General features: G+C 36.7%; 3 annotated features.

Moving 5' to 3' along the window:
* Positions 6,040-7,239: an enhancer, noted in NCBI's record as "BRD4-independent group 4 enhancer chr7:145115119-145116318 (GRCh37/hg19 assembly coordinates)". NCBI's record gives its function as "activates an origin of replication core promoter dependent on BRD2, P300/CBP, MED14 and CDK7 cofactors, and independent of BRD4, by STARR-seq in HCT116 cells {active_cell/tissue: HCT116}" and the evidence as "EXISTENCE:reporter gene assay evidence [ECO:0000049][PMID:35650434]".
* Positions 31,377-31,577: a silencer, noted in NCBI's record as "peak6815 fragment used in MPRA reporter construct". NCBI's record gives its function as "represses an SCP1 promoter by STARR-seq MPRAs in K562 erythroleukemia cells {active_cell/tissue: K562}" and the evidence as "EXISTENCE:reporter gene assay evidence [ECO:0000049][PMID:32103011]".
* Positions 59,316-59,516: a silencer, noted in NCBI's record as "peak6816 fragment used in MPRA reporter construct". NCBI's record gives its function as "represses an SCP1 promoter by STARR-seq MPRAs in K562 erythroleukemia cells {active_cell/tissue: K562}" and the evidence as "EXISTENCE:reporter gene assay evidence [ECO:0000049][PMID:32103011]".

Consider the following 72,089-nt stretch of genomic DNA (forward strand, 5'->3'; position numbering starts at 1 on the left):
ACCATCATGATTCAATTCCTTCCCACCAGGCCCCTCCCATGACCCGTGGGGATTATTACAATTCAAGGTAAGATTTGGGTGGGGACACAGAGCCAAACTATATCATATATTTATGGGAAACATGAGATATTTTGATACAGACATATAGTATCTAATAATTACATCAGAGTAAATGAGGTATCCATCACCTTAAGCATAAGTCATTTCTTTGTGTTATAAACATTCAGATTGTACTCCCTCTGTTATTCTAAAATGTACAACAAATTATTGCTGACTGTAGTCACCTTGTTTTGCTATTAAATGCTAGACCTTGTTCATTCTATGTAACTATATTTTTATACCCATTAACCATTCCTACTTTCCTTCCCCCACTCCCCACTACCCTTCCTAGCCTCTGGTAACTGACATTCTACTTTCTATTTCAGTGGGGGATTCTAACTACAATTGCATTAGGGTGATTAGAGAATAGGGGAAGAGTAGGGTGGGTAAGCGAGCAGAGGGTGGTAACATAACTTAGAGACGGTTTCTGTTTGAAATGCCTATGGAACATCATGGCACAAAATTTTTTATCAAATGTTTTACTGAAATAATGAAAACTATATCTATTCAATTTTTATTAATTTATTTGGAAATATTTTAATTTCAATATTTACTTCACTTGAAAAAAATAACACGTAGCATTTATCATATATTCTGGAGTTCAGATAAAAGGACAGAGAAGCAGTGTTTATGGAGCTAGGAGTCCCTAAGGGTCCACTCTCTTGGGATACTTCCTCCTAGATGCATTTGGTTCTCACAGAAACAAAAATGTATAAGGTATAGACATTAAAGCATATTCACACATTATATCATTACTTATTTCTACATGGCTAAATCAATATTATTTTCTGTGTCTTTGTGATCATAATAAATTATCAACATTTGAATAATAAATTTTGAAGCATATTGGCATATATATTCATATATAATCCTTGCAAAATCTTTTTATTATTATTATTATTATACTTTAAGTTTTAGGGTACATGTGTACAATGTGCAGGTTAGTTACATATGTATACATGTGCCATGCTGGTGTGCTGCACCCATTAACTCGTCATTTAGCATTAGGTATATCTCCTAATGCTATCCCTCCCCCCTCCGCCCACCCCACAACAGTCCCCAGAGTGTGATGTTCTCCTTCCTGTGTCCATGTGTTCTCATTGTTCAATTCCCACCTGAGTGAGAACATGCGGTGTTTGGTTTTTTGTCCTTGCGATAGTTTACTGAGAATGATGATTTCCAACTTCATCCATGTCCCTAAAAGGACATGAACTCATCATTTTTTATGGCTGCATAGTATTCCATGGTGTATATGTGCCACATTTTCTTCATCCAGTCTATCATTGTTGGACATTTGGGTTGGTTCCAAGTCTTTGCTATTGTAAATAGTGCCGCAATAAACATACATGTGCCTGTGTCTTTATAGCAGCATGATTTATAGTCCTTTGGGTATATACCCAGTAATGGGATTGCTGGGTCAAATGGTATTTCTAGTTCTAGATCCCTGAGGAATCGCCACACTGACTTCCACATTGGTTGAACTAGTTTACAGTCCCACCAACAGTGTAAAAGCGTTCCTATTTCTCCACATCCTCTCCAGCACCTGTTGTTTCCTGACTTTTTAATGATTGCCATTCTAACTGGTGTGAGATGGTGTTTCATTGTGGTTTTGATTTGCATTTCTCTGATGGCCAGTGATGGTGAGCATTTTTTCATGTGTTTTTTGGCTGCATAAATGTCTTCTTTTGAGAAGTGTCTGTTCATGTCCTTCACCCACTTTTTGATGGGGTTTTTTGTTTTTTTCCTGTAAATTTGTTTGAGTTCATTGTAGATTCTGGATATTAGCCCTTTGTCAGATGAGTAGGTTGTGACAATTTTCTCCCATTTTGTAGGTTGCCTGTTCACTCTGATGGTAGTTTCTTTTGCTGTGCAGAAGCTCTTTAGTTTAATTAGATCCCATTTGTCAATTTTATCTTTTGTTGCCATTGCTTTTGGTGTTTTAGACATGAAGTCCTTGCCCATGCCTATGTCCTGAAAGGTAATGCCTAGGTTTTCTTCTAGGGTTTTTATGGTTTTAGGTCTAACGTTTAAGTCTTGAATCCGTCTTGAATTAATTTTCGTATAAGGTGTAAGGAAGGGATCCAGTTTCAGCTTTCTACCTATGGCTAGCCAGTTTTCCCAGCACCATTTATTAAATAGGGAATCCTTTCCCCATTGCTTGTTTTTCTCAGGTTTGTCAAAGATCAGATAGTTGTAGATATGCAGCATTATTTCTGAGGGCTCTGTTCTGTTCCATTGATCTTTATCTCTATTTTATTACCAGTACCATGCTGTTTTGGTTACTGTAGCCTTGTAGTATAGTTTGAAGTCAGGTAGCGTGATGCCTCCAGCTTTGTTCTTTTGGCTTAGGATTGCCTTGGTGATGCGGGCTCTTTTTTGGTTCCATATGAACTTTAAAGTAGTTTTTCCCAATTCTGTGAAGAAAGTCATTGGTAGCTTGACGGGGATGGCATTGAATCTATAAATTACCTTGGGCAGTATGGCTATTTTCACGATATTGATTCTTCCTACCCATGAGCATGGAATGTTAATCCATTTGTTTGTATCCTCTTTTATTTCCTTGAGCAGTGGTTTGTAGTTCTCCTTGAAGAGGTACTTCAGGTCCCTTGTAAGTTGGATTCCTAGGTATTTTATTTTCTTTGAAACAATTGTGAATAGGAGTTCATTGTTGATTTGGCTCTCTGTCTGTTATTGGTGTATAAGAATGCTTGTGATTTTTGCACATTGATTTCATATCCTGAGACTTTGCTGAAGATGCTTATCAGCTTAAGGAGATTTTGGGCTGAGACAATGGGGTTTTCTAGATATACAATCATGTCATCTGCAAACAGGGACAATTTGACTTCCCCTTTTCCTAATCGAATATCCTTTATTTCCTTGTCCTGCTGAATTGCCCTGGCTAGAACTTCCTACACTATGTTGAATAGGAGTGGTGCGAGAGGGCATCCCTCTCTTGTGCCAGTTTTCAAAGGGAATGCTTTCAGTGTTTGCCCATTCAGTATGATATTGGCTGTGGGTTTGTCATAGATAGCTCTTATTATTTTGTGATACGTCCCATCAATACCTAATTTATTGAGAGTTTTTAGCATGAAGGGTTGTTGAATTTTATCAAAGGCCTTTTCTGCATCTATTGAGATAATCATGTGGTTTTTGTCTTTGGTTCTGTTTATATGCTGGATTACATTTATTGATTTGTGTATACTGAACTAGCCTTGCATCCCAGGGATGAAGCCCACTTGATCATGGTGGATAAGCTTTTTGATGTGCTGCTGGATTCAGTTTGCCAGTATTTTATTGAGGATTTTTGCATCAATGTTCATCAAGGATATTGGTCTAAAATTCTCTTTTTTGGTTGTGTCTCTGCCCAGCTTTGGTATCAGGATGATGCTGTCCTCATAAAATGAGTTAGGGAGGATTCTCTCTTTTTCTATTGATTGGAATAGTTTCAGAAGGAATGGTACCAGTTCCTCCTTGTACCTCTGGTAGAATTCGGCTATGAATCCATCTGGTCCTGGACTCTTTTTGGTTGGTAAGCTATTGATTATTGCCACAATTTCAGAGCCTGTTATTGGTCTACTCAGAGATTCAACTTCTTCCTGGTTTAGTCTTGGGAGGGTGTATATGTCGAGGAATTTATCCATTTTTTCTAGATTTTCTAGTTTATTTGTGTAGAGGTGTTTGTAGTATTCTCTGATGGTAGTTTGTATTTCTGTGGGATCAGTGGTGATATCCCCTTTTCATTTTTTATTGCATCTATTTGATTCTTCTCTCTTTTTTTCTTTATTAGTCTTGCTAGTGGTCTGTCAATTTTGTTGATCCTTTCAAAAAACCAGCTCCTGAATTCATTAATCTTTTGAAGGGTTTTTTGTGTCTCTATTTCCTTCAGTTCTGCTCTGATTTTAGTTATTTCTTGCCTTCTGCTAGCTTTTGAATGTGTTTGCTCTTGCTTTTCTAGTTCTTTTAATTGTGATGTTAGGGTGTCAATTTTGGATCTTTCCTGCTTTCTCTTGTGGGCATTTTGTGCTATAAATTTCCCTTTACACACTGCTTTGAATGTGTCCCAGAGATTCTGGTATGTTGTGTCTTTGTTCTCGTTGGTTTCAAAGAACATCTTTATTTCTTCATTTCATTATGTACCCATTCAGGAGCAGATTGTTCAGTTTCCATGTAGTTGAGCGGTTTTGAGTGATTTCTTAATCCCAAGTTCTAGTTTGATTGCACTGTGGTCTGAGAGACAGTTTGTTATAATTTCTGTTCTTTTACATTTGCTAAGGAGAGCTTTACTTCCAACTATGTGGCCAATTTTGGAATAGGTGTGGTGTGGTGCTGAAAAAAATGTATATTCTGTTGATTTGGGGTGGAGAGTTCTGTAGATGTCTATTAGGTCTGCTTGGTGCAGAGCTGAGTTCAATTCCTGGATATCCTTGTTAACTTTCTGTCTCGTTGATCTGTCTAATGTTGACAGTGGGGTCTTAAAGTCTCCCATTATTATTGTGTGGGAGTCTAAGTCTCTTTGTAGGTCACTCAGGACTTGCTTTATGAATCTGGGTGCTCAGGTATTGGGTGCATATATATTTAGGATAGTTAGTTCTTCTTGTTGAATTGATCCCTTTACCATTATGTAATGGCCTTCTTTGTCTCTTTTGATCTTTGTTGGTTTAAAGTCTGTTTTATCAGAGACTAGGATTGCAACCCCTGCCTTTTTTTGTTTTCCATTTGCTTGGTAGATCTTCGTCCATCCTTTTATTTTGAGCCTATGTGTGTCTCTGCACGTGAGATGGGTTTCCTGAAATACAGCACACTGATGGGTCTTGACTCTTTATCCAGTATGCCAGTCTGTGTCTTTTAATTGGAGCATTTAGTCCATTTACATTTAAAGTTAGTATTGTTATTTGTGAATTTGATCCTGTTATTATGATGTTAGCTGGTTATTTTGCTCGTTAGTTTGATGCAGTCTCTTCGTAGTCTCGATGGTCTTTACATTTTGGCATGATTTTGCAGCGCCTGGTACCGGTTGTTCCTTTCCATGTTTAGTGCTTCCTTCAGGAGCTCTTTTAGGGCAGGCCTGGTTGTGACAAAATCTCTCAGCATTTGCTTGTCTGTAAAGTATTTTATTTCTCCTTCACTTATGAAGCGTAGTTTGGCTGGATATGGAATTCTGGGTTGAAAATTCTTTTCTTTAAGAATGTTGAATATTGGCCCCCACTCTCTTCTGGCTTGTAGAGTTTCTGCCGAGAGATCCGCTGTTAGTCTGATGGGCTTCCCTTTGTGGGTAACCCGACCTTTATCTCTGGCTGCCCTTAACATTTTTTCCTTCATTTCAACTTTGGTGAATCTGACAATGATGTGTCTTGGAGTTGCTCTTCTCGAGGAGTATCTTTGTGGCATTCTCTGTATTCCCTGAATCTGAATGTTGGCCTGCCTTGCTAGATTGGGGAAGTTCTCCTGGATAATATCCTGCAGAGTGTTTTCCAACTTGGTTCCATTCTCCTTGTCACTTTCAGGTACACCAATCAGACGTAGATTTGGTCTTTTCACATAGTCCCATATTTCTTGGAGGCTTTGTTTGTTTCTTTTTATTCTTTTTCTCTCAACTTCCCTTTTCGCTTCATTTCATTCATTTCATCTTCCATCACTGATACCCTTTCTTCTAGTTGATTGCATCAGCTCCTGAGGCTTCTGCATTCCTCACGTAGTTCTCGAGCCTCGGCTTTCAGCTTCATCAGTTCCTCTAAGGACTTCTCTGTATTGGTTATTCCAGTTATACATTCGTCTAAATTTTTTTCAAAGTTTTTAACTTCTTTGCCTTTGGTTTGAATTTCCTCCTGTAGCTCGGAGTAGTTTGATCATCTGAAGCCTTCTTCTCTCAACTCATCAAAGTCATTCTCCGTCCAGCTTTCTTCCATTGCTGGTGAGGAACTGCGTTCCTTTGGAGGAGGAGAGGCACTCTGCTTTTTAGAGTTTCCAGTTTTTCTGCTCTGTTTTTTCCCCATCTTTGTGGTTTTATCTACTTTTGGTCTTTGATGATGGTGATGTACCAGTGGGTTTTTGGTGTGGATGTCCTTTCTGTTTGTTAGTTTTCCTTCTAACAGACAGGACCTTCGGCTGCAGGTCTGTTGGAGTTTGCTAGAGGACCACTCCAGACTCTGTTTGCCTGGGTATCAGCAGCGGTGGCTGCAGAACAGCGGATTTTCGTGAACCGCGAATGCTGCTGTCTGATCGTTCCTCTGGAAGTTTTGTCTCAGAGGAGTACCTGGCCACGTGAGGTATCAGTCTGCGCCTACTGGGGGATGCCTCCCAGTTAGGCTGCTTGGGGGTCAGGGGTCAGTGACCCACTTGAGGAGGCAGTCTGCCCGTTCTCAGATCTCCAGCTGCATGGTGGGAGAACCACTGCTCTCTTCAAAGCTGTCAGACAGGGACATTTAAGTCTGCAGAGGTTACTGCTGTCTTTTTGTTTGTCTGTGCCCTGCCCCCAAAGGGGGAGCCTACAGAGGCAGGCAGGCCTCCTTGAGCTGTGGTGGGCTCCACCCAGTTGGAGCTTCCCGGCTGCTTTGTTTACCTAAGCAAGCCTGAGCAATTGCGGGCGCCCATCCCCCAGCCTCGCTGCCGCCTTGCAGTTTGATCTCACACTGCTGTGCTAGCAATCAGTGAGACTCCATGGGCGTAGGACCCTCTGAGCCAGGTGCAAGATATAATCTCCTGGGTGCCGTTTTTTAAGCCCATCAGAAAAGTGCAGTATTAGGGTGGGAGTGACCCGATTTTCCAGGTGCCATCTGTCACCCCTTTCTTTGACTAGGAAAGGGAACTCCCTGACCCCTTGCACTTCCCGAGTGAGGGAAGGCCTCGCCCTGCTTCGACTGGCACACGGTGCGCTGCACCCACTGTCCTGCACCCACTGTCTGGGATTCCCTAGTGAGATGAACCCGGTACCTCAGATGGAAATGCAGAAATCACCTGTCTTCTGTGTTGCTCACGCTGGGAGCTGTAGACCGGAGCTGTTCCTATTCGGCCATCTTGGCTGCCCTCGCAAAATCTTTCGAACAAATCAAAACAAGGCAAGAAAATGCCATTGCTTGTTAAACAAGATATAAAAATAGATAAAAGAAAGGCTAGATACATTTTCTAGGTTACTGAAATATATGTGTGTATATATATATATGTATGTATATGTGTATATATATGTATATATGTGTGTGTGTGTGTATTTATATATGTATACACATATATATATGCAAAACTTGAATTTGCACCTGGTTCTCCAGATTAAATTTAGTACTATTCTTAAATTATGAAAAGGAAGAGTTAATAGATGCACAGAACTTTCCAAGGGAGAACAAAAATCTCCACCATAATAATCAGCAAGATTCTTATACTGCCATGATCACTGCAGATGGCAACGTGGAGTGAGAAGACCACAGCAGCTAGGTGGACCTGGGTTCTGATGGAAACAATAAAAGGAGAAAATCATCACCACAGCGTTAGTGAGACTTACCAATTCCTGGTAAATTTTACTGCTGAATTACAATATTAGGAAGATGTCTCACACTAAGGACTTTTTCTAAGGACTCATGGAAGGCAAAAGTGTATTTAGTTAGAATTGACAATTGATGAACCAATTTACAATGCAGACATAATTACAGGACAACACATTCAGGGTTAAGGTCCCAATGTGTAAAGAGGAAAATAGAGATTATAAATAAGGCACTCTGGCTGACAGAATAGACAGACTAACAGAACAGACTAGAGAGGCCAGAATAGACTCATATAAATACAATCAAATAATCTTTGACAACGAAGAAAAGACAATATAATGGAAAAAATAGAATCTTTTCAACAAGTGGTGCTAAAACAACTGGACATCCACATCCCAAAATAAAAATTAAAAAAAATCTATACACAGATCCTATAGCTTCACAAAAATTAACTCAAAATGGATCATAAATCTAAATATAAAACAAAAAGCTACAAAACTCCTAGAAGATAGCATAGAACAACAATCTAGATTACTTGGGTATAGTGATGGTGTTTTTAGATTCAACACCAAAGATCTAATCCATAAAATACATAATTTAGATGGTTTCATTTAAAATAAGTACTTCTGCTCTGCAAAAGATACTATCAAGAGAAAGAGAAGACAAGTCACAGCTTTGGAGAAAATATTTGCAAAAGGCTTATCTGATAAAGGACTATTATCCCAAATATATAAAGAGCTCTTAAAACTCAGCAATAAAATATATTTAAAAATAGGCAAAATACCTGAGTAGAGCCTTCACCAAAGAAGATGTCCAGAAGGCATATAAGCATATGAAAGGATGGTCAATATCATATGTTGTTAGGGAAATGCAAATTAAAGCAACAATTATACACCTCTTAGAATGCGCAAAATCCAAAACATTGACAACACCAAGAGTTCACAAGGATCTAAAGCAACAAGAACTCATTCATTGCTGGTGGAAATGCAAAATGGTACAGCCACTTTGGAAGACAATTTGGCAGTTTCTTACAAAACTAAACACACTGTTGCTATACAACCAACCAATCAGTCTCCTTCATATTTACTCAAATGAATTAAAAACTTATTTTTATACAAAATCTGCATGTTAATGTTTATAGCAGCTTTATTTATAATTGCCCAAACTCGGAAGCAACCAAGATGTCCTTCAGCAGATGAATGAATAACTAAACTGTGGTACATCTTAACAAAGGACTACTATTCAGGATTAAAAAGAAATAAAAAGACATGGAAGAAACAAATGCATATTACTAGGTGAAAGAAGCCAATTAGAAAAGGCTCCATAATGTAGGATTCCAGCTGTATCACATTCTGGAGAAGATCAAATTATGTAGGGAGTAAAACGATCACTGGCTGCTAGGGAAAGGATGGATAGGTGGAGTGAGGGGATTTTTAGGGCAGTGAAATTATTTTGCAAGATACTACAATAACAGACACGTCATTATATATTTGTCAAAATCCCTAAAATATACACCAAGAGTGAATCCAAATGTAAACCATGGGTTTGAGTGATGATACAGTTTGGAGTTTTGTCCCCTCCAAATCTCGTGTTGAAATATGATCCCCAATGCTGGAGGTGGGGTGCATCATGGGGTGAATCCCTCATGAAGGGCTTGGTGCCATCCCTGAGGTAATGAGTGAGTTCTCTATTTATTCATGTGAGAGCTGGTTGTTTAAAAGAGCCTGGCCGCTCTCTTGCTCACTTTCTTGTCATGTGACAGGCCTGCTCCCTCTTCACCTTCCATCACGATTGTAAGCTTCCCGAAGCCCTCACTAAAAGCAGAAGCTGACTCTGTGCTTCTTGCACAGCCTGCAGAACCGTAAGCCACAGTCAACTTTTCTTCATAAATTACCTAGCCTCAGGTTTTCATTTACAGCAACACAAAACAGACTAACAGAAGTGATAATGATATGTCAATGAAGGTTCACCAATTGTAACAAATGGACCACTCTGGTGCAAGATGCTGATAGAGGAGTAAGTTGTGCCTTTGTGGGGGCAGGGTGTATGCGGAATATCTCTGTACCTTCCTTTCAATTTTGCTGTGAACTTAAAACTGCTCTAAAAAATAATATCTATCTGAAAAAATAAGGCACGCTGGATTATTTGCTGAAAGCAGTGAAGCCTGTTATCTTAAAACTTTGTGATGGGATTGCTGAAAAATTAAGTATTTCTCCTCCCTCAATCTACACTCCTTCATTCAAGCAGTTGGTTAACCATTTGCTCCTGGACTAGGGAAAGGAATTCAGTAACATGGAAATTAGAAATATTCTGCAAATATTATTGTCTTTTGTTCCAAAAGCCTAAGCCCCAAGAAGAAATGGTATTTGGAATTGGGGCAGAGAAAAATTGTTTTAGAAACACGAGGTGGAAAAATTGGCTAGAAAAAACGAAGTCCCTTCCCCACCTTCCCTTAGTCTCCTCTCTAATATAGTTGGAAACAGACGCAGTAAAGAGAAAGTGATGAAAATAGGAAACGGAGTGGACAGACACAGTGGTATGCTGGATCCAGCTTAAATCAACTCTCATGAGCTAAATTTGCACATTTGTGGGTTCAATGACTTTATATTGGAAGCTTGAAAATGGCTATGGACTATGGTGGGAGTATTTACACCACAGAAATTGAAAAACGCCACAGCTGAGAGCTCTGTGTGTGTGTGTGTGTGCGTGTGTGTGTGTGTTGGTTTACTAGTATCATCCTCTGGTTTTTAGTGAGCTGGTTTATTTCTACACATTCTTTCCAGCAGCCCACTGAGGAACTAACAAGACCAATATGACTTTGAAGAGTATTTCAGCTATGTTCCCATGCCCAGCATGGTGTATAGGATGCAGCATGAAAAGGTGCTGGACTCGAAGCCATGTTTAGGTGGTGGTTTATGTTCATGTTGGCTTTAGGATGGATAACTTGACCTGCTGGCCTCCTATCCCTTTGTGCCTTGAGAGTATATATGCTACTCCAGACCCTGACAAAACCTAAGACATTAGATATCAGGACAAATATTTTCTCCTCCAAAGACTAAGATTATTGTCATATTAACCCGGTGAAATAGTGGTTCAAAATTAAGTTGAAATAATAGAACAGAACCTGAAATTTAGTTTACATCCAAGTCTGTTAACTGAGAGGCATACCTGCTATGCCTCCTACTAGTTTATAGATTAAGGATATTTAGAGAAGCAATTTTTAGATAAATTTAAAAAAACTATTATATGTTAATTGTAGAATAACCATAGAGAATTGCAGTAAAAATATTATCCAAACTCTAACAGATGTATTCAGTGATTATAGCTATAGATTTGGAGTATTAAGAGCTTGTTTGGGGTAATTCCAAGGGCACATACCACTATATTTTTAAAGTTAACATGGATATTGATGTATTGATGCTACATAATAATATAGAAAATTATGAACGTTAAGTTATCTCCAATGTAGAGAGGCCTGCTTTCTCCATCTCTTCTTAAAGCCGTCCCTTTCTAATATGTGTGGCATATCTCTGGGACTATACAGAAGTATACTCCATTACAGGTAAAGTTATGCATCTGAATTTCCACCAATAAATATCAAATGATTGAAAGACGAAGAATGAATGGACACACCATCTCTAACTCCAAAAAGACTAGTGAGAGGGCTGTTACAGACTCAATAAAGTCAAATTAGAATAATGTGAGAAAAGAATGGACTCTCACTAAAAATTGATGAGCATATGAAGTAATGCATATGTTAATTAACTTGATTTAACCATTCCACCATGTATACATATTTCAAAACAACATGTTGTACATGATAAATATATAGAATTTTATTTGTCAGTAGAAAAGTAAGTAAGAAATTTTAATAGAGAACAGACTCACATAGTTATAACTTTTGTGGTTAGAACACTTAATATCCACACTCCTAGCATTTTTTAATAATATATCATCATTAACTATAGTCATCATGCTGCACAATAAACCTCTAGAACGTATTCTTCCTATCTAACTGTAATTATGTGTATTTTGACCAATATCTCTCCCTGACCCTCAACCACCCCAGGCTCTAGTAGCCACCATTCTATAATCTAATTCTATAAGATGAACTTTTTTAGATTCTACAAATGAGTGAGATTGTGCAGTATTTTTCTTACACTTGAAAACGTTGTATATGATAAACATATATCGTTTTATATGTTAATTAAAATAAATTTGAAAAAAGAATAGACTCTACAGAAATAATTAAGTGATATTTGTCTCTCAGCATGTTTTTTGCACTTTCAATAACGCTATGGTTTGGATGTTTGTCCCCTTCAAAACTTGTGTTGAAATTTGATCCCTAAGATTGGAGGTGGGGCTTCATGGGTGGTGTTTGGGTCATGGCGGTGAATATATTAAGGCCCTCCTTTGGGGGTGAGTGAGTTCTAACTCTATGGTTCCCAAGAGAGCTGGTTGTTAAAAAGAGCCTGGCATCCCCCCACCCCCACCACCTCTTGAGTCCTCTCTTGTCATGTGATCTCTGCACATGCTAACTCCCTTTCAACTTCCACCACCAACAAGCCTGAGGTCCTCACCAGATGCATAATCTTGAACTTTTCCAGACATCAGAGTCATGAGTCAAATAAACCTTGTTTCTTTACAAATTACCCAGTTTCAGGCATCCTTTTATAACAATACAAAACAAACTAAGACAAATAACATATTCATAATAAGATACCCAGAGATTTTTCTTCTTTAAAAGAATAAAACTGTCTTATTCACTGTGTCGTTTCTGCATTTAAGAGTAACATGTCAGGTGCCTTTCCACCAGGATGCCTATTTAAACCTCAATGGTATAAGAATCATAAGCAACTGAATGAAAGACCTTCACTCCAAGAAGGGATCTACTTTTTACCTTTCACCGGGTCACTATCTAACATTAGATATCTCTCCTTTTAACAAGCAAAAATATCCAGCTTTATTTAGGCCTCGTAAAAAAAGATTTAAAGTCAGCTAATGAAATGTCAAATTCTATATTTTTGTTAAAGGGGCAGTAGAGAAAAGGAGTAGGATAAAAGCCAGATGCTGGTTTGTGACCTCTAAACATATTCTGAGCAAATGAATATCCCAATTACAAGTAATATTACTGTCATGGATCATATGTGAAATTATAGCAGATAAACTTTCAGATGCTCATATTTCTTTATGTGTGCTATGTGACTTTTTGTGTCTATAGAGCATGCATGCACACATGCACCATTGTCTTGGAATAAGTCACAAAGGCAAGCATAGGTTCTTGTGGAAGGATTCCCTACACTGATTCCTCTCAGAAAGGCAAATGGTTGTAGAATACCAAAAACCGCATGCAAAACGGAAAGGAAAGAAGCTTTTTAATGATATTTAAATTGTAATTATAAATAGAAAATCGATTTCCTAAAGTGATCTGGTGGGTTTTAAACATCTTTATTCACTCTCAGTGACTTTTACATTGAATGTTCTCAGTTTATAAATCAAAAGATCATTTTTAGTTGCCAGTATTGTAAATTCCACCTGCAATCTATTAATCAAGCTATGTTCCTTTTCTCTGACATCATCAGCAGTAATAAGGATTCTGCAAATGGAACTCAGCTGACAGTGTTGTAGTTGATGTATGAGACAAAAAGAATCCAGCTTGCTTTTTCATAACTGCATTGGTTCAGCAGGAGGTAATGGTGTTAAAAACTTGCTTTCTATTACTGAGGTAAGTAGATATTAGGCCAAGACACCCAGGGAGAGAAAAGAGTGTTGAGTGAATCTTGGCAAAATTCACCCTCTGGCATCAGCCATCCTTACCGTTTGCTTCAGTTTATGTGGTCCCCTAACCATTAAGTTGTATTTTGTTTCATTATAATAAAAGTGCAGTTGGAAAGGCTGATAGGCAAAACAAAATCACAGGATTCCCCTCCAATGTGTAGATTCATAACTCTTTATAATGGATTGTCACTTCTTTATTGTAATTGAATAATCAACCAACACAAAATGTTCATTACATGGCTCAAGAGAATGGCCCAACCCAAATTCCCATGGAATGTCTAAAAGGCAAGAATGTGTTATAAAAGAAAGGCAGGTAAAATATGTACAGTTGGAAAATAGAATCACAGACTATTTTTAGGAAGCATCCAATTCAACCTCTAAATTACAGATATAAATAAAATAAGACTGTTAGATGTCCCAAGTTCAAAAGCTGGGTAGTGAGAACATATCTGAATCTGAATTTTAAGACTTTTTTCCAATATTAATTTCAGCACACATTGTTTTCATGTAAACCTGAATTTTAATCCTTACTGCACCATTTATTAGCTTTGCACTGTGAGCAATGTTTTTTTTCCTCAGAGTTAATTTCCTCCTGTCTCAAGTGAAAATAGCAATATATAAATATAAAATTCATAAGGCTATGTTGAGGGTTACATGAGACTGCTTATTCAAAGTGCCAAGAATAATTCCTAAGACATCTTAGGTGCCAAATGAAGGTACTATAATTAGTATACATCACCATTGTGATGGTTAATTTTATGTGTCAACTTGGCACAGGCTATATTGCCCAGTTCTTTGGTCAAACACCAATCTAGATGTTACTCTGAAGATGTTTTGTAGAAGTAATTAACAATTACAATCAGTTGACTTTAAGCAAAAGGGATTACCCCTGACAATATGGGTGAGCCTTATCCACTCAGTTGAAAACTTTAAAAGACAAATCTGAAATTTCCAGGAGAGGAAGTATTTCTGTCTCAAAACTGTTACATAGTCATCCTTTCTGAGTTTATAGTCCAATACCCTGCCCTACAGATTTTGGATGTGAATTTGCTAGCCACCACAATCACATGATTCCTTAAAATAAATCTTTTTTTTTTTTTTTTTTTTGAGACCGAGTCTTGCTCTGTCGCCCAGGCTGGAGTGCAGTGGCGCAATCTCGCTCACTGCAAGCTCCGCCTCCCGGGTTCATGCCATTCTCCTGCCTCAGCCTCCTGCGTAGCTGGGACTACAGGCGCCCACCACCACACCTGGCTAATTTTTCATATTTTTAGTAGAGACGGGGTTTCACCATGTTAGCTGGGATGGTCTCGATATCCTGACCTTGTGATCCACCCGCCTCGGCCTCCCAAAGTGCTAGGATTACAGGCGTGAGCCACCACGCCCGGCCTAAAATAAATCTTAATACTTCTCTCTCTCTCTCCCCCTACCCCCAATTATTTGTTTCTCTGAAGAACCTTGACTGATACAATTATAAAAATAATTTTTAAAAGAAGGAAGCTGATGTCCCCTCACCCAAACATTTTGTTAATCTGAGAACAATATCTGACTCTGTACTCCCCCAACTTGCTTTGATGTAATCATTTTATCCTTACTTCAATATACAAAATATCAGAGTTTTATCAGGCATGGGCATTGCCGATCTTAGTTGATGCTCTTCATTTGCAGATCAATAAACAATATCACCACTCTTCTTAGAATTTCTCAGAGAGAGAACTCAGCCAGGTCTCCTAACTAGTTTTTCAGTAGGTCACCACTTTCAAAACATACCGTTTCGTGCTTAGATTACTTACTTAATGACTTGATGTGGCAATTTGAGTATATACTATGTAGTATACATCTTCTATATTTTAGCAAATGGGATGAAATAATATTTTCATACCCTTTAAACATCTAGATTATTTTGAACTCATGATAAACGGGAATAATTTTAAATAAGAATAGATAATTTAAAGAATAAAAAGCAACTGCACTGGATACCATTGTCACAGTTGTTTTTATCTCTCCTGCCTCCGTTATTGTCTTTCCTGAGAAAAAATGCTGACCCATTGATGCTATTTCTGGATACTGACATTTATGATAGCAAAGAGATTTACAAAAATGAGTTGTTTTCACTTTATATTTATCTTTTAAAATATTGTGGTCATTTCATTTATCCTCATGGACTTATTTTAAAATATGGCATGTTTAGGAGTTGGAGATATTTTAAATTGGGGTACAGCATGAATTTGAGTTAGTAATCTTCACAAAGAAAAAAAGGCTATATTAAATTTACAAATAGTTAGAAACCTGTGTTCCACTAGAGTCAGAGAATTGCCTCATCCATCCATGAGCAGGACCCTTTCTGAGGCTGCCAAAATTTATCCAGCAGAATGAGAGGCATCCCTTCTCTTGACCTCTGAGTTAGTGTCAGAGGAGGCCTAGAAGAGAACCAGAACTTTCACTACCACCCCAGCCTAATTGTAAGGAGGCCATATCTCCTTCTGTCCCTTTCTCCTCTCTTCCCTGTCCGCTTTGTGTCAGTAGACGCCAAGTGAGGGCAGTAATGTGAAGTATTCCTACTCTTCCCAGCCAAGGGTGTATCAGCAGAAACCAAGTGGAAGCCTGTACTTCTGTTCCCATCTAGAAGGAAGGAGATGGCATGACTCCCTCCTTCAGTAGAAGTGTCAGAAGAAGCCAGCTAAAACCAGCTTAAGATTCTCATAGCATAAAGCCCCTGATGATTAAGATGATAGAGCTATGGTTATACAGTGGGTGTAGGAAAGAGTATCATTGTCCAAGCAATTCACGTGCAGCATTCCCAGCCTGGGAAAGGCATGGCAAGCAGGGTTTCAATAACTTTCAGAGATGAAGTCTTCATCCCACCTCAGGGAAGACACTGTGGCCAGCCCCAGGTAGGTACAGCTGAGGATAAGGAACATTTATGCCCAAACATCCAGGCATCAGTCTAAAATCACCCATCCTACCAAGAACCAAGAATATCTCAGCTGGAATGGAAAAAGATAGTCAATAGACACCAACACTGAGATGACGGTAATGTTTAAATTATTCGACAAGTTAAAGCAGCAGTTATAAGATGCTTCAAGGAGCAATTATGAATATTCTTGAAACAAGTGAAAACAATAGCAAGTCTTGGCAAAAATAAAAATAGAAAGTCATGATAAAGAAAGTAGAAAATAAAAATGAAAAATAACCATATGAAAATTTTATTACTGAAAAAATGGAATAACTGAAATTTTCATAAATGTAATGGATGGGTTCAGAAGCAGAATGGAGGGGACAAAATCAAAATAGGAGAGTAGAAATTACCTAATCCTAACAACCACATGAAAGTGACTGAAAATAAAAAAGAAAAGAAAATGTCGGGCGCAGTGGCTCACGCCTGTAATCCCAGCACTTTGGGAGGCCAAGGCGGGTGGATAATGAGGTCAGGAGATCAAGACCATCCTGGCCAACATGGTGAAACCCTGTCTTTACTAGACATACAAAAATTAGCCGGGCGTGGTGGTAGGTGCCTGTAATCCCAGCTACTTGGAAGGCTGAGGCAGGAGAATCGCTTGAACTTGGAGGCTGTAGTGAGCCGAGATCACACCACTGCACTCCAGCCTGGCAACAGAGCGAGACTCTATCTCAAAAAAGAAGAAAAGAAAAGAAAGAAAAGAAAAGAAGAAAAGAAAAGAAAAGAAAGAAAGGATCTTCAGGGACCTGTGGGAAAATGAAAAATGTCATCAGAGTGTAGAAGGAGAGGAGAAAAAGGGCAGGGCTGCAAAAATACTCAATGAAGTAATGGTTTCTCAAACGACATAAACTTAAAGATTTGAGGAGCCAAGCAAACTTCAAATAAGATAAATCCTAAGAAATGCACATCAGGATCCATCATAGACAAACTGCTGAAAACAAAAGTCTAGTTTGAGACTAGACTAGATTTTAGTTTTTGTAATGATTGTTTGTTGTTTTTCCTCTGCTATATTCTGGTCATACAAGGTTGAAAGAAAAGGTATGATACTGAATGATAAACCAGGAAATAGTTCTGCCAGTAAAGTGAAAGGGAACAATGGAGTAGGAATGACAAAAATCACAACAAAGAGAGTAGTGCCTGGAAGCAGAAAGAAGGCTGCAGTGAGGAGTCACATACATTGGCAGGTGGTCTCTCTCTCTCTGTCAGGGACTGTGAACCCTCCCATTTGCCATTAATTGCCTTTGCTGCTTAGGTTTGTTTGTGAATTTGGGGTCTTGGTGAAAACATACATAATTTAACTCCAGTATTTTTCTATTCAGACTTAGGAGCTGATTCAATTATGGTCAGATTCTATGATGAACAATAATTATTGAAACCAATACCTTAGTGTAAAAAAGAAAAGGAAGGAGGAAAGAAAAGGAAAGAGATAAGAATGTGGAGAACAGCAAGAGGAGAGAGGGAAAAGAGAGGAATGGAGAAAGAAATAGAGGGAAGGAAAGAAAGAGGAAAAAATCTGAGAGAGTAAAGATATAGAAAAAAAATTTCCATATAGAGGAACTGAGATAATGTATTAGTGTGTTCTCACACTGCTGTTAAAGACATACCTGAGACTGGGTAATTTATAAAGAAAAAGAGATTTAATGGACTCACAGTTCCATGTGGCTTGGGAGGCCTCACAATCATAGCAGAAGGCAAAAGGCACATCTTACATGGCAGCAGACGAGAGAATGAAAAACTAAGTGAAAGGGGAAACCCCTTATAAAATCATCAGATCTCATAAGACTTATTCACTGCCACGAGAACAGTATGGGGGAAACAGCCCCCATGATTCAGTTATCTCCAGCTGGGTCCATCCCACAACAAGGAATTATGCGAGCTACAATTCAAAATGAAATTTGGGTGGGGACACAGCCAAACCATATCAGATGACAAATATTTTTATCTTTGAATCCTTAAACATCTATTTTTATGAACATTTAATACCCAATCTGAATAGTCAGAAAAAAGCACAAGCCTACTACATATACCAGCATCTCAGAGATATTGTGGGTTTGGTTCCAGGCCACCATAAACAAAACAAACAGCACAATAAGGTGAATCACACAATTTTTTTATTTCCCTGTACATATAAAAGTTATGTTTACAAGATACTGTAAGTAAGTGTGCAATAGCATTACCTCTAAATATATATATATATGTATATATAGTAATTTTAAAATACTTTGTTGCTAGTAAATGCAAAGAATAATCGGAACCTTCAACAAGTCATAATGTTTTGGCTGGTGGAGGGATGGTCTTGCCCTGACATGGATGGCTAGCTGATCACTAATCAGATTGGAGTGACTGTGGCAAATAAGATAACAATAAACTTTGCTGCATAAATTGACTCTTCATTTCGTGAAAGATTTATCTGTAGTATGTGATGCTGTTTGATAGCATTTTACTCATAGTAGAACTTATTTCAAAATTGGGGTCAATCCTCTTAAACCCTGCTGCTGCTTTATTAATTAGATTTATGTAATATTCTAAATCTTTTGTTGTCATTTCAACAATGTTCATAGCATCTTCATCAAAAGTAGATTCCATCTCAATAAACCACTTTCTTTGCTCATCCATAAGAAGCAACTCCTCACTGTGAAAGTTTGATCATGAGATTGTGGCATTCAGTCATACCTTCAGACTCCACTTCTAATTCTTGTCATTAATGAGGATTGGAATCAACTTCTTTCAACCTCCTATTAATGTTGATATTCTGACCTCCTCCCATTAATCACAAATGTTCCTAATGGAATCTAGAAAGATTTATCCTTCCCAGAAGTTTTCAATTTACTTTGCCCGGATCCATCAGACGAATCGCTGTTGATGGAGCTATAGCCTTATCAATGTATTTCTTAAATAATAAGATATGAAAATCACAATTACTCCTTGGTCTGTGTGCTGTGGAATAGATGTTGTGTTAACAGGCATGAAAACAACATTAATATTCTTGTACATCTCCATCAGAGCTCTTGGGTGAATAGGTGTCTTGTCAATAAGCAGTAATATTTCAAAAGGAATCTTCTTTTTGAGCATGAGGTCTCAACAGTGGGCTTAAAATATTTGATCCAATTATAGAGCATAGGCAGAGTAGATTGACCATGAATCTTAAGGTCACGAGAATTTTCAGAATGGTAAATGAGCACTGGGTCTTCAACTTAAAGTCACCAGCTGCATTATGCCCTAATGAGAGTCTGCTTGTCTTTGACGATTCGAAGCCAGGCATTGACTTCTCTTCTCTAGCTATGAAAGTCCTAGATGGCATTATTTTTTAAATAGAAGGCTGTTTTGTCTACATTGAAATCTGTTGTTTCATGTAGCCACCTTTATCAGTGATCTTACTAGATATTCTGGATAACTTGCTGCAGCTTCTTCACCAGCACTTGATGCTTTACCTTGCACTTTTATGTTACAGAGATGGCTTCTTACCTTAAATCTTATGAATCGACTTCTACTAGCTTCAGACTTTTCCTCTGCAGCTTTCTCAGCTCTGTCAGCCTTCATAGAATTGAAAAGAGGGGCTTTCTGTGGATTATTAGCCTTTGGATTAAGGGAACGATTTGGCTGATTTGATCTTCTATCCAGACCATTAAAACTTTCTCCATGTCAGCAATAAGGTTATTTCACTGTTAGGCAAAAAAGGCCTAGTTTTTGGTCTGTCTCAGCTTTCAAGGTACTTTCCTCACTAAGCTTAATCATTTCTAGTTTTTGATTCAAAGTGAGAGAAGTGTGACTCTTCCTTTCACTTGAGCACTTAGAGGCTGTTGTAGGGTTATTAGTTGGCCTAATTTCAATATTGTTGCATCTCAGAGAATAAGAAGTCCTGAGGAGAAGGAGAGATGAGGGAATGACTGATCAGTGGAGCAGTCAGACCCACACAACATTTATCCATTAATTTTGCTATTTTATATGGGTGCAGTTTGGGCACCCCAAAGCAATTACAATGGTAACATCAAAGATCACTGGTCACAGATTACCGTAACAGATATAATATTAATGGAAAAGTTTAAAATATGGTGAGAATAACCAACATGTAATACACAGACCTGACACAAATGCAGGCTGTTGGAAAAATGACACTGTTAGACTTGCTGGAGGCAGGGTTGTCATAAACCTTCAATTTGTGAAATACGCAGTATCTGTGAAGTGCAATCAAACTAAGCTCAATAAAATGAGGTGTGCCCATAGATCATTTCATAAAGATTTCTGAGTGAATACTGTGGCTAAACTTACATAGAGGAAACAGTCTTGGCTTTGACTTCCATCTGACCTACTATCCAGCTGCCAGAGAGAAACTAGATACTATTATACAGACATTGACGATTACAGAGGTTAAGGAGGTATGCGTTACTTAGTCTACCAAGAGTCTTTCACATCTACAAGGAGAGATTATGCCGTGTTGCTAATTTTGAAGTCTTTCCCCAAAGAAAATGAAGCTAATATGAAATAAACTGAGAAAATACTTAGAATTTTCGTAGAGTTAACAGACATGTTCTATTCTGTAATGGTGGGACCCTGACAAAAACATTTTAGAGGCGTGGGAAGGTTGAGGAAGAGTTCACTGTATGTCTAATCATTGCCTAATTTGAATCTAGAAGCACACGGAGGCAAGGATAACATGACAAGCAGCTGAAGGACAGGAGGCCAAGTGCATGTGGTGCCAAACACACCTTCACTTACAAAGGATCTTCCCTCTAGGAATGGAAAGAAGCGGTATGATGTACCATGTACAAACTCCATGGAATGAGGTCAGAAAGGGTGGATGCTCTATTGGAGACTGTCCTCAGAAAACATGCTTCTTCCTGGAAAGCTGACATTTCCTCCCAGCTTTCAGCAGGAGAATAAAAAGAGGCAAGCATTTTCAGGAGTGTTGGGATGGAGGATTGTGGAGGGGTTAGAAAAATCGGGGTAGGATGGGTGCAAAAGGCAGTTCTAGAGGGTGAAAATAACTGCAGCCTGCGTGGGAGAAAGAGAGGGCTGAGAGCTTGATTTTGGGAGAAGTGAGAGAAAGACTGCTAGCTAGTCAAGAAAGTGTTAAGACTATGCTGGGATAAGGAGTTTGGGCTTGATCTAATAAGTACTGAGATTGCTAGTAGGAGGAAATAGATAACATATGTGAGAGCACTTAGTAAGTGGAAAGACTGTATGCTAATGTGAGGCATTACGACAGTTATTCTCATCCACTGCAGGTTCCTGGGCAGGGGAGTAACATGATAAAAGCTCCGCTTTAGGAGAGTAGTGTGGAAATAATGTGCAGAAAGGCCTGTAGAGGAGAGAGAGGGAGAGGCAAGGGGATCCGCAGGCCTCTGCTGACACCAGCAGAACTGAGACTTTCAAAGTATTCCTTGAAAAGTGAATGTCCTCCTCTGTCTCCTTTCCCTCCCCACCATGCCCTGAGGAAAGCCTCCTTTTTGCCTGAATGCAATTAGATCCTGTTTCCGTTTTTTAGGTAAAGACAAAAGTGGTAAAGGGTGAGGAATTTTACAAGTGCTGGCCATAGTAGCTGTCTATCTGTGCTGCTGCTTCTGTATTTGGCTGAGCGCATCTATCTCTTCCTCCTTCTCTTCTCATTCAAGAGAGATGGGTGTCACAGTGGTAACACAGATCTGTTTGTCGTTCTACAAAGAGAAACTGAATTAGAGCAGAAGCTGGACCTCTGATTCTCACTTACTCATGGCTTGGGGGGATCCTAGATACACACCTTATACTACTAATCCAATATAAGGTGAACTCAGCATCTCGTTTCTGCTTCTTCCAAAATTAAGCTTCTAGGCTGAGTGTGGTGGCTCGCGCCTGTAATCCCAGCACTTTGGGGGGCCGAAGTAGGTGGATCACTGGGGGTCAGGTGTTCGAGACTAGCCTGGCCAACATGGTGAAACCCCGTCTCTACTAAAAACACAAAAGTTAGCAGAGCGTGGTGGCAGGTGCCCGTAGTCCCAGCTACTCAGGAGGCTGAGGCAAGAGAATCACTTGAACCCGGGAAGCGGAGGTTGCAGTGAGCTGAGATCATGCCACTGCTCTCCACCCTGGGCTACAGAGCAAGACTCCGTCCCAAAAAAAAAAAAAAAAAAAAGTAAGCTTCTAAACCAAACCCCTTGTGGGCCTTGTAACCAATTTTAATACCTCGTTAACAACAACAAAAACGTAATGAAAAAAACCCATGCATTTTTAAACAAGATAAGTCCTTAGGGATGGAAAAAGACCTTAAGACCTAATGTATATAGAAAGGAGAAAACATTACATAGAATAAAGGGTCAAGGTGGATAATACAAAACTTCAATTCAGAGAGAAAAATGAGTGTCCTACAGGTTGAGTGATGGATTGCTGGTAACAAAATTAGAAATCAATATGCTGTATAGAAATTAGTCAGTGTAAGACCAATAGCAAAATACAGTAATCATTTTTAGAGATGAGATTGAGAATAAAAACAGAAGTATTTGGATCAAAGTGGAAGTCACCACACATTTGTCAAGGGAAAAAAAGCAAAGACTGTCAAAATATCATAGTCTTTTCTTTTTCCTTCTTTCTGGGAAAGTTTAAATAAACAAAAAGCCCCCAAGCAGTCAACCCTTATAAGTGTGTCAGAAGAAGAACCACACTAACAGTAACATCTGCTGGTAAGCAATAGTATTTGCACACATCATTTGCTATTTACGTCATTGCAATAGGCATCTTTTTGTAGGCTGTCTTGGAACGCTAGTCTGATTATCAGCATGTGCTCACCATGCTTACTGTGAAGCTAGGAAGAGTGGCTGATGAGGTCTGAGCCTTTTAATATAGAGTCTTTCCAAATACGTGCATGTGAGCGAATGCGCACGCGCACAACACACACACACACACACACACACACACACACACAACCAACTACTCACCCTGTCTTTACTCAAGGAAAGTATGTAAAAGACATTAGCTTCTAGACTTTCTTACTTCATAATGCTCCACAGTGAAGTGCTTTATAACTTACCATCATTATGTTTATTTATGAAATAGCAAAAATGAGTAAGAAACCCTGAGATTCTTTACTGTAACCATGGTGATGTTGTAGGGCTAGGGAATTGTGCACTTCTGTTATAGAAAGCAAGAGAGTGTGCTCAAGATCACAAGGAAGGCAAAGATAAAGGGAAATAATGAATCGCCTTATAGTGAAAGAAAAGACGAATGCTGGAGCATAAAACATGCATGTGCTTCAGATCACATCTTATCATTTATAGATCTTAAGAGGGAGCAGTTGTTTTGTTCTGATAGTGCTCTTGTTCTTTCTGTCCTGGATTCAGGATGGAGTGGTTTAGGTAGACAAAATGATGAGCCTAGGGCTTATGGATAAGGCTTTGTTGTACATGAAGCTCAATCTGTGTTATCCTGGATGGAAGAATCCTCTAAAAGGAAATAAATATATCCAGCTTGAGGTCATACTGGCCCTCTTGATTATTTATGTATGTGATAGGAGTAATTTGAATGTAAAGATAGGGCTTAATATATACAAATGTCATAATTGTATGTATATAATCGTACATATTATTTTTTCTTCATACCCATACTAATAGTCTGTACCCATACTAATGTGTGTGAAGAAAAAGGATTAATAATGTGTAATGGTCTTCTGACTCACTTGGGTAGTCTATTGACATTTAGGGATGTAGATGAGGACCAATAGGTAAGAGAAAAACAGAAACTGTATAGGAGGTGATGAACCTATGTAGGGTGGTATGGTAGAGGTAATAAGTCTTCAGGGGAACCAGTGACTGTATTACTTGACAAAGTCAAGCTGGTTTTTCTGAAAAAGGAAGTATGGGAAGTAGACGTGGAATTTCCCCAGTAGAGATAAAAACATTGGGAATGATGTTAAAAAAAAAAAAAAAAGACAGAGAGATGTTGGGTAAAATATAGTGAAGGTGGAACAGCATTGGGTCTACAGAGAGAAGATCAGCATGAAAGCTGGTGAAGTGTTCCATGCCTGCTGTGACAACACAGCTTACTACAAATGAAAGGTCTTGCATTCAAGTCCACTCTGTAGCCTGAAATATAAAGAAAGGAATGCTATCCTGCCACTTACTTTCTAATAAAGTATTTGGGGGCCTTCCTAGCTCAACTTATGTGCTTTTGTTGTAATTAGATTCGAATATGTAGTTTGAGGAATGTGCATGTTTTCCAACATTTTTAGGGTTTTTATTTTATATCCTGAAAATGGTTATGTTTTATAATAGTTCTCTTTTTTCCCCCAACAGATTCACTAACAAAATGGACACATTAACTTTACACTATGTTACAGTTACGGATTATATTTTAATATCAGACAGCTGTTTTTGTATCATGTATAGTTCCAAAGAGGGCAGTAGGAAATAATGCAAATGGCTCTGTTAGCCAGTCCCCAAATGCTGTAAAGGCGCTCAGAGCACAAGGCCTTTTGTGGATGTGTGTGAGTCAGTGATATCATTTCTAAACATTAAAGATAAATTGAATTTAAGGATAATGAAAACCTTGCATTTTTAGTTATGGTAACGCCTCACTTTTTTAGAGACCTCTATTTACAACTTCAAATGTTTAGAATACAGTCAATTAACCTGTAGTGAGCAAGACAAGACATCACCAGACCTCTGGGATGTTATTAAAGTAATTTAAGTTCACTTAATTTTGGTGAGAGCATACATTTATATAACTGCTGAAAAAAGAATTTGGCTGCACGTATCTAGAACCTAAATTTTTTATAATCTTAGAATTTGAATTCACAACTACAAACCCATGTTGAAGTTTTCATTGGAATAAGATGCTTTTCATAGAATTATAGATCAAAATGGAAATAAAATACCAACATTATGTGAAACAAACAGAAAATGTTCAACAAACCATGACATAGTCACATTAGGAAGTTTATGCAGAAATAAAAGTTGTCTTTGAAAATAATTTATTGACAGGGAAAAATATTCCAATTTAAATGATAAGTGAAAAAAAGCAGGATACAAGCTGTGGCATTAAAAATAATATTAATAATAATGATAATCATTCTAATAGTAATAATATTAAAATGTATATAATATAAAGCATACTAAAATGTGGAATTATTTCTGGCAGCTGAGATTAAGGTTCATGTATTCTGCATATTTAAACTCATGTACATTTTATAATTTTAAAAATAATGAACATATGCTAATTTTACAGTCAGAAAAAAAGACAGAGAACAAACAAATAACTTTTATAAAATGCAAGCTCATATACTTTACTTTTGAATGATCTCTCATAGCCAGCAAATTCTTATTTTAAACATTTAATGATTGGATTTCAAGCTAACAGCAAATTGGTAGCAGAAACTTAAAAGGAGGGATGATGAGGAACTACTATAAAGAGACACAGTGACAAAAATATGAAAAGTAAACGACAACTTGCCACCCATGAGAGAAACGGGAATATTATGGGAAAACGTGCAAGTCCTCTAAAATCATAGCACACTGAGGCCATTTTAAATAAAGACTAATGAGCTACCAATCCCAGCAGCCTTTCAGAAAATCAATAAAATGTGAGAGAAAAGGTCTTTGCTGAAAATTAAAGTAACTTCATTTTAGTTCCTGCTCCTGACATTTCCTAGCGTGTGATTTTGAAGAAGTTTATGGAATATCTTTAAGACTCAGAATTCTCAGCTTCTAAATGGAAAAAAAGCACGTAATTTTTATTAGTTTGTACATCTTTTTCACAATCCACTGAGGTCATGTAAAAGTGTTTCAATAATCCCTTTTGCACATTTGGGATGCTAATAGTATGTGGTATATTAACTAATGCTAATAAGTCCAAATCAATAAACATTAAAAATTTTTTTTATGTGTAGTCTAATAGAAATAGGTATACCACGCTTTAGAAATACACACACACACATATGTGTATAATCTTATACATATATATGTATAAGATATATATATGTGTGTGTATATATATGTGTGTGTGTATTTCTAAAGCATATATATATATATATATATATACACACATACTTGCAAATAGATTACAATGAATATATTTTGTCTATCTCTGGAACGTCTCTTGTTTTGGGAGATATTGTGGCGTGATGGAATGACTTGGGGTTTGGGGCCAGGCAGATTTGGCTCAGGTCCTGGGCTATTTTATCACTTAGCTAAATGGCCTTAGGTAGGTTTATTCTCTCTGAGTTTTAATGTCTTCATCTGAAATGTGCTGAACTCATGTAGATTAGTAGTCACTGCTCAGTATCTAGTAATTATTTCATTTTTTAAAGTAGAAAGAGTCGGTCATCTTGTAAAAATTATTAGGTGGCACGGTTTGATCTCAGAGAATTTTGGATAATAAGGTGCATCTGCATTTCAAAATTCTACAGGATCAACCTGAGGATGTATTACCTGTCATTTCAGGTAATAAAATATTACCTCATTTACCAGACAATAACTAGATAATGCCTCTACCTCTGAGTGCACAGTGGTAATAACTGCTCTGGGAAAAACCTTGTCATTGAGGAGATTGAAACTATTGGTTAGATTATATTTTAGACTATTTGTAAATTACAATTATTCATTCATAATTAGGTGCCAATAAGAGATGTTAGTGGCTTTATTATCATGGCTTTAAAAAATACTGCATCTTCAAGTTGGAGAAGAGAACCAGGAGTAGTCAAGAAAATCTGAATAGTCATACTCCTCATTAAAATTGAGCACAGAAACTATCTTATAAACTTAATAGAACTAATACTGCCTGTTTGGCATGCAGATTTTCTTGAATTTTAATAATATAAAAATATTGCTTAGAATCAATGTATTCTAAAGTTATGAATATCTGTGGAAGACATATTTCATGATGATGCAAATTCTAAGCTGGTGAAACACAGTATAAAAGGGAAATAGACTGGGAATAAAAACATCTGCTTCTGTTAAGTTACACAGATGGTTCTCCAGGAAATCTCTTTTTTGAGATTGATTTGAACCAGTTCTCCCAGCATAGTACGTGTGTGATGGGTCAATATTTTCTTCTTTTTTTTTCTGCTTTCTTTTGGGGACAATAAGTCTGCTTTAGGATTCTGGAGTTGGAAAAGCCACCTTGCAAAAAATCTAAATGCGATTTTCTATTCTCTTATTTAACCATTGATTTTTGTTTTCAAAGTCATATTAGTTGTGGATATCACAGAACAATCTTCCACATAGTAGAATTCTTCACTTTGAACTCAGGGAAATGCTGGGTTTAAATGTATACTTGGCTTGAGGATTTTGAGCTTTCCCAGAAGCCACTGCAGTCTCTCCAGTCTTCAGGTGTGCCTCTCCACATTGCCATCTGTGGCATACAGCCTTGAAGTTGGCCCCCAATGACCCCCTCTTACTGGTAATCATGCCCTTGTATTATACCCTCCTTTTGAGTAGGCGCTGGACCTAGCAGCTTACTTAAAAACAAATAGGGTAGTGGCAGAAGTGACGGTATGTCACTGACAAGATTGGGTTATTAAAAACTGTGCTTCCATCTTGGTATTATTCACTCTGAGGAAGCCAGATGGCATGTTGTGAGAATGTTTAGGAAGCCTGTGGATAGACCTCTGTGGCCCAAACGTCAATGGGGAAATGAATTCTACAAAAAACTATGTGAATGACATTAGAAACTGTCCTCCTGCCCTGATTGAGCCTTGAGGAGACTGCAGACAGCTTGACTGCAGCTTCATGAGAGACTCAGAGCTAGGCCTGCCCATCAAAACCATATGCATGCTCATGACCTTTGGAAACAGTGTAAGATGATAAATGTTTGTTGTTTTAAAATGCTAAGTTTTGGGGTATTTTACTATTGTCCTCCATTATTTCTTTATTAAAACGGGAATAATAATAGCTCCTGCAAGGGGGTGTTATGAGGATTAAAATATGATAATGTATATAGACTGCTTCTTTGCAAAGCACTTTTCAAATTGCATTGTTGGTTAAAAATTTTAGTCCGGTAAATGGTTTATCTGTTTTCAGAATAAAATCAATTTGAAAAATAAGCTATTCAAATTTTGGTTATGATGAAGAACAATTTTGAGAGCTATTTAAATTAGAATTTTATATACAACAGAGCCTCATATGGGAAAATTATTCATATATATATACAGTATTGCTAAATATGGATATATTAGTTCTACACACAGGGATATGTTTTTAAGAAAACGTAGTTATAAAATAACAGGTAAGAGAAATCTGATTAATTTAGATTGTTGTTAACAACAAACTCCAGCTAAACCAGAGAAAGAATCATATGAACCCCAGATGTTCTTTCAGCTGGTGAAAAAAAGAAAGACAAGCAGAGTGTACTTTATTTGGACTTACCTGGAGTCATACTTGACCTCCTGACCTCACAGCATTGTTGTGAGGGACTAATGAGATAATGCGAATAGTCAATGGTCAAACTAAATATCAATTCATTTAATAGAGGAATTAATAACAGTTTATTGAAAGTCTTCTCATTTCTACTTTGGTTATGTTGAGTTGCACCATAGTTAAGATGAGAGGCTTTATAAAGGATGATAATGATGGTGATTATAATGGATTTCTTAAGGTTTGAGATGGGGCAGGAAGCCAGAAAAATCTGCTTTCAATGAAGTAGGATGTTTTCCATTCCTAAGGACCTGGAGATAATGTCACACATTCCCAATCACTGAAGGTGCTGTTCAGAAAAAACACTTGACAGACACTTGTGAGTGAAAATGGAGAGCCTCAGTAGTTGGACATGTGAGGTTATGCCATGGAGAGTCAATGAAATGGGACAGGATCATCAATCAGTGTCGTGTTTAGGTTTTATCTCATAGGTGACTTAGAACAGTATCAAATCTATAGCAACCTCTAAATATGCCCTTAGAAATAAAAAAAAATTAGCATTAAAGAATTTTTGATAACAAGGCTGGAAATTTTTGCCACCAGTCATGCTGTCAACAGGGTGAATGGACACCAAGTAGAGTTTATTTATACTGAACAATGATACATATACATATATATGTACATATGTACATGTATGTACATATATATGTTACTCCTAGTTCAAGAGGAGATATTCTAGTATAGATGTATAGATGAAAATAATTTAGGGTGTCTAATTTTTTAATCCCAAATACTTATATATTTAAAAATTTGGATTTTTCTTTTCAAATTTCAGGAAGTAATACATGCATGTGCCGGAAATTATGTAAGAACACAAAAACTCTGGGGAAACCCTGTAGTCAAACATATTAGTATTTCTGCAGTGCAACTTATGATGATGTTTGGCTAGATAAAGGAATACTGTAGGAGTTTATTTTTATAGTAAAACACTTGTACATGAAATACAGGGAAAATAAAGACTATCCACATTCTAGTACTTCTTATTTCTATGAAAAATATTTTGTTAAAATTCGACCTAGTAAAGTTCGAATGTAAGCCAAATATCTCTCTATATTACAGCATTTGGTTGCCGCTGAGTCTTGAATAGGTGGATACATCATAATGATATTAGCATTGCCAGCAGGTTGTATTTGGGCATTTGATGATGGGTTAAGTTTATGATTCTTAAGTGATAATGCAGCAGCTGAGAATGGGATTTATCACTAAATGAGTTTGAGCACTAGATTTAGGTGAGAAAATATCAGTTTTTACAGCTTTTCAGATTGAGGTCTGAGAATGAAGAATTATGTATATACTATATAATTAGATAAAAGTAAAACATTTTATAATTTCACTTTAGATCACTGGTACATAAACAGTTAAATAAGTAATTGGACTTTTTGGACTGTTTTACTTATTAATGAAAAAGTCATAGGGATATGTAATTTGTCACATTCTCTTTAGTTTTCTATCGTTATTTTAACTGAGCAAATCCTGCACATGTGGATCAAAGTAGCTAAGAATAAAATTAGATTTTGATATTTAAGTTTTTTCAGTAATCAGCATGGTTCAAACATCTGGAAAAATTAGAATTTTTTTATATTTATATGTAATGTGTTTATGTATGAGAATAAATATCTATAATTAATTCACATGGATGTTTCCATCATAAGGATATATTTATACCTATATATATAAATGTGAAAAATATATATTTGTTAATTAAACAAACACACATCCAGCATATACCAAAGTCCTAAAAGGAACTTGATCAAAAAAATGAAAACAAAATTGGTATATCTTGTGTGCGATTAGGGCTGTGATTTTATTTTTAGTTGATATCAGAAGGAAGATGGCTACACATATGGATATATGAGTGGCTTAATTGGGATTGCATTTAGCTAACTACCGATATAATGGTTCTCTTGTTATTTTTAAAAAAAAATCAGGCCTGTGCAGTGACTCACGCCTGTAATCCCAGCACCTTGGGAGGCTGAGGCGGGTAGATCATTTGAGGTCAGGAGTTCGAGACCAGCCTGGCCAACATGGTGAAACCCCACCTCTACGCAAAATACAAAAATTAGCTGGGCATGGTGGTGTGCGCCTATAATCCCAGTTACTCAGGAGTCTGAGGCAGGAGAATTGCTTGATATCTGCCATATGCCATACCCTTCACCTACGGAAGTGTCCTAGTCTCTGAAAATTGGTTCCAAAATTAGAACTATTGAGACCTTGTATTCCTAGCACCTGTAACAAATTTCAAAACTGATAAGAATGAAGAATTCCAAATGTCTGATCTAAACCAAATGCAACTGGTTTGAAATTAATTATTGCATCTTATTAATAAAACTAATCTCAATAATTTTCTAAGGTTTTATAAAATGTTAAGTAGTTTTAGCTCTTATTGGGATGATGGAAAAATTTAATTCAAAGGTTACCAAATTTAGAGAGGGATTTCAAAAAACTGACAAGTGCTTACCTCCTTATTTTAATTGAAAAAAATCTTAATCAGAGAAACCACGTGCCTGATAGATCTCTTTGAACTGTGTCTAGAGCTGGAACTTTTCTAAATGTAAGGAAAAAGCCAGTAATTATCTTTACAATGAGATTTGATTAAGTAAAAGAGAAATTGAAAGAATACACATATTTGCTGCATAAAGCTGCCTTTCATTTATAAACTCACTTGTTATGTTCAACAAGGCCCTCCTGGTTCCTCCAAAAGCAAAATCCCCTACTCTCCATAGGTACAGGCCTCTCATTTCTGTTTACCTTATCTAGACTAAACACACTGGCTGAATGCGTTTATGTAGTCCCAAAAGGCTGTCAAAGTTATTCGGGTTTATGTAGCATAGCAGTTTTGGCAAACTCACCATGAGTCTACTTAGCAGAGGAAGCGGAATAATGGATCCAGTTCTACTAACCATGAATCCAGTTAGCAGAGGAAAAAGAGTAACAGATAATGTTTAACAAAGATGGGATTTAGGATTAGACAGTTTTTCACTGAAATCTCTGCTCTACATTGTGACACTGGGAAAAATAAACCTCTTTATGTCTTGATTTTCTCGGCTGCAAAGTGGGGCTAATAGTACCCTTTATACACTAATTTTGAGTATTAAATGGGATAATATAAAATACTCAGCAAAATACCTGGAATAGTTAGGTGTTTAATAAATAGTAGTTATTTTTATTGCAATAATAAATACAGTAATCCTCAATGCAGGGCTCTGAAGAGGTTTTCTGGTAGTCATTGAAGTTACAGAAAATAGTGACCCAAGTTAAAAGTTGATCTATAATACAGAGGGTATGTGTGTCTTACTGCAGCCTGGCTATTACAAAATACCCTGCACTGGGTGGCTAATAAAGAACATAAATCTATTTCTCACACTTTGGAGGTGGCAAGTCCAAAATAAAAGTGCTAGCAGACTCATTGTCTCGTGAGAGCACGCTTTTTCATAGATGGCACATTCTCACTGTGTCCTTACATGGCAGAAGGGGACTAGCTAGCTCTCTGGGGTCTCCTTTATTTTTGTTTTATTTATTTATTTATTTATTTTTGAAATGGAGTTTTGCTCTTGTTGCCCAGGCTGGAGTGCAGTGGCACGATCTCGGCTCACAGCAACCTCCAGCTCCTGGGTTCAAACGATTCTTCTGCCTCAGCCTCCTGAGTAGCTGGGAATACAGGTGCCCACCACCACGCCCAGCTAATTTTTGTTATTTTTAGTAGAAATGGGGTTTTACCATGTTGGCCAGACTGGTCTTGAACTCCTGACCTTGTGATCCGCCCACCTTGGCCTCCCAAAGGGCTAGGATTACAGGCGTGAGCCACCGTGCCCGGCCTCTGGGCCTCCTTTACAAAGGCACTAATCCCATTCATGAAGGCTCTGCCCTCATAACTTCACCACCCAAAGACCTCACCTCCTAATATCATCACCCTGGGGTTAGGATTTCGATACATGAATTTCGTAAGGACAAAAACATTCAGATTGTAGCACTGTGCAAATAACTTAAACAGATAGCAGGACAATATTACAGTTACGATTGATCTGTTTGACAACAACATCATTATTAATTCGTGTTTCTGGTCATGGAGCCGCATCCTTCACCGTGAACATCACTGGAGGCAGGGGCTGGCGATGCGGAGCACTGGAGCAGGCTTCTCTAGTGGCGGGAAAGAAATGCTGAGCCCTGTGGGGATTGGCCCCCTGGTTTCCCGTCACTGAAAACTTTCTATCCTTTTTAAGATGTTCGAAACAACTAAAGTCACAGCAATCTAATGCTGTGTTGACTTCTCAGTATCAAATCTTCGATAAACTTGGGAAAGTAAGTTTGTTCTTTTCCAATTCAAGAGAACATCTGTAGGCAAAGTGCCAAAATGGACAGTTTGCAATCTTGTTCTTTTGCTCCTTACTCTTCCATCCATGTGGATTTCTAGACATGATATAGATACATTTTTCCAAATGGAGCAGATGAGATGAGAAATATTTTATTTTAAATGGAAATACCTAGAAGTTAAATACCGGTTACAACAAACCGTCTTTTGTCTTCAGAGTATCTGTTATTCCCCCATATCCTCCAAAGAGCATCTACAACAGCACGTCTGTCTGCCTCAGAAATGCAGTCACGTGGGTGATGGGATGGGAAAAAGGTTGTATTATATAATCAATTAATTTACTTACCTGTTATTGACTGGAAATAAGCACAGTTGAAACAAAATGATATTGAGAGCAAGTTGGATTGATAAGTAAACATTGTGAGCCCTTGATGCTCCTCCTCAGGACTTAAGGAAAAGTTGCCTAGGAATTTTGTGGCCAAGCAATTTGGAAATCTATTTTATCTACTTGGGTTGCTGCTTCTAACATTCAGCTGATGCGCTACGAGTTCTGCCAAATTATTTAGGCAGCATCTCTCTTTAGAAAATGAAGTCAGTGTTTAGATGGCATTTAGTCTAACCCCACTGGTTAAAACTGAATTGATCAAACTCAATTTAACGTTGTCCTGCTGGTGTTTTTCTAAAATAGCAAATAATTGATTTTTGCACTAGAAACATATTGTTCAGGGCTTCAATATGACTAGTGATGAGCAGACAAGCAACAATAAGGTGAAGTTTTGATTACACATGTGATGCCCAACACTTCAAATTTTATCCGTTTTAAGTTTCAGGATGAGATAATAGATTTTTCTTAAGTTGTATCATGATTGGGTGAGATAATTTATAGAAAGCAGAAAGAGTGGTTCAATAATTGGATGAGAAGATAATCAAAGGGCATAGATAATAATAGTAGAGGAAGAAAATAAGAGATTAAGTGAATGTTTTCAAAAATCAAAGTTGAAAATAATGGAGACATAAATAGAATAAAAGTGCATTTGCAGTGGATCTATGAGAAATTATTTGCCTGCTATTCAAAAAGATTATTTGCTGTCAAAATTAATTTGGCTATTTTTCCTATGGTCAAAATAAATTAAACTTTTTGAAAAAAAGCTGAGGCTGATCTGTGACAAAGAAGATCCAAATGGCTTGTGGAACTTAATCCCTGATCTGCTTGAGCTACAATGTCACAAAGCAGATAACTGAATAGTTTTGCTTTCATTCAGATACATGCTATGTTTTAGAACAAATCTGAGTTTTCAGAGAAGGCCTCCCCCAAATTAACAAACTTCATTTTATACTTAGCAGTAACTGAAGCTTAAAGTTGTATCATTCCTAAAGGGAGATCAATTATGAAGATTCTGAAGATAAGTGGAGGGGGGATAGCTCTGTATTTTAAAAGCAATATCCAGGCCTTTGCTTAGAGGTAGCTTAATAAACCATTCTTTAGTCCAGGAGTTTATTAGAAAATGTAATTTAAAAATAACATTGCCATGAGCTTGCCAAAAGGTAACTAATTGTAAAACCCTTTCATTCATCAGAGGTGGTGGTGGAGGTAGGGAAACAAATCCAGCGTGTAAGAACTGGCGAGTATACACTGTGAGCTTCGCCTCAGGATATAATGGGCTCTGTAATGAGAAAGAAAACAAAGTTGCTCTGTATTTTCTCCAGATAGCACCCTAGATCTCTAAAACAAAGGGTTTTTCTTGCATAGCATATATTAAATATATCATAACTTTAGATTTCTGGTATGGTAATAAAAATGCCTTACAGCACAGAAAATGCTTTAAAACCACTTTATAAAGAGCAATATAATTATATAAATACCAATTTTCAAGTATGGTATTTATTATCATTTGCATAATATGTTATGTTTAAGACTAGGTTTGGCCAGTGCTTTGTGGGTTTAAAATGACAACTCTTTTATATTTAAACAACTTATAAAAGTGTCCTTAAATAAAGATACAATATAGGTTGGAGAGAGTCTGTGAGGAACCCAATGCAGAAGAAGGAGTTCAGACAAACCATATCCTTCTGAAATTCATGTATACAACACTATAAATTAGAATCTCACCTTGATAACTTCTGTTTTAAATTACAACTTCTTTTTTTAGTTTTTCTAGAGTAGTGTTATAAAGGGCTAGCTCATCATACTATCTGTTACTTCATCCTAGCATGTTGGTACAAGAAAAAAAAAGAGAGTTATAACTCCTATGACTGGTTGCCTACTTGATAATAAAATGAATGTGTAAGAAGCAGCCTAAGGAAGAATATTTTATTAGATCAATTAATATTGTAGAGGAGTTTTGTTCCTGGGTTAATCATTGGTATGAACTCTTAGCTTATAGTTAAGGTTTGGGGCGAGTCTTAAAAATGACTTGGAAAGGACACCTCTGTTCTTTATTCTCTCTCAAGGACTTTAACTCAGAATTATTCAATTTGGCACCTGGAGATTTCTCAAGTAACACATTAGCCAAAGAAATTGTAGGAAGCGTTCCTTTTGAGGGTGTTTTCACTCCTTTTTCCTAGAAATTTTTGAAGATGAAGAAACACAAGAACAGCCAGATACCCTCTCAGTTGTATTAATCAGAGCTATTTTAAATTAAAAACAATATAAAATACAATTTAATATAAATGCAATCTAGATATTTGCTGCTCCCTCTAGCCCTTCTTTTTTTTTTTTTTTTTCTCAAAGGGTCACCTTTGCTAACCCATGAGATGGTCTTACTGAGGTAGGAGGCGGGGCTCAACTCCCAAGCAGTTTGAAGACTGGCTGAAATAAGGAAGAGGTGGAAGCACCTCTCCATAAGACAGGCCAACTCACCAGCACTGTGACAGTTTACCATTGCCATGTCAACACTCACACGTAACCACTCCTTTCCATGGCAATGACCCTGAAGTTACCACCCTTTTCTTGGAAAATTCTGAATAACCCACTCCTTAATTTGCCTGTAATTTAAAGTGGTTATACATATGACTGTAGAACTCTCCCTGAGTGGCTCCTCTCCACACACTGCCTATGGGGTAGCCCTCCTCTGCAGGAGCAGTCACCGAGCTGTTACACTGTGGCCTCAATCCACCTGTTTTCTTCTATTACTAGCTTGCTGTTGAATTCTTTCCCGAGTGAAACCACAAACCCTCTCGGGAAGAGCCCCAGTTTTGGGGCTTGCCTGACCTGCATCATTACTACCTAGTTTGTATGCATGATCTCTGTCCCTGCAGAATCCTGGCTACTGAATTGTGGCTCTCTGTTGATTGCAGTGGTACTAGTGACTCTGTGTTCTATGCTACCTGATAAACTCATTCCCCTCTCTTCTGGAGATCTGCAAAAAATGTGGTAGGAATGATCTCCTTCCACTCTTCTCTTTGCCTTACCAACCTTTCCATAGACAGGTTTGTGCAATGTTACAAGTGATTTAAAATGTGAAACTGACAAAGATTGTTGATCCAGCTAAGGGTTTTCAGACTACGATAGGTATATGTTATTGAATCATGGACAATTTTGTGGATTGTTACAAGTTTAGAAACATTAAAATTAAGAGACTAAAAAATATTAGAGTTCATTGTACACAGAAAGAGTAACTATACTTTTGCAAGATTTTTTGTTCCATCTGTACATACAGAATGTATTTCTTACTGTGGGTTTGTACTGGATTTAATAGTGTTCTCTCAACATTTATGTCCAATCAGAACTTGTGTATGTGCCTTATTTGGAAATAAGGTCTCTGTTGATGTGCTCAAGGTAAGATGATGTCATATTGGGTTAGGATGGGCCCTAAATCCAGTGTGACTGGTGGCCTTATAAGAAGAGGAAAATTTTGGACCAGGCGCAGTGGCTCACACCTATAATCCCAGCACTTTGGGAGGCCAAGGCAGGTGGATCACCTGAGGTCGGGAGTTCAAGAGCAGCCTGACCAACATAAAGAAACCCCGTCTCTACTAAAAATACAAAATTAGCCTGGCGTGGTGGTGCATGCCTGTAATCCCAGCTACTCGGGAGACTGAGGCAGAATTGTTTGAACCCGGGAGGCGGAGGTTGCAGCGAGCCGAGATCGCACCGTTGTGCTCCAGCTTGAGCAACAAAAGCAAAACTCCATCTCAAAAAAGAAAAAAAGAATAAAATTTCGACAGAAACACGCAGGGATGAAGACCAGGCATGCAACAGTAAAGGCAGAAACTAGAATGATACAACTGCAAGCCAAGGCACATCAAGAACAGATTCTTCCTCAGAATCCCAGAAGCAAACACTCTTCCCAACATCTTGATTTTGGACTTTAAGTAAGAATAAATTTCTGTTGTTTTTAAACCACCTAGTTTTGTGATGGCAGCCAATTACAAACTAATACAGGATTGTCAACCAAACTTTAGTCTATGGCCCTGTTAGCTTGGACTTCTTTTTAGTGTGCAAGAAAGGCATCTGATGTTTTAAAGTGTTCAGAAGACAGTGACACTCAGAGGCTTCTCTTGTCTTTTCCTGCATATCCTGCCTTTAACCGAAGGGCTTTGCAGCAAGTAAATCCCTTCTTCCATCTTTCTGTGTGACAACATCACACCCTTCCGTAAGGAAGAGGTACCACTTTTCAGTTACATCCTAATGAGGAGTATTTCTGTCTTCCATAGAAGAACATCTACTTCTTAATTATTTCCAGAGCCTTTCACTTTCTAATAGTGTCTGAGACTTTAGCTCAGCATTCACCGATTGATCATTTGTCCCCCTGCAATTTCCTGGGCTCCTGTTCAGTGAGAACTGGTAAATTATCCTTCAATTCTTTCAGCTTTCTCAGTAGAGAAAGCCACGGACTCACTAATTATTTTACTAATATTTATAAGGACACATCTCGAAGATAAGTATTGTTTTGTTTTTCAAAGATGATACACTGTAAATTATGCTTTGTTTGTTTGTTTTTCTCCAGCTTATCTATAGGTTTGGTCATGTCTCACACTAAACATCATAGATGTTGACGTCTGCCCTCTCTGTTTCCAGCAGAATCACACTATCTTGGATTAAATATTATTAATTCTCATAATATATCTGATAGAAGGCTGGGAGTATGAGGCAAAATACCAATTCTTTGCCACAAGATAAAAATAGAATGGTATTAAGATTCTGGTTGAACCTGGTTCAATGAAACCTACTCAGGTCTGATAACAGTATGTAAACACATGCTCGTGAATTAGAAAATACCTGAGAGAAAATATATCTAATTCTCTAATGAATTAATACTGCTTTTGTGGAGAGGAAGAAAAGGACACGAAGAAACCTTATAATTTAAAATCTAGGTTAGTATTTTAAATATTAGGCATGGTAAATATTTTGCTTTGAACTGAAACTTGAAAAAACACAGCTATTGTTGAAGACTTTCTTAATAATATTATATTAATTTAATATAGAAAAGGAATAGAAACGTTAAATCTCAAGAGAAACAGGTGGAGTAAAGATGCACATAATTACTTACTATTGTATAAAAAGAATAGTCTTACCTCTCATTCTATTCATATTTACTTTAAAATTATTTCCTGCCTATTATGTGCCAGGCTGTCTGTTTGTGCTGAAGAGGTAACTGTGAAGAAGACAGGTGAGGTTTCTGATCTTTTGAAGTATATAGTTGATAAATGTATCCTTTTATGTTTTAACATTAAAATCTCCTGAATTTTAGTGTAAGAGCTTTGCATCTCAGAGATATTCTATGGTTCATATATTAATTCTGACCTAGTTTGACATTGTGAGGAATTCAACTTTCTTGGGGAATGTTGATAATAGGGACATGACCAATATGATTGTGTGATTTGAATCAATATCAGGACTCATAACCCATTCATATTAGCTACATCCTTTTAATTGGTTTAATAATTGTGAAAGAAATACTTAAATGCTTAGTGATTATAAAAATGTGAACTAATTCAGGAGGATATGCAATACATGTGTGCAGTTCATTTCTCTTTACCCAGTTGCATTTTCTTCTCCAGGGATCTTTCATGAAATCATGAGTAGTTCTAGCTTGATCTTTTATAATCACTGTATGGTATTCCAATATAGAAATATAGCCTGATATATTTAAACATGTATTATTTAAAATTCTACAATATTATAGGCAATTCTATAATATTGTGAATGATATTACGGTGATCATCCTTGTATGTATATCTTTGCACACAAACGCTCAGAGTTTTAGTTGGCTATATTAAGTGGGATACTGAGTGACAGTCAGTAGATTTAAAATTATGATGGATGGTAGTACCCGCTAAAATACCCTCAAACTTTTAGACTAAGCAACAACATGAATACTAATTTTCTTACAACTGAAGAAAACACTTATTATTGCATGCTTTTAGCTTTTGAGATTCAAATGAGTAGTGAATAATTTATTAATTTGTGTTTCCCTTATTATCGATATGGCCCACAAGTGAGAAGGGAAATAAAATAAATTAATTCTGCTCAATGGAGAATCAGGTTGCAATGAATTTCATTCATGCTGATCCCTTAATGGGGAAGAGCAAGTGCTATGAAAGCTCCTCACTGGTGAGAGAGACAAACTCATAGGCATTACTTCTTAACAGTGCAAAATCCTACCACCTGCAATTAATTATAATTTGAACCTTGTATAGATTTATGTATATTTCTCACTTATTTTTGTTGTGATATTCTATTAGACAGAAACTCCAGGGCAATAAAAAACTAATCTTGCTCATGAATTTAAGGGAGTGTGATTAATTTTGCTTGCTGTGGTTCTCAGGTAGACAACCTACATTAAACTTTGAATGTTTGTTTCCGTTCCAAATTTTCTAATTATTTTTTAACTTCAAATTGTTGTTATATTTTATTATTAAGTAGCTTTCAGCATCTATGAATAAATCTTATTATTCTTACCTTTATTAATACTTGAAATTACATTACTTCATTGTTAAAATCTTCTGAAGTAAATTCAGGATCATTTTTAATAAACTGTAATCTTTGATTTACTTCTATTAAGCTTTGTTTTACTTCAAATTTTATAAAGTAGATTAGTTTACAGGATTTTTTTCAGGTTGTTTTTTGGCTTATAGTTTTCTTAGTTTGAATCATGTTTATAACTAAGTTTGTATACTGAGTTATGCAATTTTATACATTTTTATGCATTTATCTATATTAAACAAGTTAATGACCTAGGAATTTTTAGCTCTTGATGGTTTTCACAGAATGTCTCTGTGTAATGAATTGGGTTGGGTTATGTCAGGAGGTGTAGCACAGATTTGAATTCTTTACATTTTCTTATTTTTGGGGAGAGATGAAGTGGAGAAGAATTAAATCCAGGAAAGATTTCAGAAACCTTGGGGCCTTTGTGTGATGATACAGAAGTGTCTTGGAATAGCTGGAATCACACCATGCTGAGCCTTCTTGCTGACCTCATGGCCTCCTCTCCTGTTTCTGATAATTATTTTTCTCCCTTGTTTGAAGAAAGACACTGTCACTGTCTTGTCAGAGCAGTTTACCTTTCAAGAGGAAGTTAATTTTCCTCATGTCCTTTCTCCATCACTCCTCATTATCTCCACGGCTATAATTAGAATCCAATTCCAGTATGTGTGGGAGACCAATTATGAAGTCAAACATGTAGGGAGAAGGCTTACCAAAGGATGTCAGGATTTTGCTCATTTAAGGGGATGGGGTACAGGGGAGAAATGGAGAACACAGGGAAAATGTGCCCTGGGATGTTTTATCATGTAGGGAGGAAGGTGAATTTAGATTTGATTTAATGTATTGACATTAATTCACTTATCAGAATTTTTGGAGGAATTTAATTTATAATTCTATGATGTCTTTTGCCTGATTAATGAAAGCTAGACTAACATTTTTTGAACGATGGTGATTTGTGAACACATCCTTGATATAAGTTAGAGAAGGATGTATTGGACTTAAAAATAATTCAGAAATCTCTAGATTGGTGACACTAATGAAAGATTTTTTAGTTAAAATGGGCTCTGAATTTAAGTAGAGATGGCAAGATCCTAAGGTAGTATAGTTAAATAGCAGTTTAACACCGCGAGAGAGTGCTGCATCTTTCTACCCAGAACAAGAGCTTTTTGTTGGTTGGTTTTTTTTTTTGTTGTTGTTGTTGTTGGTTTTTTTTTTTTTTTTTTTTTTTTTTTTTTTTTTTTTTTTTTGAGAAAGACTTGCTCTGTTTCCTAGGCTGAACTAGGCTGGATTACAGTGACGTGATCATGGCTCACTACAGCCCTGAACTTCCAGGCTCAAGTGATTCTCTGACCTCAGCCTCTAGAGTAGCTGGGACTACAGGTGTGTGCCACCATGCCTGGTTATTTTTTTTTTCTTAATTTTTGGTAGAGACAGGGTCTCACTATGTTACCCAGGCTGGTCTGGAACTCTTGGGTTCAAGGGCTTCGCCCACCTCAGCCTCCCAAAGTGCTGGGGCATGAGTCCTGGTGCACGGCCAAGCAAGAGCTCTTGAGGAAGGACTCTACATTAACTTCCCAGCTGTAGCTTAAAATCTTCCTCCTGATTTTCTGTAAAAGAATCTGGCTTTATCAGAGTAACTACTAACTGAAAAAAGGACAATGACCAATCATTTTGGTGACATTAGTTCTAAAAAATTATTATTTTCTTAGAATCCACTTCAGTCATTTTATGGACGGAAAACCTATAGACCAGAGCTGTCTGACAGAATTTCAGTGCAAGTCACATATGTAATTTTAATCCTAGTATACACATTAAAATATACAAAAGAAACAGATAAATTAATTTCTACCCCAGGGTGGGTGGAAAACCTTGGTAGGGGAATCACAACACTGGCTTCCTGGCATTCAGAGCAAAGACAAGTTCTCTGTTTGCCTCCGGGAAATAACTGTTGATCTTGACAGATGGTACCTGACAATGGCACACATAGGAGACCGTTAAACCTGACATATCCATTAAGAGCTGGACATTATGTAACCAATCTAGCCACAAAATTGGTTTGATTCTTCCAAGAGTTAGTGAAAGTTGTATATGTGCCACTGAACATATCCTAAAATCACATGTACGTTTCATGCGTAGATAGTTTATAATCCCAAAATACCATCTTGCTACCTTGTCATATATTCCTTTTTCATGGTTTTATGTGATGCTTCCTATTACTAGTTGACTAAGAAGGAAATAATTCTGAGTTTGGTTTGCACAATATGCTGATACCATTTAAAAATGAAACCCTGCAATCTCAGACCATGTGACACCTAAGAACTGTAGAAAAAGGAATCCTCTTAATAGATCTTATACTAGAGAATCTTATCTACCTTGGTACAGACAAGAGATGGGCTGAGCTAATGGTATATATTAATTCATGGTCTATTTAATAGAAGAGATAGCCTATTTATTTGGAGAATTGCTAAAATGAGGTTTTGGTAATATATATGCATACAAACCTCTGGGATAAATTCAGAAAATGTGTCCTCTGTTGTTAGTCATTTATATAGAAGAAGCTTTTATTACCAGGTGAGTAAGATGACCTGCTCTATGGATCATCAAATTTATATCTGATCAAGGAACTTTATGGAACAGGAAAAAGGGCAATGAACAAATAGTGTTCTTAAAAGTATCTCATCTCACAGAAACAGTGGGCCCCACAGAACAATGAGGGTACCTCCTCATGACACTCTTATAATGACAAAATGGGGAGAACCCCTGGAGCTTTTACAAGCAGTAGCTGCTCTGCAGAAGGCAGTGTATTTTCTAAGCTACTCATTAATATCCAGTACTATTTCCTACAAAGCTAAGCCACCTAGGACTGAAAAGTCAAGAGGTAAAATTGAGTGTCGTCCTCTCACTATTATTTCTAAACGGTTTTTACTTTCTAGTTCCACACTCCTCGGGATTGATGGTTAGAAATGGTATTATCCAAGGAATGAATGCTTCTAATAGATGACCCAATTTTCCGTCTTTGGATTGAAGGTTGTAATTGTTTCCCAAGTATTTTAAGGTCCAAATGATGTGGACAAAGAAAGGGGTCAGCGATCTTGCTGGGTTATTAATTGTGACTTTAGTGGAGAAAGATAAAGTAACACAGTAGGGGCAGGGAGGAGCAAGATTGGAACTGAGAAGATGTCTTATGTCCAGAAGTTACATATAAGACAACTGTAAACCTGTATAGGTAGGACTAATACGAGCTCATATTTCTCAGAAAAAAATATTACCATCCCATCTGGAAGAGAATTTCCAATTTCTGTGGTGCTAGCTTAAAGCATACCAAAAATAAAATGGAAAGCAATTATAAATTTTAAATATCAGCTATAGTCTTGCCACTAGCTGCTCCCAAAAAGTAATATACTATCTATTAGTATTTTATTCTTCTCTGTAACATGAATATAGATATGTTTTAAAGTTAACTTTCATTTTCTTTATTTTTCTTTCCCAGTATTATTGCATATAGAATTTGTTTGTGGAGATTAATTATAAATTTTGGTCTACAAATAGCTGATTATCGAGGCAGAATTACAAAAGAAGCAAAAGGAAAAAAAGACATCATTTAAATATTCTTAACTTGCAGCTGATAATTAAAAGATAAAAACTTGAATTGTCTTTTTGAGGAGAAAATAGGAGTGTGTTTGGGGCTACATTATACAGAGTTGCACTAAGTTAATTAGGAGATTTTGACTTTTTTATTACTGAAGAAGGGTGTATGCGGATACTAGAACAATATCTAGAATATAATAGTTTTTCAAAAATATTTGTTGAATATAAATAAATGGTGAGCTGCCAGTGAGATTGATTGTGACGTAATTTTAATTTGGAAAAGATTTTGGTTTATTAGCGTCTAAATCTCCTTCCTCTTTGAGAATACTTGCCCATTTTGTATGAGTCTTGGTGACAGGTTGGGCATGCCCCTAATGAAACTTTCATTTTGATATTTCAAATTCAGTTTTTCATCAATAAAATTTAATCATGTGAAGTGATTAATAAAACTGATAAGTCCCTAGCAAGATTAACCTATTTGGGTGTTATTTCACAAATTCTGAAGATCAGGAATGATAGAGGGGTTATTACTACTTGGCCAGCTGACTTTAAGGATGAATAAGGCATATCATGAAAAGTTTTAGGCCAATAAATTCAAAGATTGAATGCCGTTCAAAAAATTCTTGAAATACACATCTTACTAAAACTGGTACAAGAGGAAATGGAAACTTTGAGAAAGAAATTGAATTACACATTTGTAAGTTTTCCATGAAAAGAATTCCAGGTCCATATGGTTGCTCTGGTGAATTCTGGCAATTTTTTTTTTTTTTTTTTTTTGAGACGGAGTCTTGCTCTGTCGCCCAGGCTGGAGTGCAGTGGTGCGATCTCGGCTCACTGCAAGCTCTGCCTCCAGGGTTCACGCCATTCTCCTGTCTCAGCCTCCTGGGTAGCTGGGACTACAGGTGCCCACCACCACGCCCGGCTAATTTTTTGTATTTTTAATAGAGACGGGGTTTCACTGCGTTAGCCAGGGTAGTCTCGATCTCTTGACCTCGTGATCCGCCCGCCTTGGCCTCCCAAAGTGCTGGGATTACAGGTGTGAGCCACTGGCCCCGGCCGAATTCTGGCAAATTTTAACAAAGAGTTTATTCTAGTTTGATAGAAACTTTTTCAAAGTCCAACAAAGATATCCTTGACAAAAGTTGTATTAGGCTTCCAGGTTGTTTGCTGTATTGTATATTAAGACAATTTTTAAAAATTACTCTGCTTAAAAAAAAACACAACAAAATACTTTATTCATGGTAGATAGTAATTTTTTAATGATTTTTTTTCCTCTGGAGATCAAAGGATAGTTAGTCAGATTGCCTTATCTGAATGTTTTTAAATAAAATCCATGGATTGACATGATATTTTTAGGAATCAATGAGTATTTGATAAGGTAGACCATAAACAGCATCTTCTTTGGACAAACTTCAGGAACTCTTTTTTTTTTAATTTTTGTAATTTCAACTTTTATTTTAGATTCAGTGGGTACATGTGTGTGCCAGTTTGTTACACGGGTATATCGTGTGATGCTGAGGTTTGGGGTGTGATTGATCTCATTACCTAAGTAGTGAGGATAGTCCCCAACAGTTAGTTTTTCAAACGTTTCCCTTCTTCTTCCCTGCCCCTTTTAGTAGTCCTCAGTGTCTATTGTTGCCATCTTTATGTGAATGAGTATCCAATATTTAGCTCCCACTTATAAGTGAAAACGTGCAGTATTTTGGTTTTCTGTTGCTGTGTTAATTCATCTAGGAGACACTCTTTTTTCTTAAAACTTTCCTGAAGCTAAGAGAGCTGGCCCTGTCTTAGTTTTTCCCTTCTAGTGTAAGCACACATTCATTGCTTTCTTTAAAAAAAAAAAAAAAATCTTCTCTGCCTTATTCTGTCCACTTGAACCATCTTTCCAAGCTGCCCATTTACTCCAACGACTTTAGAATGATTCCTCCCAAATTTCTCCTCCGAGTCTTACATTTTCATCTGGTTTTTAAGCATATCCCTTATCTGCTTTTAAGACACTTCCATTAATGTCTTTTTAAAACTTCAACTGAAAAGCACTACTTAATTTATTTATTAATTCAGTAAAAATTTACCAGGTGTTTACTGTTAGACTTCTTACAAGGAGATTAGAAAATAAAAGTATATCATTGAAGAACACGTATTAAAGTAGTTAAAGTGAGATACGCGTTGCAACTGGAAAATACAGTAGTATATCAAAAATGGATTTCTCAACTTATTTTCTTATCTTTTTAATGTCATTGACACCACCATTCAACCCTATTAAAACTGAATTTGTATGAGAGTCTCTTTGCTTTTTATTCTACTTTATACTCAATTGTTACTGAATCCTTTCAATTCTTCCTTTTTAATGGCTTAAATTTCTCTGTTTTTCTATAAACATTTAAAAATTTTGCTATAACATAAAAATATTTCATTTGTATTATGTTGTTAAATTAACACCTACTTAATATAAAAATTTTCAGCAGTCACTGGTATGAAAAGGGAAATTTGTCTCTAACACTCAATCTGTGAGTCACTGTTAATTATTTTATTTTTCTAGTTAATTGTAAGTTTAATGAAATCTATTTATTTATATATACATGAAAATCTGCTATACCTATTGTTTCTATTTGCTTCTTTAACCCAAAAATTTGTGTATAGTAGATATGTGAATACATATAAATATATTTTATTCTGTTTAAAAGTTATAGTTTTTTATTATATTTAAATAAAATATATTTAGCCCATCTCTGATTGATATTTCCAATATTGCAAAGTTACAAACAATCAACATCCTTTTCTTTACATTTTTGTATATTTGATTTTGATTCTATAGGATAGTTTCTAGAAATAGAACAGAAGATCAAAAAATTACATATTGAAAATGTTGAGTATCTTGCCTATTATAATTCAAAATGTTGTGAGGTTTATTTTCTTACAAAGCATGCATAACATTCCATATTTTCCACTGTCCTATCCATCACTACATACTATAATCTTTGAACTCTTTCCCATCTTGAGAAAAAGATGAACTATTATTGCTTTAATTTACAGTTTAGTTGATCATTAGTAGGCTGAGTTTCTTTTCATGTGTTTTACGAGCAAATACAAGTCCTTCTGTGAACCCAATGATGTAAACTTGATTAAGCAGTAACTGGGTACTACATGTGCAAATTTAGAAATCATAAAGCTAAGAATCTACACTAATTCTCTAAAGCAGCTATCCTCTGGCAAGATTGAAGGGGTTATATATCAAAATTACCTTAGTTTTCCACATATGCTATGCCAGACTTTTTCATCCTCCTAGTGTCTTCTCTGCAGCCCAAGCTACCCCATATTCATTAAAACAGCAGCTAAGCATTAGGGGTAATACCGTACCCATATATCATATTTCCTCTTTGTATAATAAGAAGATGCCTTTCCCCTTAGTTTTATTAAGAGATTGGTGATTTTATGAAAATCTGTTATCTGCTTTGTGTTTTCTGTCCAAAGTTCACTAATACCTTTGGACCATCGCCTGACCATCACCAATCAAAGCACATCCCAAATCCTTCCTTGATTCTCTTTCTGTGCTTTACCCTCACTCCTTTCCCTTCTCCTTGGTTTTATCTGCTTTTTTTCTTGTCTTTTCTGTGAAACTCCCCTAGATTGGTCCAGTCTATAAGCATTTCTCCCTCTATATTTTTATAGAACATTTGGTTTCACCTGCTGCCTTGGGACATTTTTCATCTTATTATATTGAATGGTATTTTTTCCTATATTATTAGGGATCTTTAGAATGTTTAATGCTGGACTCCTAGATATTTTGTATTTTTTCAAAAGCAGATTGTCTATTATGTTTCATAAAACACTGTCACATCCTCAACAACCATAACTAACCCTTTAATGAGAATAGAATTATAATTCTCAACCTTTCTTTAAAAATCTATTGCTATCTGCTCACTTGAACAGCTTGTTCCATCTATTTACCACTTAGCTCAATATTTGTAGTTTTTGCCACAGTAGTATTTTCCTCTCATTCTTTCCTACTGGGATTGACTTAGGACTTCATGTTACAGAGAGATGCATAGAAGCATGATTAATTAATATACTTCATCTCCTCGGCCAGGATAAAAGCCGTTTGCATATAAACCAGTGGTTCCTGATACTATTGTCTTCTCTGAATTCTTCTGAAAGAGATACTGAGAGATATTCATAGGACCTGAAAATAAGAGGTTAGAAAGATGTGTGTCTTGTCGCTGGCTTACGTTCTCACCTTATGGAGATAGCTTCGCTGAGAGATGGAGTGGTGGAGACTGATGATAACATTTGAGCCCTAGATCTCGCACCTTATTTATATGAAGCAATAAATTTCTTTGTTTATAAAGTAACTTTAAGTGTGTTTCATCCACTTAGATTTATCAAAATTCTGCCAATACATCTTCTGTCTTTCATATGTCTTAAACAACATTTTCTCTAGTGGTTTGTGTATTTCCAAAGCATATGCTTATTTGTGAGCACCTCTCACTATAAAACAAACAATCAAAAGCTCACTCTGGACTACGCTGTCCTCTCTTTCCTCCCCTCTCCTTTAAAGCTTCTTGAAAACATGTTGAGAGCTCACTGTGCACTCTCAGTGCGGATGGAGATTCCCCATCCGCAGTAATGCTGACTTCGCTTCTGTCTCTTCCGCTACTTTGAAAGTGCTATCGCTGAAATCGCTAATGCTTTCACATGGATGAATCCATTAATTATTTTTCTGCATTATTTATTGTTTCTGCTACATTTGGTATTGCATATTCTCTCATTCACACACCCAGCTTTCCTCTTACCTCCTCTGATACTGTTTTATTCTGGTTTTATTTCAGATCTTTTACTGGTTTATCTTACTCTCCTGGATTTGTCTACCTAACATTTTGACATTTTCAAAGATTTGTTCAGAAATCTTTAAATATTTTTACTCTATATATTTGCCTTATTTAGACCCATAACTTTAATATATATTTACCTGTTAAATATTTGCAAACTGAGGATTCTAGTTTCCAGTAATAGTGGGCTAGATGATTCAGATTAGCTAGTGTATTCCACTGAAAGCCTATAAAAGTGCCCAAAATAATAAAAATTGCCTTTCTTAAATAATCAAAGTCTTGAAGACATTATAGTCAAAGTCCTGAGGATCATAATTCTCACAGAAGATTTGAGGCAAAAACAAAACAGGAGTTCAAAAAGGTAAGCAGAGCACAAAAACTGTTATTCTATTAAGAACATTAAACATTTATGCAATGTCTTTATCCAGAATAGGATGTATAAACCAAGACAAAGGGTCCATATAAGATGGGAATCTAATAGAGACATCCCCCACTAACACCTGGGAACTCACAGGGTTGAACCAGAAATAAATCAGCACTATGTGGACTGGCAGCTGCAGTTTGCCTTGTCTGGGTAGGTCATGGAATCTCAAGTCAGAATTTGAGACCCCAGCACACTCACTCATGTATTTCACAGAAATACATATAAAACCTCTCTGAAGATATTTTCTTTATCCTAGACCTTACATTATTCCTATATATAATTTTTCAAATACACTGAGCTGCACAGTGTCAAAGATCACTGTCAAACAAGCACACAATCAATCAAAGCTTCATGAGTGAGACCCTATAGAAACAAGACAGCAGAATAGGTCCACTAAGTTTTCAGATATCAGTGCCATCAGGTATAGATTATAAAACAATTATGCTTGATGCGTTAAAAAATAAAATACACATTCAAAGTTATCTGCAGGAAAATGAAAACTATAAAGATGACAAGTTATATTTGGAAAAGAAATAAAACACCTATCAATTAAAGATGCAATAATAACCAAAATTAAATACTTGCTGGACAGGTTTAATGGCAGATTGAATGGGTGATTTGATCGTTAAAACCTTGACCAGAAGAAATTATCCAGAATATAGTACCAAATGCTTGCAAATGTGTACCTCTAATCCAGGCCAATATGTCCAATTGCTTTTCTAAGTGCACCCACTTGGGTGACCCCAAAGTATTTCAAATCACTACACCCAAAATTGAACTCATTCCTTTTAAAGTCTCCACATCTGATCCTTTACTCTCCAGATCTAATCCTTCCAATTTATTCCCTCTCTTGGTGTTTTGGACCAGTAATCTGGGCTGTATCCTTGTTATTTCCACTTCACTCAGCCCCAACATCCAATCATTCATCAGAACCTGTATAGTCTCAAGCACTGTGATCTCCTGTGCCTGTCCTCTGCTATCTAGCCCCAATAGTAGCTGAATAATCATAAACCACTTGATCTTTTACCTACAGGATTGCAGTGTACTCATCTATTAACACTCTTCTAAAATGCAAATCCAATCGTTCCAATTCCTTGTTTCAAATCCTTTAGTGGTTCTAGCAATGCTGGTGAAAACATCTAACCTTTAAGTGACTTATCTAACCCTGCCTGCTTCCTTTACTTCATTCATTGTCACTCCACACATGAATATTTGCTTTGGTCATACCGAATTATTCATATTCCCCAGATGCATCTTACTCTTTTTTGACTTCTAAATGGTTTTTTATTTTCCCTGAAACAGCTTTCTTCATTCATATTCCTATTTTCTATTAATTGCTTGCCTGATTTGGATGCCCCACCATTGTATGACCACTGTTCTCTGTAATTATTTATCACACTACATAGTAATCATTGATTTGTGTGTTCTTCCCTAGATTGGGAGGGAAGATTCTCCATTAAGGAAGATTCTCTCACATTGTATCACTAGCTCCATGCTCAGCACTTGGCATGTAATAGACACTCAATAAATATTGAATGAATACACATGTTCATTTGTAATAATATACAAGTAATATTATTTTTCTATTTTGCAGGTAGATATTTGGATCATAGTTCTAGCTGGTCTAACATTTTTATTTTATACTCTTCAGAGTATACAGATTGTACGAAGAACTACTGGAAGAACTCTTCAGAGTGTACAGATTGTACGAAGAACATGGTTTATAGCAAAACGTAGAGGATTGTTATTGTTTGAACATACGTGTCTCTCCATATGTGTCTTTCAATTTTTTTTTTCAAGAATAAAGTGGGAGCAGGCTGGTGTTGATCTTAGTCTCAGTATTCCTGGAGTGAGAGAAGAGGTGCAAGTGGCCCAAAGTCTGGTTGCCGTTTCCAAGGGAACAGCCTGGGAAGAGGAACAGGTGCAGAGTCAGCAATGCTGTGACTTCATTGTTCCACATAAGGAGGCTGGTTAGCAATGGACAGTTCTAGCTCGTCCTAGATAAAAACATAAAGCTGCTTGGGCTTAAGCTGACATCTACCTGTGTCAAGAACTGGGACTAAGGCCCCCTAAAAGCACTCAACTAGTTCATTCCTTTCTTCACTCCAGGGGTGGTTGGCTTAGCCAAAGCAGCCCAGCTGGTTTGCCAGGCAAGGGCCTCTGGGTGGAGACACCTGAGGAAGCTCTGGGACAGCTACATTACAGGTCTCCCATCCTCAGTCTTGGGGGCAAGAGGAGTGGAGGCGGCAGCCATTTTGGCCCATGTCTCTCTGGTGGTTCTAGCTCATACACGGCTAATGATTTATGAGGCAGTGTTGTGTGGCACTACCTAGCTGTTACTTTCTTGCCTACTCTGCTGAGTAAACAGGGGCCCTGTCTTAGCTGGGTTTGAAGTCTGTTCCCTAGGGAAGGGCACTGTGTCCCCGAGTCACCAGAGAGGAGGGGCAAGGGCATCTCCTGCTCTTGCAATCCAAGCTTCCTCCCCACAACCATGCCCACACCACATGCTGACATCAGCATGGAGCCTGGGGTGCCTATTAGCAAAGTTGAATTTTCCCCTGAGTCCTAGCAGGAGGCTCCCACCGGCTGGCACAGAGGCTAAGGCCAGAAAGAAAACACAGAGGGAGATGATCCAATACCAAATGTGACAGTACTGAGAGGTGGGGCCTTTGGGAAGTGATGGTCATGAGTGCTCTGCCCTCATGAATGAGATTAGTGCTATGATAAAGAAAGGTTGAAGGGAGTGAGTGCCCTACTCCATTTTGCCCTTCTGCCTTCCACCATGTGAGGATGGAGCAACAAAGCGTCATCTTGGAAGAAGAGCATGGGTGAGCCTTCGCCAGATGCCAAACCAGCCAGTGCCTCCATAGTGGACTTCCCAGTCTCCAGACCAGGAGAAAGAAATTTCTATTCTTTATAAAGAAGGTATTTTATGATAGCAGCAGGAACAGACTGAGACAAGGAGGAAAATTCTCAAGGAAAGATTCAGCATTAAAGTATGAGTATGATCTTTCATCTCATTACCCCTGCAATATGCATTTTTGGACCCAGAAATGCTAGATACGTTCTAAGTTTCAGAAGAGAATCTGTCACTTATCAGCTTTTCATATTTATAGAATTTTAGGGAAAAGGAAGCAAATGCCTAACTATGCAAAGTGAGAGTTTTCTAGTTGTTATGGGCTGATCGTGTCTCCCCAAAATTCGTATGTTGAAATCCTGACCTCTGGTACCTTAGAATATGACTATATTTAGAGATAAAGGCTTTAAAGGGGTAATTGAGGTCAAATAAGATCATTAGGGTGGGCCCTAATTTGATGTCACTGTGTCATAAGAAGAGAAACAAAGAAAAGGCTTTGAGAAGATATACAAGGAGAAAGTAGCTGTCTACAGGCCAAAGAGAGAGGCCTCAGGAGAAACCAAACCTGCTGACATTTTGATCTTGTACTTCTGGCCTCCAGAAGTGTGAGAAAATAAATTTCTGTTTTTAAGCCACCCCATATGGGGTAGTTTGTTATAGCATCCCTAGAAAACAAATACACTTGCCAGAAAATGACCTTATTATTCAAAGGAAAGTTGAAATTTTCGTTAAACACCTTGAAGCTCTTCTGTTGAGCCAGTTTGCCTGAGCTTACTCTTTGCTAGATGACCTACAAATGAGAGCCCTGGGGGCCACTGAACAGAAAAGGGTTAGTATCTGCCCTTACCAGAGTTACATGAAATACATTTTAATATAAAGAATAAATTATGCATATATATAAAACATTATATTTATATTATTTAGTGTAACATATATTTTAATAAATATTTGATTATCTTATTAAAATATATATTATTTTAATATATTATATGAAAATGCATAATTATAAATGTGTTATTTTAATATAATATATATTTTAATAAATATGTGTCACTTATTTTTTATCTTACATATATGAATCTAATAATGTTTTTGAAGTTTTCTGATTATTCTATAAGGAAATAAAGCTTTATGTTCATTTTTCTCTCATTTAAAAATTTTTATTTTTAATTTATATGGATACGTAATAGTTGTACATATTATGGGGTACATGTGATATTTTTATATAAGCATGCAACATGTAATGATCAAATCAGAGTAATTGGGATATACATCACCTTAAGTATTTATCATTTGTTTGTGTTAGGAATGTTCCAATTTCACTCTTCTAATTATTTTAAGATATACAATACATTATAGTTGATTTAGGCACCCTATTGTATACCCAATATTATTCCCTCAAACTATATTTTTGTACCCATTAACCAACCTATTTTTGTCCCCCTTTCCCCATTACCCTTCCTGGCCTTGGGGAACCATTATTTTACTCTATATTTCCATGAGATTAATTTTTCTAGCTATCACTTGTGAATGAGAATATGTGTTATTTGTCTTTCTGTGCCTGGCTTGTTTGGCTTAACATAATGTCCTCTAGTTTCCATCTATTTTGTTGCAAATGACAAGATTTTATTCTTATTTGTGGCTGAATAACATTCCGTTGGATATATGTACCACATTTTCCTTATGCATTAATTCATCCACTGATGAAAAATGAGGTTGATTCCATATCATGGCTATTGTGAATAGTGCCGTAATGAATATGGGAGTTCAAATATCACTTTGATATACTGATGTCTTTTCTTTTGGATACATACCTAGCCGTGGGATTGCGGAATCATATGGTAGTTCTATTTTTAGCTTTTTGGGGAATCTCCATATTGTTTTCCATAGTGGCTGAGCTAATTTACATTCCCACCAACAGTGTGTGAGCATTTTCCTTTCTCCATGTCCTCATCAGTATCAGTTTCTTTTAATCTTTTTGATGAAAGCCATTTTAACTGGCTGAGATGATCTCTCATGGTGGATTTGATTTGTGATTCTCTGATGACTAGTTGAGAATTTTTTCATATACCTGTTGGCCATTTGTATATCTTCTTTTGAAAAATATTCAGATCTTTTGCCCATTTTTAATTGGTTGTTCATGGGTTTTTTGATATTGAGTTGTTTGAGCTCTTGTTTGGCTACTACTCAGTTGAGTAGTTTGCAAATATTTTCTCCCATTCTGCAGGTTGTCTCTTCATTTTTTTGATTGTTTCCCTTGCTGTGCAATACTTTTGAGCTTGATCTGATTCCATTTGTTCACTTTTGCTTTTCTGGCCTTTACTTTTGAGGTCTTACTTGAGAAGTCTTTGCTAAGTCTAATGTCTTGTTTCCTGAATGTTTTCTCCTAGTAGTTTTATAGTTTCAGGACTTATATTTAAATCTTTAATTCACTTTGATTTTATTTTCCTATATGGTAAGAGATAAGGGTCAAGTTTTATCCTTCTGTGTATAGATATTCAGTTTTCTCAGCCCCATTTGTACAAGAGACTGTACTTTTCTCAATGTATGTTATTGGTACTTTTGCGAAAAATGAGTTGGCTGTAAATGTGCAGATTTATTTCTGGGTTCTCTGTTCTGTTCCATTGTCCTATATATCTGTTTTTATTCCGATGCCATGCTGTTTTGGTTACTATAGTGTTGTAATATAATATGAAGTCAGGTACTGTGATGCCTCTAGCTTTGTTCTTTTTGCTCAAGATTACTTTGGCTATTCTGGGTCTATTGTGGTTTCACATGAATATTTGGGGTTATTTTCTCAATATCTGTGAAGAATATTATTGATATTTTGATAGGGAGTGCATTAAAGCAATCTCAAAAATTGCTTTGTGTAGTATGGACATTTTAACAATATAAGTTATTCTAATTCATGAACATGGAATATCTTTCCATTTTTGTGTCCTTTTCGATTTCGTTTATTAATTGTTTTATACTTTTCATTATAAGGATCTTCTGTATTTTCAGTTATTTATTCCTAGGTATTTTATTTCATTTGTAGCTATAGTAAATGAGGTTCCTTTTTGGGTTCTTTTTTAAGATTGTTCACTGTTGGCATATAGAAATGCTATTGATTTTTATATGTTGATTTTGTATCTGCAACTTTATTGAATTTGTTTATCAGTTCTAATAGGATTTTTGGTGGAACATTTAGGCTTTTATATCTATAAAATTATATCATTTCCAAGTAAGATTAATTTGACTTCTCCCCTTCCAATTTGGATGCCCTTTATTTCTTTTTCTTGTCTGGTTGCTTTAGCTAGGATTTCTAGTGCTGTGTTGCATAACAGTGGTGAAAGTGGACATCTTTGTTTTGTTTCAGATCTTAGAGGAAAAGCTTTTAGTTTTTTCCCATTAAGTATGATACTAGCTATAGGTTTCATTTGAATCTTAATTAGTAATAAGGTTTTAATCTATTTTTAGTTATTATTCACCAGCATTTTTGTTCTTTTGAAATAGCATTTAAGTTAGGCTTGTTTGGTTGAAAAAGCAGTAACAGACCTTTGAGAAAGAAAAGAATAAATTCTAATGTCATAAAGACTGGAACTGGAAATATTTAGAGACAATAATATTTTACCAATTTCTCTGCCTAATCCTGATTTCTCTACAAATTTCTTACGCTTATTTTTTCTTCATAAATTTTGTTCACAAATGATTTTGGTTTTATGTGGCTTCTTTTCATTTTATTAAAAAAATTCAAACACACGTAAAAATAAAGCTAATTGTATGACGAACTTCCATTTACCATCACCTAGCTTCAACAATTATCAACTTTGCCAATACCGTTTCACATTCCCCTTATTTTATGTATGTATATATGTGCACACATTTTTCTGTATTATTTAAAAGCTAATCACAGTTATCATGTATGGCTCAGAACTTTTCTCTTGACATAACATTCATGTCATTATGAACACTTGGGAATTAACAGTAGTTCGTTAATATCATCTAATACCTAGTTGACTTAAATCACCAAGTGTATCAGAGAGGCTTTTGAGTTTGCTGATTTTTGCCTCATAGAGTTATTTTACTCCTCCTTTCTCATTAATTTCTATAGACTGATAGTAGAGCTATAGGCTTGATATATGGGCAAGAATTCTTTATGGGTGATCTTTTAGCATTACATCATTAAGATCATGATAAATGGTTTTAGCACTTATTTACATATTATTTTCAAATGGTAATGTATTATTTTCAAGTGGTAACTCGATCCTCCTTCTGTCTTTATTTGCAGAAATTGTGTGAATAAGAAATTTACTACATTAACCATTTGGCACTCTGCATTAAAACATAAGGGAAAATAAGCAATGAGTCAGTGCTCTAGCAAATTCAATGGTGTCCAATGATATTTATTTTTTTGGTATAATTACGTTATGAACTTTTATATACTTGTATTTCTATTTGGCATAGTCATTATTATTTCTTTCTGCTGTTTAAATTGTCCAATGTTGGGAGAGGGCTCTGTCAAATTATTTTTGTCCTTTTGTCATAACCTGATTAGACTTTTAATGCTTTTTCGCTTTCTTCATAGCAGGATAGCATAGCCTCACCTTTTTGCTTCTAAATATTTTCAGTTGGTAGAGTAGGCTATTAATATTTTTAAGAGAAATATCATTGATGTATTTTTTTCTGATACTTCCTCAAATTTAGGGTTTCAAGTTTCACTTAAATTCTTTGATTTTATACTTACATACTTTTTTCTCTTTTGCTGATTACCTTGGTTCTTAACAATTTTAACAAAATTATTTTTTTCTACAACCTACCTATTGCAAAGGCCTACTAACTCAAGACTATTCAATGGTGTTTAAGATTTTTTAAAGTTATTTGTATTATTAGGCTATGTTAATCTAGGCATATATAGAAAAATATTTTACTTTAAGCAATTTTTTTCTCTCCGTGATTTAAAACCATTGTTATTACATTAGATACACTGTCTCCCTCCCCTCAACAGTTTTGGGATTGCTTATATGGTTTAATTTTTGACACAAGTAAAATATTTACCTAGTTTCAATGTTAAAATAGTAAGTTATAATTCCATAAGACTTTCTTTTATCCTTGTTCTTCCACCTATTTTTCCCTTCAGCTGAAGGTAATTTGATTATGTTTGTATCTTTCCATACCAATACTTAAAAATATGGAAAATTAATTAGCAATTTGGAAGCAAACATTTTACTTTATACTATACACCTAAACAAATGCTGTAATTAGTGAATAGCAACATGTAAAAATAAAATTAGTTAATTTCAACAAATGACATTTAATGCTGATCAAGCTCTGAAAGAAGGAAAAAAATGAACCATAGAAACTTTAAAACAAAACAGAACAAACATAGAAACAAATACATTCTTTCAAAATAAATTAAATTACCCGGTTAAATGTTAAATATTATCATATGATTTTTGGTAATAAATGTGACACAATAAATTATAAGATATAATAGGTACCATTCGATAAGTACTCTTTTCCTGAAAATTTTAAAATCATCTTATTTAATACTCAGTACTCATAGTGTTTATTTTAGTATGGTATTTTATAAGGGAAGAAAGTTAGTCTAAAAAGACAAATTAACTGCTATTATATTCTCCCAAAATTCACATGTTGAAGCTCCAACCCGCAATGTGACAGTATTTGGAGATAGGACCTTTATGAAGGTAATTAAAGTTAAATGAGATCTTAAGGATGGGATCACCTGGCTTCTGGTTTCACGTGGTGGCTGGGCTCTTTCTTGTGGTCCAGCTATATATGGAAATCTCAGTTTAGCAGGTGCCGTGGCCCCATATGGAGGCTGGGGGCCTCTGCAGAGGCCTAACCTCTATGGTGGCTTCTTTCTTCAGAAGGAGCTGGTTCTGTGAGAGCGGGTGTCTCAAGTCTCATGGGTTTCTCATAAGCTAGGAGTTTCTTGAGATGGCCTGGCTCAGCTGGGCCATCCGCTTCAACGGAGTCTTTACATCTCCCATACCACAGTGACCTGGCTACCTTGGATGCTCATCTGAGGGCTTGATAAGGGGTCACAGTGTAAAGCCATTTTGGAAGCCTTCGTTTCTCCATAAGGAACCTTATGTTCCTTCTGTTGAGTGCTTGCAGTTGACTCTGGAAGTCTGAATGTTAGAAGACACTTTCAGGGGACACTTTCAAGAAGAAAGGCCTGAGGGGTTGCAAGTCCAGAGGTATGCACAAGGTCATAGCTGTGGCTCTGATGTCAGTCCTCAGATGTGCATCCAGGCAAGCAGTGGGAGAAAGTGTCCAGAAGATGCTATCTGACAAAAAGCTCTTCAGAAAGCCAATTGCAGATCTGGAGACTTGTCAGCCTTAATTATGTGAACCAATTCCTTATAATAATTCTCTAGATTCTGTTTCTCTGAAGAGTCAGGACTAATACACTTCCCTGGGGTTGCACAGCTACCAAGTGAAACAGGAGAGAAGCAAATTCTCATTCATCTGGCTCCAAATTTCATGCTCTTTTTTATTGTACGTTTTATAAAACACTTATTAACTATGTAAATAATACTGATAGTAAATAGAAACATCAGAAGAACAGGTCAGAAATAATTAAAAAAGGAGAAATGTGCACAGGAGAATTAAGATATTTTCTCTTTATTAACACAGTTAAGTAGCACCATTTAGTTCTCAAGATTCTGTCAACAATTATTTGTTGGAATCTGAATTACTTTTTAAAAATTGGAAATATATTATTATCTTGCTACTGATTGGTACTTTGTTTCTGGTAATAAACCATCAAGGAAGAATAAAACCAGGTTTTTTCTTTGCATTTCTGAATTACTGGTTAATTATAAAATATTCCCTGCCAGATGTGATGATTGACTTTCTGAAGTTAAAATGATTTGCAATGCAGAAACTTGAAATCACATGAAAAATATAAACAATAAAAGCACTTACTTTAAAAAAAAAACTTCCCGGCTGGGCGTGGTGGCTCACACCTGTAATCCCAGCAATTTGGGAGGCCAAGACAGGCAAATCACTTGAGATCAGGAGTTTGAGATCAGCCTGGCCAACATGGTGAAACCCGTCTCTACTAAAAATGCAAAACATAGCCGGGCATGGTGGCATGCGCCTGTAGTACCAGCTACTTGGGAGGCTGAGGCACGAGAATCACTTGAACCTGGAAGACGGAGGTTACAGTGAGCTAAGATGTACCACTGCACTCCAGCCTGGGTGAGAAAGCATGACTGCCTGAAAAAAAAAACAAAAAACAAAAAAATAACTAACAATACAGCAAATAAAGAGATGACAAATATTAATTGTATACATCATAGTTTAGAAATTAAGTCCAGTATTTTCCACTTACTTCCTTTAGTTTGTTTTATTTAATGCAGGCAATAGACATATGAAGTAATTTTATGCCTGGTCTTTCTGATTATAGATATGTCACCCTGCAAATACAAGGATTATATTTTATGTACATATCTTCCTTTCACAGGCCTATGACCCATGCAGGGTGGCTTAGCAGTTTTATGTTGATTTAATACCTCAGCCAGCTAGCACCTACAAAAAAGTGAGTTATGAATATTAGGCATATATTTTAGAATCAATAAATAACTAGTAAGCCTGTGAAATACAATGATAAGTACCTAGCCACTCTGCAAGGTAGTAATAGGCTAAAATGAAAAAAAACAAAACCAAAGCAAAAAAATACAAGAACGTTTGGCCAAGAGAAAAATTGAAATTTGAGAAGACATTTCTTACCATAAACATGGTATAAGAATTTCACTTATCTTAAGTAGCACAATGTAGTTAAATTAGGACTGAGGAATGTAAGTTACATTAGTCCAAAGGAAGGAAATGGTGTCCAACAAAAGGATAAGCCTCTTGAAAAAGAAGTTTTCTGTTCCGTGTGTTTAGGTAGTGGCTCAGTAACTCTGCATCAAGGTGACTATATGAGGAATCCTTATGCCAGATGATTCAGTGAACCTTGAAAGTTTACTTCAGCTTGAAAATTTACGTTACATGTGACATGATCCTATGTCATCATTTGAAGTCATTTACAGACAGAGGTCATTTACAAACAGAGGTTTTCTGTCATTTATAAAGATCACTGGGCCATACTGTTTTCCATTCTCGAGTGAATTGTTTTATTTAACTTAAAATATTTCATTCTGACGTCTTCTAGAATACAATTTTGTCCTTAACTTGGTTTATGATTGTTAGTATTTATTTAGCCTAAGTTCCCTGTTCCCTCCTTTCATCTCCTCTCCATCCCCTGCCTCCCTGGACCATCTGTCATTTCTTCCTTCCCAGGGAAAACACATTTTCATTTTACAGTTATAAATACGGGGAGTAGAACTGGACTGTTGAAACTGAATGAGACAGATATTTTTAATAGCTGTTTCTATACCAGAGAAAGGACTTGGTTACTCTCCTTCTCCCTCTAGACGTTTCTTTCACTTAACTGACTTGATATTGTATATATATTTCATCTGAGGGAAAATTGGAAAGACCAGGAGACAGGGCAGAAATGATGCTGCTGCCAATTCATCTTCACTTGCACTTTTTTCATTGAGCCTGTCACAGGCTACTGGGAAAAAGAGACAAAGCTCCAGAGTGACAAATAGGCCCCATGATTATTTTCAACAAGTCACAAAAAAGTAGGACAAAATATCTTAATGTTTTCCTCTTTCCTTTCATCTTTCATTCAGCAGAGGTTTGCTGTCATTTATAAAGGTCACTGGGCCTGTGAGGAGACAGGCAAAGAAAAAGTTTGGTCCATCCCTCAAGCAGACTTTTAAATAGTGACTATATTGAAATAATAAAATAAGACCTTGAAACTAGAATATGTCTGAGTCTTTTAGGGGAATAAGTTTTATTAGGCTACCCACAGTCTTCTGTCTACTCAGGGTTATTGGGAGCATCAGATAATAGAGCATTTTCATGTGGAAAGAATGGGAATGTGAAAAACACATTTTTTTCTTGTTTCTCTGTAGAAATAGTTGATTAGTTTCAGACAAGAAGTCCTGAAGAAAAAAAAATTCATACGGAATACTCTTTGGCACTTAAGGTGTGTACTGATTTATTTAGTAACTTTTTCCTCCTCTTGGGAGGCATTGTGAAGTAATACACTCCTCAAACTGTAAATGTGACTGAAGCTACATGAATAAAAGATAGACTGAAAGGAGTATCTATAGCCACTTAGCTACAGCCACTTTAGGCTTAGAAGCGGGCATCATACCTGAAGGATTTATACTAATTGAAGACTTTTAGAACATGAATTGGATGCAGCGCCTCCAATTTACTCCTGAGGTAAGCCAGGACTGTACTTTTACTGGAAAACTTGTCACGATAAATTCTTACCTGACAACATGATGCAGCGGTGACAAGGGGAAACAGCTAATGACTCCTTACTGAATGCCTGCTCCATGAAAGGCACTAAGGAGGATGGGAGTCAGAAAACTATTCAAGGAACTTCTAGTCATCAATATTACATTTTTCGTCATCTTACTTGATACAGCAGCATTTGAAACAAGTCAGTACTCTTCGTTCTTGCAAACTCTCCGTCGAATTCCAACACCACCCTCTTTATCTCCTTTTATTTTACCAGCTACTCTTTGTCAGTCTCTTTATTACTGGTTCTTCCTCTACATTTTGGAGCACTCTAGGATCATTTTTGGGATCTTGTTCTCACTTGACTGTCAGCCCCTGGTTGATCTCATATAGACTGATTGCTTGAAGTGCCTTCTACATTCTGACATCTCCCATATTGTCATCTCTGCCTGGAACTCCAACAGAAGCCTGACTAATCCTCATTCCCATTTAGATGTTATAGGAATACATAAGTAAAAATTTTTAAAACAGAGTGATGATTTTTCCCAACATAGCAGTCCTTCTTTCAGGCTTTCCTGTATCTTTTAAATGACACTTTATTGTGCTTATTTCCCAAGGAAAATCCTGAAATTCATCTTTGAAACTTTTCTTTTTTTTTACCACCCACTCTAATTCAACTCACAAGATAATCCTGTAAGCTCTGCTTTCAGTATTATATTGAAAATCCTAGTATTTATCTCCTCCTTCTACCTCTAGTACTGCCATTAGTTTAGGTCTTTATCTGTTCTAACCTGGTGATCAGCATGGCTGGGTTTCTTATATTCCTCAGATCTCAGCCTAGATATTTCCCCTCCCTTTTCACTATTAACAAACTGTTTGTTGCTGTTTTTATACATGGAGCTTAGTTAATACAATTTTGGAAAATATGCTTTTATTTTGTTTTATTTTATTTTGTTATTGTTACTATAAGACCTACACGGGTATAGACATCATTTCTCTCATTCACACTGGGTTTCCAGCACCCAAAGTTGGCCTCAAAGTATCTATTGAAGATTGTGAATAAGTGAATGGTCTAATGAGGATTTTTATAACTATCAACTACTTGCTTCATAGACTGAGCCATGGATACAGCTGTCAAATAGGATAGAATGCTTGATGTGTCCTCTTGATGTAGGTCTGCCTTCTTTTAAATGTGCATATGTAGAGGAAGAAGCCAAGCATTCTAAGAATGAACGTTGAAAAACATGAGCTGAGTCATTGGGGCAGAGAGGGCAAAGATATATGAGGACAGCAGATCGACAGACAATTAAAGTGTTTTAAGGAGAGGAAATTAATGTCAGAAATGTAGGTCAGGGCCAAGTCATGGATAGCCTTAAAAATCACCAACTACACATTTTATCATCTCAGCAGGAAGGGGCCTAGGAAAACTTTTAAGCAGAGCACATTATGAAAGTCATATTTTAAGATATTTAATCTGGCAATATTGGAGGAAATAAGTCTGCCTTCAGCAAAACAAGCCAGCTAGCTAGGTCATAGTGGGGTGGGAGGTAGAAAAATACGAATGTACATATAAGCAGAGTGAATAAAAGTGATGCAATAGGCATTTCCGACTAACAACTGTGTGCTTATCTAATAGGTTTTATATAACAGCTGGATGCAGGAAATAGGAAAGAAAAGCGGTAATGCTTACAGTAAAATTTTTAACACCTGGAGCTGGCAGAATGGCAGCGCAATGAACGGAAGACAGCAAGTGTGCAGCCAGTGAAGCCTGAATGCGAGTTCTAGCTTTCAATGTGCTGAACTTCAGGTAATCATAGCAACTAAGAATATCCAGGTGGCAGTTAATAATAAAACTCTGGCCCCTGACGTAGGATTCAGGTACCATAGGTTTTCAATAGAAATAATATTTGAAATGTTGAGAGTGAGTGAGTTTTCTAAAGCAAGTCTTATACAGAGAACAAAAATTTGAATTATGAGACCAAGTTGTGACATGCTGAGTCAGTGGGTGTAGCTGAACATAAAAACAGAATGAGAAGAAACAGTGGTCAAGCAGAAATCACAAAAGAGAAAAGAAGAAATGGTTTGTGTGATGATACAAAAAAATCAGAAGGAAAGTTTTTCAAGAAAGGAATAATGAAAACTACCAAATGGTTAAACCATCAAAAACAATAAAGACTTTTCAAAAAGTATTTCTATTTGGTGTCTGTGAGATCAATATCAATATTTCCTTTATTCTCTATGTTAGAGGAAGTTGGCTTAATATATGCTCTTAACAAGTGAATGGGTTTTGACAAAACAAATGCAATTGATATAACATTTGCAAGATAAATTTGTCAGTAAAAAAGAACAGAACTAATTTTAGAGCTACTTACCCAAATTTTAGAAATGAAAAGAAAACATAGATTACTTATTAATTTAATCTTCATCATTGCTGATGTCGTTTGGCTGTGTGTCCCCATCCAAATCTCAAGTCAAATTGTAATCCCCATGTATTGGAAGAGGGACCTGGTGGGAGGTGATTAGATCATGGGGGCAGGTTTCCGCTTTGCTATTCTTGTGAGAGTGAGTTCTCACGAGATCTGGTTGTTTAAAAGTGTGCAGCACTTACCCCTTTGCTGTCTCTTCCTCCTGCTTGGCCATGGTACATGGTGCTTGCTTCCCCCGTGCCTTCTGCCATGATTGTAAGTTTCCTGAGGCCTCCTAGCCATGCTTCCTGTACAGCGTGCATAACTGTGAGTCAATTAAACCTCTTTTCTTTATATATTACTCAGTCTCAAGTAGTTATTTATAGCAGTGTGAGGGTAGACTAATACTGTTGTCTAACAAATACACCAATATGTCTGACCCTAGAAGATGTAAATTTATTTGACTTGATATTTACTATTGATTATACAGATTTTCTTGTAATGTTTTTGATGTAATGTCATATTATTGATATTTGACAGTTATAAAATTATATATAAATTTATAAATAACTGATAAAGTACAATTTTTTTAATAAAGGTAATCCAAAAAGTTATGGTTTTTTTTCTTGGCTCTTCTTTTCTTTACCATTTTTGTGCCTAACCTAGCTTTCTTATTTCAACATTCTTTTTCCACAACTGAATATAAAATACAATTTTTAGAAATTTCCATTTAAACTGAATTTATGTCTCTATCATATTCTCATTATTGAGTTAAATAAAAGATTGCCACATCCTCACTATTCATTTGTTTGAAAATTATGTTTTAAAAATTTGAAAATTATACTTTGACAGTGACAAGTTTTTTATTTTAATTTCATTTTGTTGTTGTTGTTGTTTTTTAAGACTGGAAGACGTTTGCACATTGAAATATAAAGGTAAAAAGTGAAGAGATAACAGGAGATTCTATCTGGAAGTGAGACTGCCCTGACATCTAGTAACTAGCAAGAATGTGAGTTATACTCTATTATTAGTATAAGATAGATGGTCCAAGAACAAGCAAGTCCAGAAAAATGCATACGGTAGTTTAAAGTCAAGAAAAACACGCAATTTAGATAAGTCCTGGGGTGTACAGTCTATAGTTTTAGGTTTAGAATAAAAAATTAGACCAGAGATTTGTAAAACATAGTGTAGGCATTCACATGAAATAATATAACCATTTAAAGTACTTGATATTACCTGTCTCCTGGCTTTTTACTCTTCTTTATTAGTGTTTCAGATTGTTTGGACAGAGAAAAAATCAATAAGAAAGCAAAAAGATAACGGAGTAAGCTCATAGAAGAACCCAGAAGAGATAGGATAAAAATTTTAGTGTAAAAGTTCTTTCCCTGCATCAAAGGTCTAAATTAAGGGACTAAGTCAACTAGCCTTATGCCTAGACTTGATTTTCTTCATCTATCCAATAAGGGCATTGACATTGCTATAAGGCTTTTAAACCTGTAAATTTATTTAATTTATTATTCTAACACGAGGGTAAGAACTTAAGTATGCTCATGTTTACTCATTCAACAAATATATGTGTTATATCTATTATTTTATGCACCTTAAGAAATATAACATGATATAAAGGAAGTCCCCAAAATTTCAAAAATCTATTTTTATACATGAGAGAGTTTATGTATGACCTATGTATGAACTGTTTTATCAGTAAATTATAGGTTGTGATCCATTTTGTTCAAGCAATGATTGGAGAGTACAGCGTTGTGGGTAAAATGTGACAATGTTTCTATGTTGAAAGTGTTCTTCTGTTATCTAGACTTGACATAAAACAATGCTAGAACATGGTAGGCATTCTGTAAACATCTGCTCAATGAACAATTGCCTACATGAACAAATGGAAGAATAAAATTAGGAGCAAATTGTTTTTGTGTAGCCTTTATTCCTAGTTGAAACATAAAATACATAAGCAATAAAGAAGCAAGATAATTGCAGATTATGTTAAGTGCCATGAAAGAAATAGGTTGGTGAGTTAAGGTAACAAGAGGAGACATTGTCCCCCCAACTTCTACCACCCCCCTTTCACAATCACCAACAATGATGTATGGCCAGAAACCCAAGCAGCTGGGGTTTCATAACTCCTATTGTAATCAGTTATTGGCTAAGAGCCCCAGAGGTGGCTGCAACAGATATAAATTCCTAGGCACTTCTAGGTCTTTTAGCCTGTGGACAAAGCAGGCCCTCAGTCCAAGAGCTACACTCTTCTTCAGTACAGTAGCCCCTGCAAGCCTTTGGAGGTGAAAGCACGCTGAATCAAGGAAGAGGTACACAGAGATGATAAAGGGATCCAAAGGAATCTGGGTTGATAGTTTCCATTGAAATGGACAAACTTGTCTACAAGTATCCTTATTATCAGCAAATGCTCAGAAAATCCTATGACTTTGTGAGATATTTCTGAATGATATTGACTGTTAACACTGTCTTTTGAATTTAATCACCAACACAAGATCCCAGGTATGTAATCTAATCATGAGATGAAAATTATACATTTTTTTCTCTGCCATAACTTCATTATTGCTATTCTACAGTGCAAAGCAAAATTGGCCAAAGGCTAGAGGTGGCATTTTCTCTGATGTTTTAACAGTTGTAAATATTTTGTGGTTTTCTTTTCAGAGCTTTGAGCTATCTTCAATGTTTTTGTTTCACTTTATTATTTTAATTATTAAATATATAACACTTCAAATTTAGATAATACAGAAGGTACAATTTATTTTAATAAAATCTAAGTATAAGTGATGAATTATCTCTGTAGCAATTGGTACAATTTATTTCCAAAAAAAAAAAAAAAATGTAGGTATTACCTAGGTTTTCTTGTAGAATTTTTATAGTTTCAGGTATCTTAGTACAGAAAATCATAATGCTTATAAATATGTTGAAGTGCCGGGAGAGCAAATGTTAGGGTAAGTTGTCAGCTTTCCATAAATCCTGCAGTAATCCCAGGAAACCATCATGAATGATCTCGGCTGCCTATTGGAGGAAAACACCCAGAAAAATTTTGCAAAGCCTTACAGAGGGGCAGTAATCATCTTTACTTGCATTCTTCTACAGCTCACTCCATATCTTTCTTTCATTGGTAAACTGGGATCCAGCTGACAATGGATTCTGGGAAATATGAGTTCTAGGATTCTAGTTTCTGTGACACAGAGAAGGTCAATCAACAGAATAATGAATGCTGCTTGGCAAAACAAAACAGAGCAATATTCTGGACAGTTCTTCAATATCTAAGGCTTCATGGTGGATGCTGCGATGTGGCATTCAGACCCTCCTGGAGAAATGAAGGATTTATTCTCCCAGCAGCTTGGAGTGCTGATTGCAGAGCACTCTATGCTATCAGCTGTCTTTGGGAACAGCTGCAGCTGAAGAGCATCGCCTGGCCTAGGAGAACACCCCTTTTCCAGGGCAGCCTGTAACCACTGATGGATAAACGTGAGGGCTTAGTGGCTTGGCCTCCTCATGCCAACTTCTCACTCATTCCTTCCCTATAAGGTCAACTGAGGCTTCTGAGATTGTGGCACAATTCTGTATCTCCCTGTGGCCAACCCTGCTTTTTTTCTCTTCCCTTCCCTTGACTTTAAGAACATCACCTAATAAATCTTTTGCATATTAATCTCCATCTCTGGGTTGGTTACTGGGGAACCCACATGTGACAAACACTACCCTCAAATTTGGTTCATCAGAATTTGTACATACTCTTCTACCTATATTTAAATGACAAACAAAAGCGTAGATAGCAAACTTCTAAAGATAACTCAACTATCTTTCATATAAATGACACATTCTTTATCTAAAAGAAGAAAAAAAAATTCCTAACATCTATGTATTCACCTTGAAATGATGTTCATTCTTCTATTTTGCTCACAATACTTTTTTGTTACCATGTAGCTTAAAGACATACTTACATTTTTAAATCACTTTTACATTTTAGGTCAATTACTAAGGGAAAAGGGGAAAATAATAAGTATGCAAGCCTGTATGTGTAGATACTATAGTTTTTATTTCTGCAAGTGGTCACAATGCCACAGTTGATATGTATAATTTCCCTGTTCACTCTGTATTTATGCATTCTTTGTCTTCAGTCAGCATCACCATAGGCAATATTATTATTTTTAACAGATAGAATGACCCAAACCTGTCATTCTCATCCTGCAAGATCTCATCTTCTGGTTGTCGTATTAGATTATTACAATATTTTATTATACAGCCAATAGAAGTACTAAGGGGTAGACCAGAAAATCTCTTGTATTTCAGCATTGTATCCCTTCTCCCTGCTATAAAGATAGCCCCCATATTTCCAAGATATTCAGAAACAATCAATTTTTTCTTTTTTTTTTGAGTTGGAGGCTTGCTCTGTCACCCAGGCTGGAGTGCAGTGGCACGGTCTCGGCTCACTGCAAGCTCCACCTCCCGGGTTCACGCCATTCTCCTGCCTCAGCTTCCCGAGTAGCTGGGACTACAGGCACCCACCACCACGCCCAGCTAATTTTTTGTATTATTATTATTATTATTTTAGTAGAGGCAGGGTTTCACCATGTTAGCCAGCATGGTCTCGATCTCCTGACCTCGTGATCCGACTGCCTCGGCCTCCCAAAGTGCAGGGATTACAGGCGTGAGCCACCACTCCTGGCCAACAATCATCTTAACCAATGTAAGTATTAGCCAGCTTTTGCTATGACACCAAATACTCTTAAAACACTGTGATTTATAACAGTAAATATCTATATCTTACTTATGGTTTGAGAGTCAGCTGCAGTTCTGCTTGGCTCTGTCTAGCTTATATCAATGTGGCTCTGCCCCACATTTTGTCCTTAGGTGGAGGCTGATGGAATAGTCCCTGCTATTCCCAGGGAGGGGTTTAGGAGGAAGCTGGCCTAAGCCAATCTATGCATTCTCATTCAAGCGTCTAGTCCTCATGACAAGTATCACATCCATGCACTTCTCATTGGCCAAAGCATGTCATATTGCCAAGGCTCACATTAATGAGTTTTGTAATATGAAGTTTGCATGTTCTGCTTGTCTTTGTTTTACTGAAATTCAGTTTCTCTGTAAAAAACAAACTCATTTTCTTTTTAACAGGAAATTCAGCAAATCATTATTTTTATGAATTCAGTCAATTCACAATGATCATTTCTGTTGTCATTGGTCTCTTTTCTGCCATCTTGCTTTATCCTCCCCTCTTTTCATCTTTCCTGTTTTTTCCTTCCTTCTTTCCACCTCCTACATTCCTGCTGTATTTATTGCTTTGTGTCTCTTTACTTTTCTATATTAATTTGAAGTGAAGAAATGCTAATAAACAGCCAAATGGCCAAAGGTAACTCCATAGTGTGACCTTGGAACATATGACCTCATCAGTAGAGACAAAAGACATCCCTGGAGTACACAACAGGTTAAAGTCTTATCTCAGGACATCTCAAGACAAAACCTAGCTTGTGTTACATATGTAAAATCATATGTAACACAATTTTATTCAATTATGTTAATTATACAATCATAATGCCTAATGAACATTTGAACAATTATAATTCTTTGCATTAAATGTGATAGTAAATTTGTAAACTGTATTTGTAGGCAATACTAAATTTGGTTCACAAAACCTGCCCTAACAGGTTATTTTTACCTTACCACAGAGAAATAGATAGATAAAAATAGATCATTATTATAAAACTATTGCCAATCAAACTAGAGTCTCTGGTAAAGGAACACAGGCATGAGCATTTTTTAAGCGTTCCTAAGTGATTCAAAAGAGCACTTCATCTGACGTTCACCAAACTAGGTCAAAAACCCCATCTTATTCTTCATCCTTTCCTTACTCCTTTCTCTAAAGATGACAGATCAGATTGGTGAGTTTCACTAAGAAACAAAGTTCAGCCCCTTCTTTTCCTTCTCTTCCAGCCAGTCTGTGAGATGATGTGCTCTGATCTGTGATCTATCTCTGACAATAGGCCCACCCTCATGGAATTCTGGTTTTGTTCTGTCTTTGTTTTGGAAATAAATTGCACCAATTGCTACAGTGATAATTAATCACTTACTTTGTTTTAACTTTTTATTAGAGACAGGGTCTCATTCTGTCACCCAGGCTTGAGAACGGTGGCACAATCATAACTCATTGCAGCCTTGAACTCCTGGGCTCAAGCGATCCTCCCACCTCAGCCTCCCAAGTAGCTAGGACTACAGGTTCGTGCCACCATGCCTGGCTATGTTTTTATTTTTATTTGCAGAAATTATGAGTGATTTTATTTTATTCTTTTCAGCTTTTATTTTAGGTTCAGGGGTTACATACACAGTTTTGTTATATGGGTAAATTTCATGTCATGGGGGTTAGGTGTATAGATTTTTCCATCACCCAGGCAATAAGCACAGTACCCAATGAGCAGTTTTTCAATCTTTGCCCTCTTACCACCCTTGCCCCTCAAGTAGGCCCAGGTGCCTATTGTTTCCTTCTTTGTGTTCATGTATGCTCAGTGTTTGGCTCCCAATTATAAGTGAGAATGGGCAATATTTGGTTTTCTGTTCCTGTGTTAATTTGCTTAGGATAATTGCCTCCAGGTCCATCCATGTGACTGCAAAGAGTGTGATCTTGTTACCGGTGGAGGATGTCCAGGTTCTTGGCATCTTGAACAAATAATTGGACAAAACACACAAACAAAGCAGGAAGAAATGAAAGGATTATTGAAAATGAAAGTACACTCCACAGTATGGGAGTGGGCTTGAGCATAGGGGCTCAACAGCTCTGTTACAGAATTTGAGGGAGTTTAAATACCCTCTAGAGGATTCCATTAGTTACCTGGTGTGTGCCCTACGCAAATGAAAAGGATAAAGTAAAGTTGCGAAATCATTTATGGCTTATGCCCTATGCAGAGAATATTTCCTGTGACTGCTAAAGTGTGAATCAACCATATGTTCCCTGTCTCCGGACCCTGTTTTCCTGCCTCATTTTCCCCCTGAGAGATGTGATCCCCCAAAATTTTTATTGGAGTCAGAGGGACCAATGGTCTTTTTACTGTAACTGCTTCATGCTGGCTTGGGGCATGGTACCTACCTACTGGGGATCACGGACCTCTCTCCCTGCTCTGTCTAGTGGAGGCAGGGTAGCTCCTTGATGGCCAGGGTGGTTTCTTCACCTGGAACTGGCTGGAGCCTTTGTTGCATACTCATCTGAAGCTTGATGGTCTCTAGGTGAGAGGGAATGATGTTTGTTAAAAGATTTAATGGGAATTTCAGGGGTGTATACCTATGTGGTCAAGAATGTTTGTTATAGAGATTTGCAGGAGAAAAAACAAAAGCTGGTTTGTGATGTGTTCTAGATTCCACATGTTTTCTTAAAATCATAGCATAAGTCACTCCAGTTTAGTATGGTTTTGTTTGTTGGGGCCTAGTGCCTGAGCTCAGTCCAAAACAATGGCCTCCTATAATTTTGCTTAAAAAAATTCCCCCTTTTTGGTCAGGTTCTCACTTAGGTGAGAGTGTAACCAAAACTTAGGACCTTAGCACCACTCTCAGTTACCATCATTTTGGGTTTCTGGTCTCAGCGTGTCATTCATAGGTTATGGGGTCCTTATGGTTGCACATTTCTTTCAGTTCTTGTTATTCCAGTTGAAGAGAGACCATATGACATTCTAGAGATGGTTGCATGCAAGCATTTAAAACCTTTGAGAGAATACAACATGCTAGGGAGACTATTATTATGACCACTGGGAGGATAATACCAAGAGTTTGGAGTATGCACCTTACCCAAGGTCCCTATAAGCCAAACTTCCTAAAGTCAAGTAGATTAAAGAATGAGCTAGATAAGGAGTTTAATCACTTAACCAAGCAGTCTCTTTGTTAATCCCCTACCACTGAATTTCTATAATCTTCATTTAATGTATTTTTTCATAGGCCACAAGTGCCAGCAGCTGCACAGATACTTCTCTGTTTAGCCAATTCCATCATAACTTTCACAACAGAATTTAAAGACTGTTGTGTAACTAGCCTTTACAGTAGAATTTGCTAAAGAGCCCATCATGGGGAATACATTTCTAATCATTGCCTCTTTTACTTTAAACCATGGAAAAAGGACCTAACAAATGATGCCCTTCTAGAAGAGTAAAGGCCTCCTGGCAATGTTCTCTTTAACCCACGTTGTGGGTTAAGAGGAGGGAACCAATGTTTTGTTTTTGACTGATTATGAGGCAACGTATGTACCATTAAAGTTTCTTACCTACATTGGGCGTTTACACTTTATCTATCAAAGTATAAGTTTATCTATGTGTAAGGTTGGCTGCAAACTCCTTCACAAATAAAAGTACACCCAATAAGTGCACATAACAGACCCCTTTTTCACTTCTATTGTTCATAGAGGCATAAGCAAGAAAAATATTCAAAGATAAGAGTTTCATGATAGTAGAAGTCTTAATCTGTGAACTTGGGAAAAGCTGTTCACATCAAGGATGGCATCTTCCTGGGATAAATTTCCCTGGTTAGTTTTACCTTAAGGGTTCCAATGGGTGTACAGTTCTAAGAGTGTGGAAGGACCCTTCTCAGTTGCGAGATTTTGAACCCAAAGTTCATGGCCCCAAAGTTTCGTTGTAGTGTGGATGGCAAGGACAGTATTTCTCTGATGTTCTCAGAATATCTGAACCATAAAAAGCTTTTCTTAACCTGGTGAAAATACACTGTAGCATAATAATCTACTGTTATAACATCAGCCCTTTTGCATGGAAAAGCA

Source organism: Homo sapiens, chromosome 7, assembly GCF_000001405.40.
Source record: "Homo sapiens chromosome 7, GRCh38.p14 Primary Assembly".
NCBI classification, from domain to species: domain Eukaryota; kingdom Metazoa; phylum Chordata; class Mammalia; order Primates; family Hominidae; genus Homo; species Homo sapiens.